Source organism: Pteropus medius, unplaced genomic scaffold, assembly GCF_902729225.1.
Source record: "Pteropus medius unplaced genomic scaffold, Ma_sr-lr_union100, whole genome shotgun sequence".
NCBI lineage: Eukaryota > Metazoa > Chordata > Mammalia > Chiroptera > Pteropodidae > Pteropus > Pteropus medius.
Window position 1 is genome coordinate 1 of NW_024356342.1, and position 72,089 is coordinate 72,089.

General features: G+C 48.3%; 5 gene segments (V, D, J or C); all 5 read left to right on the plus strand.

The window, feature by feature from the left end:
- The first annotated feature begins 293 nt into the window (after positions 1-293).
- LOC120602093 (probable non-functional immunoglobulin lambda variable 5-48) lies at positions 294-968 on the plus strand. The segment is given in 2 exon segments: positions 294-339; positions 449-968. Coding segments are annotated over 2 exon segments (390 nt in total).
- A 7,173-nt stretch (positions 969-8,141) lies between these two features.
- On the plus strand, positions 8,142-8,897 carry LOC120602094 (immunoglobulin lambda variable 5-52-like). The segment is given in 2 exon segments: positions 8,142-8,259; positions 8,374-8,897. Coding segments are annotated over 2 exon segments (570 nt in total).
- Positions 8,898-22,674: 13,777 nt separating this feature from the next.
- LOC120602091 (immunoglobulin lambda variable 10-54-like) lies at positions 22,675-23,201 on the plus strand. The segment is given in 2 exon segments: positions 22,675-22,738; positions 22,852-23,201. Coding segments are annotated over 2 exon segments (396 nt in total).
- A 2,959-nt stretch (positions 23,202-26,160) lies between these two features.
- Positions 26,161-28,554, plus strand: LOC120602092 (immunoglobulin lambda variable 5-39-like). The segment is given in 3 exon segments: positions 26,161-26,214; positions 26,325-26,755; positions 28,501-28,554. Coding segments are annotated over 3 exon segments (531 nt in total).
- Positions 28,555-38,538: 9,984 nt separating this feature from the next.
- Positions 38,539-39,051, plus strand: LOC120602090 (probable non-functional immunoglobulin lambda variable 5-48). The segment is given in 2 exon segments: positions 38,539-38,581; positions 38,705-39,051. Coding segments are annotated over 2 exon segments (390 nt in total).
- The last annotated feature ends 33,038 nt before the right edge of the window (positions 39,052-72,089 follow it).

The window sequence follows — 72,089 nt, forward strand, 5'->3', positions numbered from 1 at the left end:
TTGATGAGACTCAGCAGCTGTGTCCTCTCTGGCCTGACAGAGTCCCCTGAGCAGAGACTTTGTTGGTGTCAGCAGGTGCTTCCTCCCAGGACTGTCCCAGGGGTTGAAGCCTACTTCCATCTTCCTCAGTCTGGGTGTGAGCGGAGCTCCAGCACCAGGGCTCAGGGAGGGACTGGGCGGTCACTGGATGGACACACATTTGCATGCACAGCCCCTCCTCTGGTGGAGGGTGGAGAAGAAAAGGAGGCCTGGGGCAGCCCAGCCCCACTGTGGGCTCAGGGGCTGCGTGCACCATGGCCTGGACCCCCATCTTCCTCGTGCTCCTTTCTCAGTGCACAGGTGGGGAATGGCCTCGGGGACGAGATCTCAGTTCCCACCCTGTGTCAGTTCATCTCTTCCTACACCCCTGAGCTTCACTCTCATCACAAAAGTTTGTCTGTGTTTGCAGGTTCCCTCTCCCAGCCTGTGGTGACGCAGCCGCCCTCCCTCTCTGCATCTCTGGGAGCATCAGCCAGACTCACCTGCACCCTGAGCAGTGGCTTCAGTGTTAGTGGCTCTTACATTAACTGGTTCCAGCAGAAGCCAGGGAGCCCTCCCCGGTATCTCCTGCAGTTTAAATCAGACTCCGAGAAGCACCAGGGCTCCGGGGTCCCCAGCCGCTTCTCTGGATCCAAAGACACCTCGGCCAACGCAGGGCTTCTGCTCATCTCCGGGCTCCAGCCCGAGGACGAGGCTGACTATTACTGTGCTATAGCTCACGGCAGTGGGAGCAGCTACCGTTACTCACAGTGACTCAGATGATGAGGAAGTGAGACAAAAACCCCTGGGCCCTCAGACTTGGGCCTTGAGAACCTTTATCAGGAAGCTTCTGTGGAGACTCTTGTAGGGGAGACTCCTCTGCAGGAAGACACATCCATGAAAGGAGGAAAGGCAGAGCCTGGTTACCTGACCCGGCACAGAGCATCCCAGGAGCACAAAGGTGCGGTGACAGAATCCCACTGCACATGCCCATTGGGTGTGGAGTCACGAACAAGAGAAATACTGTGTCTGCACCTCTACTGATGACCAGCACAAGCTAAGTTACCCAGAAATCTTATGCCATTAAATATGAGTCTTGTGTTACTACTGATGTGTCCTTAAGTCATATGTTGATTCTCACCGAGGTCATGGACAGATGTGACTTCATCCTCCATGAACCATCCTACACATCCCATTGGTCTAATTTGTATAGACTCTCACTGCCAAAACCCCTCACACTGTCCATCATTTTCTCTACTCCGCTGCTGCATCCCTCATCTTCCTGGTCCCTCTCTCTCACTCTTCAGGTATTAACTCCATGTCCACATTAACTTTTCAGAGGAAACAGACAAGTCCTTGCCGTTGTTTCCATTCCCCAGGGCTCCATCTCTCGGGACGATGATGACCAGATGTGGAACAGGATGGAAACACCTCATGGTACCTTTCCTGCCCCATCCTCACACTCTGGGTTTCTGAGCATCCCCACCACGCTCAGTTCATCTGTTTAATATAAAAGTGCAGTTACTACATTTTCCTAAAAGTGATGTCTTCATCCAACCTTTAGGTATTTGCACATGGAATCTATTGGGTTTTTTTCCTTCTCCAGAGATAACTGATGCCCTACACGAGGTGAGTCTCGCGGTCATCCACAGAGAAAGGATCAGCTGTGTGTTTCAGGATATGTCACTGTTTCTCTGATGCCCCAGAATCTCTGTTTCCTAAGAAATTTCAGGACAGTGTATCCACCACGAAACGTTTCCCTCGGGTCCCTAAATCACATGCTTTAGCCCCTTTGCACAACAAAGGGAGCACTGTCTCTTGGTCGCCCCCAGATAGACGTCTGGGAACCACAGGGGATGGTGTTGGGGCTTAGCTGTGGTGTCAGGAGCATGAAGTACGGGCTGTGTAGCCATCCCCTGCCCTGTGCTTCCTGAGACCCGAAGACCCTACAGCCATGGGTCTTGTGCCTGCAGGAATGAAAACGGACATATTTCTCCCACTCCACAAGATCTGGACTTCTGATTCAGGGAAATTGTTGACAGTGCCAGTCTGCTTTCAAATGTGTCCTTGATGCTTAAAGTAGATTCTGCTCCAAAGACAATATGTTCAAGACATTTGCCTGTTAGATTCAGGCTCCAGCACCCAGAGGGTCTTACAGAGAATCATCAGCATCAAGGATGGATTGTCATGGAGAATCACCTCTCAGGTGTGGAGAAGCCATAGGAGGGACTGGGGGAGGTGTGACCTCATTGTCACACATGCAAACAAACACACACATACACAAACACACACACATACATGCACACAAGCCCCTATCTTCTAGCTGAGTGCATATTGCCCTGGAATCCACAGTTTGGGGCATCTGTCCGTCCAGAGGTCAGGGATTGACCAGTGCTGACTCAGGCATCCTGAGGGTCAAAATCTCAGGGGACAGAATCTCCCTCAGCAGGAAACACCAACGACGTGAGTGTGACGTGGGTCCTGTTGTCAGGGCAGCCGACATGCCCTGAACACGTGCTCCACTGGGCTGAGTCGATGCTCAGGGTTCCAGGGTGAGTCTCTATACCCGTGGGCATTACAGCCCCCTGACCACTCAGGGCTCCAGTCAGCAGTGGTGCCCATTATGGCATTTATTCTGGGACAGCAGCCTCAGTGCTGCTCACACGGGATCACGGTCCATGGTGACAGAGACACGTCCCCCCTGTGCTCTCAGGGCTGGGCTGTCATTCACTTCATCACTCAGTTGATGGCAGAGGCCCCTCTCAGAGTCTCACTCGTCACCCAGTCCGTACTTCCTTATGCACAGACCAGGTAGCAGGGATGCGAGATGCATGACTCCAAAATGACTTTGTGAAAGAATTTGTGTGTCGCATGCAACAAAGAGCAGAGGGTATTATTTTTCACTGTTATCTGACTATTTCCACTCATTTTCTAATAAAATTCTTTTGACAAAAGAGAGAAATTTTTAATAAGTATACTACTGATTGTAATTTCCTTTTTAGAATGACATCATATCAATTTGACTTTATTAAGATAAAGTTGTAAAAGATAACATACATACATTGAAGGCACACTTAGGTAAGTGGTGACTAATCTGTGTACCTGGCCTGAGAACTCGAAGAGCCTACAGAATAAGTCCGAGTCTGAGCCTGAATGTCAGAGAATTCCTATGCCGTGGCTTGAATACGTCATGCAGAGGAAGTAGATGCTCCATCACATAGCCTTTTTGCTATATTCAGGCCTTTAACTGATTGGATGAGGCACACCAGTATTAGGGAGGGCGATCTGCTTTCTTTATTCTTCTGATTCATATATTCCTCTCATCCAGAATCACCCTCACAGACTCATCCAGATTAATGTTAAACAAATATCTGTGCGCCCACTGGCCCAGTGAATTCGATACACTAAAATTAATAGTCATAGTCTATGTCTGTCAGCTTGGCACCTTTACTTATCCACTTAAAGGTACTTAATGTCCAAAGGAAGACAATAACAAGATTCTAATTCTGCCTAATGCTATACGACTATTGTGCATACAATTGAAAGTGCTTGATTGATGTTTAACCTTCACTCTGATACCCTGTAAGTTTAATACTATGATGTGAAATTAGCAATACATAAATGCTATTGCATAAAGTCATTATATCTTATGTGACATGGCAAGAGAAAAGATAGCATAAAAATAATGATTGTTTATGATACACACACATATTCAAAACAAAATAAGGAAAACATATTCATGACATCACAGCTTCATTTCTAGAATTTATACCTGCCTCTTCTACCACCCACTCTATGTTCCCTTTGCCTTCAGTGAGCCCCTCAGCCTGTTGGGTCTTTACCTGGTATGATCACACAAACATTCATTCCTGAAGGCCCTGGACATTTACATGGGAGACAAGTCTTTTCCCTTCTTTTGCTCATTCTGAGAAGTTTATTCACATACTCTTCCTCAAATTTCCTTGTCACCAATTTTCCAATCATACTTCTTTCAAGCTCATGACAGTCCAGGGGCATAAGAAACAACCAATCGATCTTATTATATTTGTTACCGTGGCAAAGATGTTAAAAAACAACACAGTCACCCAGCTCCTGGCTCCTTATAAATGGTTGATTAGAAGTATCCAATGGAAATAGGTTGCAGATTTCTATTGTTAAACCAAGCCATGGACTGCCTATCAGATCTTTCTTTACTGCGAGAAATAGAGATTATCAGCATGTTTAACTATAACCCGATTAGAGAACTGCAGAAACCATAGAAATAATTTGAAAACTTATCCTTAAAACTCTTTCTTTAGAAGCACTATCTGCTACAAAATCTGTAGTAGCCAAGATACTCAAAATAAATACAACCAATAAGATGAATCATGGATAGACACGATAGATAGATAGATAGATAGATAGATAGATAGATAGATAGATAGATTAATAGATGATATATATAATACATATATGATATATCATATATATACACACACATAGAGAGAGAGAGACGATAGATAGATTCTAGAAGAAATTTTGTGTTTATTGAGACTGAGAATTCCAAGATGTGCAGTTGGTAACCTGGAGACCCAAGCAATCAGATGTTGTAAATTCCAGTCTGAATTAGTGTCTAAAAGCAGGAAAAAATGATGCCCCAGCTCAAAGACAGGCAGATAATTTCTCTCATACTCAGCCTTTTTGTCCTCTTCAGGTCTTCAGTTGATTGGATGGAAACCATCCAAACAGCCTCACAGACGCACCCAGAATAACGTCTGAGCAAATCTGGGCACCTTGTGGCCCAGTCACACATGGCTTTCACGAGAAACGTTTAGAGCAGAGGATGGCCTCCAAGTGCCTTTACTTGTCCGTCCAGAGTTCTGTGAGACACATGCCCTGTCTCTCCTCTCGTGTTAGATGTGGTCCCTCTCCCTCAGGCTCCCAGTTCCATCTTCTGCTGCCATCTCCTCATGTGTCAGGCAGACTTTACCCTTTGGGTCTGACCTGAGTCCTGTGTTTTCCAGCTTTGTCTTGGGAGGGCCGTGGGCTCCTTATGTTCCCTGAGAAGGGTTTTCTACAGGAGAAGATGACCTCTCTCATTAATAAGGTCGGCTTCTCTGAATGATTTTCCTGTGAAGATCTTATGAAGGGCGTCCTCCCCATTAGGGGCCAAAAGGGAGGAAGATAGAGAAGATTACAGGACAGAGCCCCTCATTTGCTCACAAGGGAATTAGGGCCGACACAGGAGTGAACCAAGCTTCCTGTGGCTCGTACATGATGCTGCCGTGGTTGATCGTGTTGGTTCTTTGTCCTTCTGCTTTAGCAAACGCAGGGCAGGTTCCCTGTGAGGGGTCTCTTCCCTACGGCCCATTCCATAGGTTATTCTAAACTGCTGGAGACCAGTCCGGACAAGTCAATGTTGAAGAGGCCCTTGGTTGAAGGGGGGCTGAATTGTGGTACCGAGGTGGGATCTCAATGCTAGGTCACCACCCGTCCTCTCAGAGGGCAGGTGGGGTGTTGGTGATGAGGCTCTGATGAGCACCTGTGTCCTTTCGAGGTTCTGTTCTCATCTCAAACCTGGCTGTATCTGCATTCTGGGCAGCAGGGGGCGCTGTGGGCCCAGGAAACATGCTTACAACCTGCCCTGGCTCCCTGTCTGGGGCCCTTGCTCAGTGCTTAGCAGTCAGGATCCACCGGGTGTGACCCCCTACCAGTCCCCGGGGGCCTCAGGACAGATGGTGCCCAGATGGCACTGAGGCAGCCCTACATCTCTTGGAATTCGGGCGACATAAGACACACAGGATTGGGGCAGCTGTGGCTCTGTCGTGTTTCCTCGGTGGGCCTAAGTGTGTCCACCATGGCCTGGACGCTTCTCCCCCTCCCCTTCCTCACCCAGTGCCCAGGCTTTATAAACATATGTGTGAGAAAATGCTTGATTCAAAAGTGTATTAATGATCTCTGCAGCTTCATATAAAAGGACAAATGACCCATTAAAATGGGCAAAAGATCTGAAAAAACAGCCCATAATGGAAAATGTACAAGGGGCCAATATGCAAATTAAAAAAGCCCTCAACAATATAAGTTATGAGGAAAAGTAATAATACAACTACTATGAGATAGAAATATGCACAAACCATAAAAAATAAATTGGTAATTTGGACTTGATCAAAGTTTAAATTCCCTCCTCTTTGAAAGGCGCTGTTAAGAGAATGACCAGACCAGTGGTAGACTGGGAGGATATGTCTGCAAAGTCATATCTATGATAAACACCTCGTATCTATAACAGATAGAGAACTCCTACAATTCCACCGTTAGAAGACAATTTCATTAAACTAGGGCAGACACTGCACCAAAGACAATATACGATGGCAAATAAGTTCATGAGGAGATGTTTGGCATCATTACATAATATGGAAATGCAAATTAATACAAAAAATAATGACTACACACATATGAGAATGGCCCAAATAAAAACTCTGACCATGCACCATTTTGGCCAGGAGGTGGCCCCAAAACGCACGCAAACTCCTGGTGGGAGTGTGAAATCTATAAACCACTTTGGAATACAGTTTGACAGTTTCTAAAAAGGTTAAATGTATGCATTCCATGTCATTCAGCTATTATATTTACCTAAGAAAAATTAAGGTATATATCAATGCAATGTGTTGTTTACAAATATGTATAGCAGCTTTAGTCATTTATAATATACATAAATCTATAAGAATTTATATTAATATTTCAAATATCCAAGCTATTAACAGTTATATATATTAACACGTATACATAGACATATTTATTCATTTGTAATATAAATAACACGTTATGTGTAATAGTCCCAATACGGAAACACCTCAAATGCCTGTACCAGGTGAATGGATGAAGGCACCGCGGCATAGCTGCGTCATGGGAGACCCTTCAGCAAGGCATGATTTATGTGTACACGCCAGACACGCTTAGACCTCGACACATTATGCTACCTGAAGGAAGCCGGAAAAACAGGAAGAAAAAGATTTGGTTTACACAAAATTCTATGCAACGTACACTATCTTCTACTGACAAAAGGCGATCAGGCATTGCCTAGGAACTGGGGCGGGAATGGCAGGAGGGAGGGACGTCAAAGGGACATGTGAACGCTTTCTAGGGTGACAGATATATTTATTACCTTGACTGGGGTGATGGATTCCCACGTGTACGCGCATGTGAGAACGTACACATTCTACACTTAATGATGGGCAGATTGGACCATAATTGTACCTCACTGAAGCGGCGCTGAGTGTATCTCGGGCCCCTCCTTATGGCAGAGGAAGTTCCTGATGCTCTGGCTCCGGTAGCGTTTACCTGTCCAGCTGCTTTGCTGCCATCAGGCCAGTGCAATGGTCACCTGTACATTGTGCCATCGGCCGCGCACGCTGACTCTATTCACGACTCTGAGGGATGCAAACGCTGATAAACAGCTGAGAATCAAGCATCTCTTCCTGGAATGCTGAGCGCTTTGCTTGTCCACCAGCAGGACCCCCGCGCTCCGTTCAGACCCACATCACCAGTCTCCTCCCTGCGTCTGCTCAGGCCTTTGCTCCCAGAGCCCTCTGCGTTGTCACCTCTGTCAAGCTGTCTCGTACAGTGCTCATATTTTCCACGTCTCTTCCTCCTAGTAGTCTAGGGACCCCCTCAGTGAAAAGGTCTGTTTATTAATATCAGTTACCGTGGGATAGAGCAGGGGTTGTGGCCCATGGAGGTTGGAGGACTGACTGTGACCCGGCCCTGAGGCCTCAGTTACTAACATGATTTCCACCAGGAGCCAGCAGTTGGGCCAGTGGACAGCAGGGGGCTGTGGGTCTCCCCCAGGGTCTGACCTTTGGGACCCTGCTGTGTAATCTGCACATTCTCCAGGGCAGGGTCCTTCTTGCCTATCTTTGATGATGGGGACTCAGCAGCTGTGTCCTATCTGGGCTGGGCAGAGTCTCTCGCTCCCAGGTCAGTGAGGTCCCAGCAGTGGCTCCTCAACCCCAGGGGCAAACTCTTACACTCTGCCTCAGACCTTTGTCTACCTGAAGAACCAAGCTCAGAGCTCAGCAGGTGCTCGGCGCGGTGCGCGGAGGCCCAGAAGGGGAAACACGTGGTGTGAGCAGCCCCTCCTCCTTCACCAGAGAGGAGGATAAAAGAGGCCGGAGGCAGCAGGGCCCCAGCTCTGAGGCTGCAGCAGGGCGGCGCGCACCATGGCCTGGTCCCCTCTTCTCCTCGTGCTCCTCTCTCACTGCACAGGTAGGGACAGGCCTAGGGACCCAGGCACCCTCCAGCTTCACTCCCACCTGGTTCAGAAGCCTGAGACATGTTCCTGATTCTTGCCGAATGAGCCATGGCTGTCTGTGTTTGCAGGTTCCCTCTCCCAGCCTGTGCTGACTCAGCCGCCCTCCCTCTCTGCATCTCTGGGAGCATCAGCCAGACTCACTTGCACTCTGAGCAGTGGATTCAGTGTTGGTGACTTCTGGATACGCTGGTACCAGCAGAAGCCAGGGAGCCCTCCCCGGTATCTCCTATACTATAAGTCAGACTCTGATAAGAACCAAGGCTCCGGGGTCCCCAGCCGCTTCTCTGGATCCAGTGATGCCTCAGCCAACGCAGGGCTTCTGCTCATCTCCGGGCTCCAGCCCGAGGACGAGGCCGACTATTACTGTAGCACATGGCATGGCAACTCTAAGTCTCACACAGTGCACCAGTCCCAGAAGGAAGTGAGACAAAAACCTCTGTGCTCTCCAGGCCTGTTGCAGTCACCCCTGCTGGTGTCTGTGACCAAGTCCAGCTCCGTGGTGACTTGTGTTGTCAGATCTCATGCAGCACCTGCTTTCCTTGGACCAGTCGTCCTGACAATGTCACATCCTTGTCTTCTGTTCAACTTTTAGATCGATTTTTTGTCCATGTATTCTCACGGTGTTCATGTTTTCACAGGAAAAAATTCCTTACTCAGAGATAAATATCTCCTGGTAGACACAGCTGAGGCTGACAAATCGGGTTGATTCTGGTCTTGCCCAGCTCAGGGTCCAGGAGTGCCTAAGGTTTGCTTGTGGTGTGAGTGCTTCAACTTAATTCCATGATACAAACAACCATCAAGCAGAAATGAAGTTTATTGTAGATACTGTGAGTGAATTATAACAATTAAAAACATAATACCATTGAAAACAACATCAATATGAAATATTAGAGATAAATCTGAGAAAATATAAAAACCTTGAACACTAAAAATTACAAACAATTGTGAGACAATGAAGTAAAATTGATTAGATCTTAGTAGTTTGTGGGTTGACATACACAATGTAGTTATGATAAAATTTTCCCAAACCGAATGAAAAACTGCCTGCAAGCTCGTTAGGTTAAAATGTCCGCGCAATGAAGGATGAGGTAGGAAAGTTCAGGAAAGAAACGGAAATAGTACCAAAAAAACCAAACCCATAAATGAAACAATCCTTCTCCAGTTTCATGAGACTCGTCCCAGAGGAGGCACAGACCAGGTGATGGGACGCTGCCCTGAGGGGTGACGGGCAGTGTGGGTGCAGCCAGCCTGGGCTGGGTGTCATGAGGCACTGAAGCTGTGCTGTCACCAGTAATGTGTACCCAGACACCTGTAATGTCACCTGTAATGTGACATGGTTGTGATTATCACCTCTATCCAATGAATGACCCTGTGACCTGTACCTTGTTTGCTGAGAATCGGGACCACAAAGGCTCTGCGTGGAAGAGGGGACCATGTGATTTCAGGGACTCTGACTCCAACTGCATTTCCACCAGTTAGAAATGGAACCTGCGTCCATAGTTCCTGGGAAGACAATCTGAAGACCCTTCTCAGATAATGAGTGTCCTCTGATAGCTGCCTCACTCAGAAAGCCCATGGGGATGTCCCTGCCACTCATGGGGTGTCTCTCACCTGATCTTGTGGGCATGGATATCGTGGGAAGCCAGGCCTGCTGGGGAATCTCGGATGCCCTGACCTCCACTTCCTGAGACTCGGCCCTCTCAGGGTCTGTGTGGACCCAGAGCACAGACTCGCCCTCCTCCAACACGTACCATAGATGGTTCCCCAGAACAGGACCCAGGAAGGGGATAGGAATCCAGAGTCTCATGTGGGCATTGAGCAGAGAAAGAGATGTGAGGCAACGGGGCCTTAGCTCTGGGGCCCAAGGAACAGTGTATTGAATTGTCTACACCACACCCTGAATTCCTTTCTTTCTCACACACATTAACTCTCATGGGCATCCCTCCCCAGCTCTACCCCACGCCTTCTACTACGTGGGGACCATATCCTGTACCCATAGGTCTCTGCTTCACTCCCTGCAGATCCAGCCTCCTTCAGGGACAGGGAGCAGGACAGAAAGCCAGCACCTACTGCCTTGGGACAATCAGAACAGTGGCTGGAATGTTGTCGTTCTGACACATTGACACCAGGCGCATCTCATCAAAACTATGGACCCATTGATACGACCACATATGCTCACAATGTTGGTTCTCTTTGTTGTCACCGTGTCACCTAGAGCAGAAGCTCTTGTTCCAACTTGAGGATGAAGCCAGACATCACTGATCCCCACACCCCAGGTCCCCGTCCTCCCCCAGGGCTCCAGGTCCAGGAATGAGAATCAACCTCCTTGACCACCCAGAGCCACTGCCGTCCATCCAGCAGTGCCCATTTTAGGCTGATTTTTGTTCTTTTCTCCTCAGAGTGTCTCCTCATCTGATCATGTGAGGACGTGAGAAATGACTGTGCATCTCGTCTCCTTACAATCTTCCCGCCCACACCTCACTCGGGGACAGCCGGGGCTTTCCAGAAGCGGGGAGCACTCCTCTGATGTAGTATTCACTTTACGACAATATAATAAAACTAAACTAAACTATAGACTTAATATATCGGAGGATTTAAAGGAAGTAATTATTGCCAGAATAACATTCAAGGATAAGGAGAACCCACAGATGTTCTCAAACACACAAGACATTTCTGTTCCTGACAGTGTTATGTCCTGGAAAAGACAGACCGAAAAAGCCACGACGTGTGCAGTGGGGACTGGGGAACCGACCGGGACCCCGACACCAGCAAAGCTCCAACCACATATTTCCACACGTCAGGGTGACCCCATGTTAAACAAAGCAACGTGACTGAGTGTCACAAATATATCATGAGCTAAATAACCCAGACATCAAGGAATGCATACTGAGTTGTATTAATAATCGTCCCAAACTGGAAACGGCTAAAGTGTGAGAACTTACACTGGCTGGCTTTGGAAAGAAGGGAGTCAAAGGAAGCTTCTAGATGCTGGTAATTTCCCTCTTTTGACCTGACTGATATTTATGTAGATGGTCTTTTTGTGATAAATCACTGAGACGTAGACTTATGTTTTATGTGTTGTCTGTATGTACGTCACACTTTTGTTTTTTAGACGTCCATGAAATGCTAAGACAATAGGTTTTTTTCTTGATAATTAGAAATGGGAAAAAGGAGAATATTTCGTTCATTATTTCTCTTTCTCGTCATCTCCCCGCCCCTGCTGCCACTCCATTAAGAGCCCCCAGACTTCTCAGGGTCTCCTCGTTGATATAATTCTCCAAGCACCTTTGAATTAGTCTCCTTCCTGAGTCTGTCCCTTTTTAACCTGGTCCAATCTTGAATGAACTCATAGGATAGATTCACCTCTGGAGTGTGCGGATGGCTTTGTCTCCAATCTCCTTCATGTGATTTGCATAGAAACTTAGAGAGACAATTCATGATCGCATCTTAAAAGGTGAGAAGTATATGTCCAAAAAAAAAAAAAAACTGATGGGGTTTTGTGAGGATGTAGTGGGGCAAGTGTGAGAAAAGGAAGAAATGAGAGACAATCTGAGAAATTTGGATGAAAAGCAACTCTTTCCTTAAAACATACTCTCACTGTTAGATCTGGATAAAGATACAGAGAACTCAGTGCCCTTTAATGCCCCTTGCCTCACGCTATAACTGTATGATTAGTTTCACTGTATTCAATGGAAAGGGGTCTCTAACTCAAAACTACCCCTGCCCTTGTTCAGAGGAATTCCAGATATGAGCCAGGATTCTCTCGCCACCCAGCTAGAAGGAGCTCTGGCTCTCAGTGATGCTCGCTGAGAGTTCTTGGGTGAAGGCCCGTGGTGAAGAGGTGCTGGTGTTGCTGAAGATGGAGTTCAGGGAGCTCATGAGAGAGGCCAACGTGAGTGACAGCATCGGGCCTGCAGTCCTGGGACCAGAAGGGATGTGAGCGCTAACTAGGAGGTTTATACCATCACCCGTCCGCAAGGCCCACCTACAGACAGGCCTTTGACACTGTCCCAGAATCCATGTTTTCTCACCGTCAGGCATCAGTTCTACCTCCAGCATTGCATAGACGCAATCCAGCCGGCTTCATGACACGGCATATACACCTCCATAAGCTGCAACGCAGGTCACCTTCTCCGAGGAGAAATTCAGACAAGGGGAGTCAGTGAGTAGAGCCCAACAGGTACAAGCTGCAATCACTGAACACAGAGGAAGGTGCAAGTTCACAGAAGACAAAGGCATTTGTCCACCCTGTGAAGACTCAACCTAGTAATTGTTGTAGAATATTTGCACCAAGAGTCTGTCACGTCTGTGCCCCGAACACTATCCTCAAGTGTCTCAGACCCAACATGTAGCTCCCCTGGCACCGACTATGGGGCAGGGCTCTCTCTGCCTTGGGCTGAGTCCCAGCTAGAGCTTTAGAGCAAACAAAGGGAGCTGATCTCATTCCCTAGAAAAAGGCAAGGAAATAAATTCTCTCAGGAACATAGACCTTCATAAGTAAAACAACCACTCGCCCAGGAAGTCAGTCCATTGTCCAGTCGTTTCACCCAGTGTCTCTCTCCCACATCAAATAGGTGTCTCCTGTGATGGTCATTCAGGCTGCCTGCCCTAGGTGTGATGACATTTCCCTTCTGTGGCAGTTTCATAAAATCTCGATGTTGTTTTAATAAACAAAATTTTCAAAACAAATACCAAATATTAATAATCACACAGAACATTAAGCATATCCACTTATTTTTATTTAAAAATTCTTAAAAAAATTTTTTACAGTGTTACCTGTGGGGTTTCTTCAATAATAAGCAGCAGCATTAATTAGCTAAGAAAGGCTCTGATTCATTCGAACTTCCTAATAAGAACAACAGTTAATTTTTAAGAACATTTTCAACCTACTGCTCTCTCCCAGCAGGCACAGACATTAAAGTTCTACAAACAACCTGAAGACAAACAGTGAAATCTGTTCGAATTCTGCTCCTGCCTCAGAGTGGCCAAGACTTGTCAGGATGTGTAAAAGAAATCCTCAGTCAGCGATGTCACCATACTACCGCTACAGCTCGCCCAACTCATATTTGCCCAATTCTACCTCATACTCCCATGCTCTCTGCCTTGTTCTGAGACTTCCTTAAATCCAAGACACTCACTCAAATAGGACACACTGATTCAACGTCCACAAGGAGCAAGGAGAAGGCACAAAAGTATTAGATGAACAGAGCATCAGACAGCCTAAGTATTCCTGCCTCGGAACTTTTTCATGACTTGTTTCTTTCCACGGAAATTCTGTTTTTAATTTTAAAGGGAATTGGTTCCTGATTTATAAAGGTTTTAATACATGTTAAAATGTTCCTCAAAATGATGAATAAGGAGAAAATAAACAGGGATCAGAACTTACCTGTGTGTAGGACACGACTGAGCATTTCTGGTCTCATCATGAGGAACAGGCAGCAGCAGCAGCTCAGGTGACCGCACCCCAGGCAGGCAGCCATCACTTGAAACTTGTCCTTGTCCGTTAGGCATCTCTGCACAATAATCTACCATGATAACATAACATACTGTGAAACAACCAGAGGACGATTTCCAAGAAGATGAGTGTCATCTGGTAGAGTTTAATGTGACATGAGAAATGGAGTCATGGCTGGTTGGAATAAATGTGCTTATAACTAAACTCAAGACTCGGGTCCCTAATTATCTTATGTGCTCATCCGATCTCTGTGATTCTCAGGTTTTTCATCTCTAACAGAGGGAGATGTCTTGCAAGTCATTCTGAGTATGTGGTAAAATATTCACAGATTTCCATGTCTCTCTCTCTCTCTCTTCTCTCTCTCTCTCTCTCTCTCTCTCTCCCTCCTCTCCCCCCACCGCCCCTTTCTCTCTCTCTCATGTGCACAGCAAGCTCGAATAGTATTATGGACAAATACTGAAATTATGATCAATGCACCAATCCAATATTATCAAAATATTACCATAAAATGGAAACAAACTATGTTCCAATTCATTCCATGAGAATGTGAGGAACTCAACCATAGAAAGCCTAGGCATCCGAGAGCATTCTTACAGAGCATTTCTACTCTTGTGCACAAATCCCAAAGAGTGCTCAGGAAGCAAATCAAAGGCTTCAATGTTAGGATGTGGTAGACACAGGAAAATCAACTCTTTTGGGAAAGACATTAAAATAACAAAGCAACAGAAGATGGTCACAAACACAGGACATTCAAAGCCTGGAGATACAATACCTTTTTCTATGATATCATTAAAATATAAAAAGAAAAACGCACTGTCCCACATTTTTTTTTTCTGATTTCACACCCCATTTCTTTGTCTCCAAATCAGCAGGCATATAGATCCTGGAAACCTTCTCCTATTGGTCTTACCTGGAATCTTCCTACCCACCTTGTCAGATTTCGTCATCACTAATAGACTCCAAAATCCACTCCAGGAAAACAAGAAAGTCATTAGGGAGAGGGGCTCGCCCAGTCTTCCTGATTCCAGCAAGGCCGTGCTGGCTCACAGGAGATCCCCCTCCTCTTTCCTCTAGATTCACAGCACATCCCTGGAGTCTCGCCGGTCACAGATCTGCACAGGTGAGATCGTTCTCTCTCGCCACCCCACCATGCCTACTGCAGGATCCAGAATCAGGCTGGCTCTATACGCGAAAGCCAGCACGTTATTTATTTAGCCAGTGAGTGTTTCTAGAATACATACCAGTATCTTTGGTGCTCGATGACATCTGCAATTTTAGAAAAGGAAACACTATGAGGTCAGACCAAGCTGTACAACTTTACACAGGTCATTTTTTCACTTAATGTGTTTAAAGAAACAGACGAGGAATCGGGGTCGAGTCAAAGGTCAAAGACCCCAAAAGCGAGTACAGAAAATACCAGTTGAAAGCCAAGAGCTTTTCTTAGAACATATAAGTCTCAAGGACGTTGGTTGTCAATTACGAAGTTCTTAATCCAAGGAGGGAAAGTGGTCCTGAGTGTCAGACCCCACTATCTAGTTTATAATGGAAACTATCATTCCAAATATTCTATCAGGTATCAACTGATAAAAGAGTCAAAGCTGACACACCATATCAAGAGCTCTGCATACATAATGTGTATTGTACATTGTCAGATTCTCCTATCTGAACTTGATTGACAAGGGAGACACCGGGAATGAACATTTTCACATAACATAGATGGCGGCGGGGTGGGGCTTACTTGAGCGGCCGATGTTTGCTCTACAAAAGTTTTCTCTGATAGGGTCTCCGGTGGATCTGGGAAGACGCGGAACAATTATTGTCGATTAATTTCTGGCTGCTAATCATAAATTTCCCAGAAAGCTTTGCTGATGTGGACAGCAGCTAGCGTGTGTGGAGGCGGCTGTGTAACAGGTATGGATGAGCAGCTGCTGGGCCATCGTGCTGGGGGAAGAAGAATGGCGAAGGACAGGAGCGGGAAAGAAGTGAGGCGAAGGGTTTTTACATATTTTTCTCATACGTATGGGAAGCTGAAAAGGTTACAATTATTCAACTTGAATCAACTGAATGATTGAATTTCCACACAACCTTCCATTGGTTGGACCCTGACCTTTTTAATAATGGCAGCCCTCTGGAGCCACTGCCAGTTACTGACTTTTTTTTAAATTATTTTTTTATTTTATTAAATTTATCAGGGTGACATTGGTTAATAAAATTATATATGTTTCAAGTGTACAATTCAATAATATGTCATATGTGTATCACATTGTGTGTTCATCACTCGAAATTAAATTTCCTTCCATCGCCATATATTTGACCTCCTTTGACCCTTAGATACCTCTCCCCTCCCTCCTTCCTTCTGGTAACCACTAAACTGTTGTCCATGAGTCTGTCTGCCTTGTTCAACTGTTACTTTCAGTTTTGTATCCCACACATGAGTGAAATCATATTATTCTCTATTTTTTTCTGTCTGACTTATTTCACTTAGCATGACACTCAAGATGTACCCATATTATCACAAACAGTATTTCATCTTTTCTTGCAGCTGAGTAATAGTCCATTGTGCGAAGTACCACATCTTTATTCAATCATCTATCGAAGGGTACTTCGGTTGTTTCTATATCATGGCTACCATGAATACTGCTGCAATGAACATCAGGGTGCTTATATCTTTATGGATATCTTTATGGATAAATCCCCAGAAGAGAGATTGCCGGGTCATCTGGTAATTTTATTTTTAGTTTTTTGAGGAACCTCCATATTGTTTTCCATAGTGGTTGTACCAACTTGCAGTCCCACCAGCAGTGTATGAGGGTTCTTTTTTCCCCACAATGTCTCCAACACTTGTTATTAATTGTCCTGTTGATGATAGTCACTCTAACAGGTGTGAGGTGGTATCTAATTGTGGTTTTGATTAGCGTTTCCTTAATAGCTAGTGAAGTCGAGCATCTTTTCATATGTCTGTTATCATTTGTATGTTTTCTTGGAGAAGTACCTGTTCAAGAGATCCTCTGCCCATTTTTTAATTGAATGTTTTTTTAATTGTTGGGTTGTATGAGTTCTTTGTATATTTTGGATATTAGCCCCTTATCAGAGGCATTGTTTGCAAATATCTTCTCTCATTCATTTGGTTGCTTCTTTCTCATATTGATGGTTTCTTTGGCTGTGAAGAATATTTTTAGTTTGATATAGACTCATTTATTTATTTTTGCTTTTACTTCCCTTGCTTTTGAGGTCAAATTCATACAATTCTCTCTAAATCCAAGGTTCTTAAGTTTAGTACCTATGTTTTCTTCTAAACAATGTATTGTTTCAGGTCTTACAATTATGTCTTCAATCCATTTTGAGTTAATTTTGGAGTAAGGTGACAGATAGCAATCTAATTTCATCCTTTTGCTTGTGGCTTTTCAATTTTCCCAGCACCATTTATTGAAGAGGCTTTCCTTTCTCCTTTGATGTTTTTGGCTCCTCTGTCAAAAATGATTTGCCCACGTATATGTTGGTTTATTTCTGGGCCTTCAATTCTGTTCCATTGGTCTGTGTATCTGTTTTTCTGCCGGTACCATGCTGTTTCGATTATTGTTGCTTTGCAGTATAATCCGAAGTCAGGCAGTGTGATACCTCTGGCCTTGTTCTCTTTTCTCAGGATTGCTTTGGCTATTTGAGGTTGATTCTTGCAATACATAAACATGGACTATCTTTCCATTTTTTTTGTATCTTCTTAAATTTCTTTTAATAATGTCTTCCGATTTTCAGTGTGTAGGTACATTACATGCTTTGTTAAGTTTATTCCTAGGTATTTTATTCTTTTTGTTGCAGTTGCAAAAAGAATGGTTTTCTTCGTTTCTTTTTCTGAAAATTCATTGTCATTGACTTTCGATGTTCCTACATGAAAATTCATGAAGAAAGACCTTGAGAAATACATTCACAGTAGAGAGTTATTGACATCTTGTTGGCAGAAGACCAGAGGTAAGTTAGCGATGCTCTATTTTCAGTTCAAAATTTTGACCCCAGTGGTTACTGGATTGCCAGCAGTCACCTGAATCAAAGCGTGGTGTCAAGAAGATCATGAAATTTAGTGTGCACTTAAAACACCTATCCAATTGATTGTGGGACAAATACCTTTATTTAGATAAAACTATATAGAAAGCCAGGAGAGCACAGTGACTTAGAGCATGGGTGCTGACGGCTAATGACATGAATTCAAATCCCACTTAGGAACTGTAACAACTTGAGAAAGTCATCTTGGCCCTTGTCTTCAGTAATCTTCAACATCATTGAAATTTTAACAAATGCAAGTTACAGTAAGTTCTTATGATCAAATAGAGGAAGAAAACTAGTACTTCCTAAGTGTTTCATTATGCCATATCTGGAAGTATAAGCTAGACACTTGGTGGTGATTAAATTCAGAGAGGCACTGAGATGACTCCAGGGCAGTGTAGGATGGAAGATTTCTCTTCATCCTTTACATAGGTGTTATGCTGTATAGCTCATGGAGACTATCTAGTATCATCTCCTGTGATCCCACATCAGCCCAAGGGGTGGGAGAAGTAGGTGTTCCAGCCTCTCATTATGCTCTAGGGTACTGATATTTAGAGGGGTAAGTGACTTTCCCAGACAGGTGAATATTGGATCCATCACTGATGTGTGATGATTTGGGACAGAAAGTGTTTCCCTGGGCATGTAAACCTGAACAATAGTGACCTCTAACTCTTGCTCTGGACACCTGAATCCAGTGCTCCCCTCATAAGGGAACATCCTCCTTCATTATGTTCAGTATCAGGTGCTTCTTGGCGAGTGCTTTTGATGATCAAGTTCAAAACCCGGTAACCAGTTTTCTCCTTTTTTCATCAAGGTGACTCAGACCCCAGGACATTCCAAGCCAACTACCGCATGAAGGCTCCACAAAGAATACGCTCCATCTTCACCTGACTTATCCTGGATGAGTGGTCCACGGAAAGTAACTGGGAGAGAGGCCATCTGGGCTGGTGATTTGATAGTTAGGTGAATTAAGTCTCACCCCCAGTGTCTCCAATGACAGATTTGAGTAACTGTGCAGCTGGATCGAGGCCTGGCACTTACGGGGTGGTGGGTGCACCAGCATGAGTGTGCTCTTCCCCGCTCATTGCTTCCTCATCGAAGTTCGTTTCTGCTCTGCTCATCCATCACTGGACCTTGCGGGGACAGCAGACAGAGTCCTTCAACTTCTCAGAGGGACTCTTCCCATAAATATAGACAGTGACCCCCACCCCAGGACCCTGAAGGCCATCCAAGCATCCTTTCCTCTGGTGCCAAATATTCATCTCACTGACCCAATGGCACTGACCCTTCTCCCCACTCTCCCGGTCGACACTCACACAGCCAGGCTCCTTGCCACATCAGCCTAAGGGGATCCCACCATGAAATCCAGTTTATTTTTTTCTTTCTAAAAATTTCTGTTTCTGGACTGCTAATCATTCTCTTTTTTTTCAGATTTCAGTGTCTATATCAAGCTGACTTTGTCCTGTAAATCCCTTTTTCTGTAATGTATATTCCTGGGATGGTTCAGGAGGCCACTGCTGTAATGAAAGCAGAATGGGTCTGTCTCCACTGCTTAGGTTCTCTGGGTGACAGTGTACAAGACTGGAATTAGAGAGTAGTTAAGTTTTTCTAAAGGATGAAAAATGTTAATACAAACAACTTGAAATAATGTTCAGAAATACAATTTGAGGAATGAAAATAAACTATAATTCACATTTATAACTCTATGAAATACTGGAAAAGGGAAAACTGAAAAAAGATATCAACATATTTTCAGAAAAAGTTTATTTTCTCTCTTCCCTGCTGTTCCTGATTTTGTCTGGCTGCCATGTTGTGAGGATACGCAAGCAGCCCTATGGAGAGAAGCACATGGCAAGGAACCCAGGCCTCCTATCAAGAGTGTTGTTTGTGACACATCTAGGGTTTAGATCCCCCACCCCAGTCAAGGCTTCCTATACTGGGAACCTTGGACAAAATCTTGACTGCAAACTCACGTGCATTTATGAGAAAGAACCATCTCTCAAAGGGTTGACACTTCTGCCGCCTGCATCTGAGTTACTGAAGGTCTTTAGGGGTTTATAATGGTGATAAGAACTGACTCTTTGGTGATGACATGGTCTCATCTCTATACAGGCACGACGTCCACGCCCAGGACAGAACACCACTCTGTATCAGCAGCGGCTGGTCAGAAAGATGCTGACACAAGCCCTGCCTAGTCCAGGAGAACAGAGCCACCCAGTCTGATCAGCTGTGTCCCTGGGATCCAGGAAGAAGCCCTTGTGTGTCAAGAACCCCAAGATATTATTGTGATTTCTCTGTGGACTCGCCCCTGCCCAGGCCAGTGGTCCAGGTGTCCTATTGTGCTTCAGCTCTCAGCACAATTTCTCAATGGGTATATGAGGATTTATAAATGGTCTGTTTCAATTCGGTTTACATTTAATTTTTTTTTTTTTTTATTTTTGTATTTTTCTTTTTGTATCCTGGAGAATGCTGGTGGGTGGGTATTAACAGAGGAGGATGTACAGATTCCCTAGACCTACAGAGTGACATGTGGGTACAGCCGTTTCCAAAGGGTCCCCCGTCTCGCTTGTGCACATCACCACTACGAGTCCATCCATGGGACAGAATGTGGTGTGAACCTCCCTTTGCCTGTCACTCAGACATGGCCTGCACTCAAAGCTTACTCCCACTGTCTCCTGGGATTCTCATTCCTACCTCCTTCCCTCCTCAGTCTTTCCCTTCCACCAGGAGTGGACGTAAGAGGAATAAGGGAAACTGTCTCAGCGGAAAGTGGGGGCAGAGAGGTGAAGGCCGTCCACCTTCCCAAACAATGAGAACGTGGCTGCTCTCGGGGCCTTTGTCCTTCTGCTGAGCTGAAATCAGGATACATTGTCCCCAGGGGTCACTTCTCAGGGCTTCCGCCTCTACTATGCAAGCAACTGAAGGAGCATCAGTGAGTCCACCCCTGAGGAAGACACTGTGTGGACCTGAGGAGTCAGTGTGGTAAGGTGGGTGCAGCTGAGTGAGGGGTGAGGAATCCTCTTCTTTGAGAAGAGAGTGCTGTGGAAAGGACCATGCTTAGCTATGGCCTGCTCCTACCCCAGGCATGAGGCTGAAACTGATTTCAGACATTGTGCTAAATACATCAGAGCCAGCAGGGGGCGCTGTGGGTACGTGTCTGAGCCTCACGTGGCCAGACCTCAGTGAGACCCCAGCGCCTGGCTATTAAGCTAATGTCCTTTGCTCACTGCTCCCTGGGGCCCAGCAGGTCCTCCCTCCCTCCCACCCCCCACCCCAGATGAGCCCACATCAGACGTTCACCAGTCTATGCCCTCCAAACACAAACGCCAATGCAGAGGGGATTGAATCTTGGCTCACAGACAGGCTGGGACAGGCAAGGAGGTGGGGAATAATTTGAATGTAGGGCTCACGTTCCCATCAGAGTGAGGAACAGGATGAAAGAGGTCTGTCTCAGAGAGTGGGCATGGACCCCACCCTGTCCTGGACCCCTTTCCTCCTCACTCATCTTGCTTAACTGCGTAGGTGACAACGTTTTGGGTTCAGGAGAGTAGACCCTAGGGGGACACATAGACTTTCTTTCTCCCTGGCACTAAGCCTGGGTTGCGGGCAGGGACCCTGACTCTCCATCCCTGTGACTGTGTCCTTCATTTCAGGGTCCTAGGCAGTCATCGCTGACCCAGTCGTCCTTGGTGTCCTTGACACTTGATCAGGAGGTCCCATCTTCCTGGGGACAGCAGCAGCACAGGATCCAATACTGTGTGTGGATTCCAGCTCTATGTGGTGCCACCCTCCAAACTAGAACTCGTGGGAGAACTAGGCCTTCAGTAATTCCAGAATGATTTTATGCCTCCAAATAAGGCCATGTGGCCTCACTGACCATCTCTGGGCTCCTTCCTGAGGACCAGTTATTTAACTGTCCCACAGATGACAGAGATACCAGTGCACACAGTGTGCTCAGGACGAAGTGAGACACAAACTACCCTCTAGGACCCCTGATCAGACTTTCCTTCCTCTGTGGTTGTTGTCACCTCTGTCACCAGCACCTGATGGTCTGAAGACAATCCATGGATCTGTAGATTCAAGATTGTCCCCTCCTCTGATCTAATCCTAGCTGTAGACTGAGCCATTCTTAATAACACACATTTTGCCTGGTCATGTCCACGTAGACTTGAGCTCCATGCCCAGGGTGCAAAGTCTCTCCAGGTAGACAATGGTGGGACAGAAGGAAGCCGATTCCACCCATGGCACTGATCGACATAACAAGAAAATACCTTTTTCATTTTGTTCTGTTTTGTTGTGGAGTGGTAATGAAGGATCTAATGAAACTCTGTGTGTGTTATGCTGATTGATTTGAAAGTCTAGTCCTCTGTGGCCTCTTTGTAGTGAGAGGGGCATCCCTTAGCCACCACATGCGTTGTCCAGAATCCCAGCTGCCCTGGTTCCTTCTCTGTCATCATGAGAAGCTTCAGAAGAGAAGATCAGGACACCAGTGTCATCTAACTGGAGTGCCAAGTGTGCCAGAGATGTCAGGTGGAGTGGGAGTCTGCAGGTGGTGTGAGGACAGCATGGGACAATCTGAGATGGATTTTCCCAGATGAGACAATACTCAGAGTCCCCAGAGGGGGTCGGCCATCTGTGTGCTCACTGGACTGTACTGACTTGCCAGGACCCAGGGTCATCAAGAGCCAGGTGCCTCTGCCCTGTGGGTCAGCTCACCTCCTGCTCTTTCTCCGGACCTGTGAGGACCCAGGGCAAGGAGGCCAGAAGCGGACAGATGACAAGGGCTTTTTTGAATGAACCAACTCCACCCCCATGTACCTGGGTGATATATAGAGACTCAGGGCAGCTCCATCCCCACAGCAGAGCTGCAGGGACCAGAGTCTGTGTCTCCACCATGACCTGGGCTCCTCTCCTCCTCACCCTTCTCATTCCCTCCACAGGTGAGGCCGACCTTACCTGGGGGTAGGGCATCCACACCCAGCTCTGCTCCACAACCCCTCTCCTTCACAGTGACTTGACATCCTGTTCTCACTCCTCTCTGTCCCCCTCACAGTGTCTGTGGCTCAGGCAGGGCTGACTCAGCCGCTCTCGGTGACCAGGTCCCTGGGACAGACAGCCACCCTCACCTGCACCGGAAACAGCAACAATGTTGGCAACGAGGGAGCAGTTTGGCTGCAGCAACACCCAGGCCGTGTGCCCAAACTCCTGGCCCACAGGAATAACAACCGGCCCTCCGGGGTCTCTCAGAGATTCTCGAGCTCCAGGTCAGGCAGTGTGTCCTCCCTGACCATCTCTGGGCTCCAGCCTGAAGACGAGGCCGATTATTACTGCTCAGCGTGGGACAGCAGCCTCAGTGCTCACACGGTACTCCAGCCCAGTGGGGAAGTGAGACACAAACCCTGAGGTACCCTGGCTTCACCCAGCACGTGGGGACCTCACAGAGCAACATTTAACTGTGCAGGAAAAAACAAGGGCTGAGTTCCAACTGACAAGTGTGTGGACTACTCAAGAATATTCAAAATTATTATTCAAAATAATAATGGGAGTGAAAATGACTGAAGCTGCAGGATTAATAAATGTATGTTGTCAACATCACTGTGAATACATTTGTATCTAAACAAATATGTTCCCATTCACATGCTTTAACAATTAGTAAGAAAGAGAATTCAAGGTTCTAGTAAGTGAATATTTATTTTCCTAGATATTTACTTCCCCTTCCATTGAGAGGTGCTGCATTCATACGCTCGGAGAGTCAACCTCTCAGACTTTGAGTGGACATTCATCATGGTCACCAGTAAGCAGCCTCCCCCATTTTTCTGTCCTTGACACACGCTCTGACCTCTGACCTGAGGGTCTTGCCCTCTCTGCCAGGGAGATCACTCGACTCATCCTACAGATCCCCGCTCACAGACCACAGCTTTCTTCAGGTTTCTTGGATCCAACACCCTGCGCACACACTGCCATGCTCACAGGGCAACGTCACCCTGTGTGTGGCACTCATTACCTGTCCTTTCACATACATGTGCAGTCTCTGGCCAAGCAGACAAGATGGAAGCTGTAGGGGTACAAAGGACAGAGATTGATATTTTGAAAAACAGAATAATATTTTTCCATCAAGATTGAAGTCCAGAGCATCATCGTTCCCATGGTAACCAAGAAAAGCTCTTTCTCACCTCACTCTATTGGGTATAAACATCAGCAAAGACTACTGTAAAAAGTTCATGCTGTGTGTAGTGTGCTTGGGGCCATTATAGTGTCTGGACAGTGTGGGTCGTGTGACCATCAGAAGAAGCAACGCAGTGTCTCAGAGTGTCAGTGCTGGGCCGAAGAGCTGGTAAACCACTCAGCAGACTCTAGGGGAGTTGGGTAAACTGTCCTCACTGATGTGTGACTTCCTCCCTCTTGGGGTCCTCATCATCCCATAAACTCCTGAGTCTAGCTGCCTCGCCACATTGTTTCAAATTTAGATCATCTCTCTCTCCCTCTCTCTTTCTCTCTTGTTTTTCTTTTCCTTTCTTTTTTTCATATGGAGTCTTTGGCCAACTCTGGTACAGGTATGAGCTAATAGACAATGAAGACCTGGAATGCATTCCCAAGGAGGATGTGGGCTCCAAATAAAGTCTGTCCAGAGGATAATATATTTGTCGGCATAATCCCCACCATGGAGCCTCAGAGGACAGAACTCTGTATGTCCCCAACCTGTCCTGGATTCTTTCTCTTCTCATCCCTTATAAGTGATCCTTTGTCAGAATTTAGGGAAAGGAACTCCTGGGGTCACACAGGACCTGGATTCTCAGTTTCACAAGAAGCAGGTGCTGTGACACCAGACTCAAAACCCTCTCAGTGTATTGGTCACTTGGGCAGAAGGTCACCCCTTTCTGCACGGGAAGCCTGTGCAATAGGGGTTATTCTGGGTCTGAGACAGAAGCTGCATGAATGTGATGCAGCCTGAGCGAGAGGCAGAGTGTGACTTCCCACCTGGGGTGAGGCCGCAGAGTTCACAGGTGGTCCTCAGCCCTGGGCAGTGCGCCAACACCTCCCCTCTGCTCCTCCTGTTCCTCCCGTCACTCCTGTCACTAATTATCACCGGTACTGGTCCCAGTGAGGCGTCCGCTGTCACTGCTGCACCAGCACCAGAGTATCCAAGGCCATGTCATACATCTGGATCTTTAAGAATTTCTATTTGACTGTTCCCATCAAGCTAAGATTGAATCATTGATTTCTCTTATTTAATTGTATTGACTACTAGTCGCAGAATTGTGTGATTAATAGTGAAGATAAATATCACCTTTGCCTGTTCCTGATCTTTGTGGAAATGCCCCCTACCCATCCCATGGCTAAGGGGCTGGCTGAAGTTCTAAGTTACGCACGTGTGAGACAGCGAGGGTTTATTCCCACATTATAAATGTGTGTGTGTATATTTTTATGTGCCTTTTTAGGAATTGGCATTAAATCTACTTGAAGGTTCTTTCTGGATCAGCCGAGACAATATGATCATTCTATTGATATGTTAATATGTTCTGATATATTAAAATATTTCTTAATATGAACACAACTTATATCATAGGAATAAATTACACTTCATTATAGTGTATCAAATAATCTAGTATTGGGCTCTCTTTGTTAAGATTCCACTTAGACCACCTGTATCAATACTCAATGTTATTAGTAATTTTCCTTTTGTGAATTTCTTTGTAAGATATATTTATTAATATTATAAATACACCAATAAAATTGCTTTGATATATTATGAAAAAATATGAAGCAAATAAATTGGAATCATCTTGTTTCTTATGATATTTAGAAGAATAGTTCCATAACATTTCTAGGTTTTCTACTAAAATTGTTCTTTTTAATTATTTTATTTCTGCTGGAGATAATTTAGTATCTTCTTAGGAAAGTATGTGTTTTATCAATTTTTGCAAGAGTTGATCTCAATTTATATTTTCTTTTTCACTTTTGACATGTATGACCAACAGGGGGAGCTGTGGGACTGCCCTATGGTACCTACACAGCTGCTGAGTGAGGATTATTCACTCAGAGGATCTGGGCCTGGGGACTGGGCCCTGTGCTCACACATGGGACTCAGCAGCTGTGTCTTCTATGGCTTGGCAGAGTCCCCTGAGCAGGGACCTTTGTGTGGCCTCAGCAGGTGCTTCCTCCCAGGGCTCTCTCAGAGGGTGAAGCCAACCTCCATCCCCCTCAGTCTGGCTCTGAGCTGAGCTCCTGCACCAGGGCTCAGGGAGGGGCTGGGCGGTCACTGGATGGACACACATTTGCATGGACGGCCCCTCCTCTGGCGGAGGATGGAGAAGAAAAGGAGGCCTGGGGCAGCCCAGCCCCACTGTGGGCTCAGGGGCTGCGTGCACCATGGCCTGGACCCCCGTGCTCCTCGTGCTCCTCTCTCAGTGCACAGGTGGGGAAAGGCCTCGGGGACTAGATCTCAGTTCCCACTCTGTGTCAGTTCGTCTTCCTACTACACCCCTGAGATTCACTCTCATCACAGAAGTTTGTCTGTGTTTGCAGGTTCCCTCTCCCAGCCTGTGCTGACTCAGCCGCCCTCCCTCTCTGCATCTCTGGGAGCATCAGCCAGACTCACTTGCACTCTGAGCAGTGGATTCAATGTTGGCGGCTACTGGATACGCTGGTTCCAGCAGAAGCCAGGGAGCCCTCCCCGGTACCTCCTGGCCTATAAGTCAGACTCTGATAAGAACCAAGGCTCCGGGGTCCCCAGCCGCTTCTCTGGATCCAAAGACGCCTCGGCCAACGCAGGGCTTCTGCTCATCTCCGGGCTCCAGCCCGAGGACGAGGCCGACTATTACTGTAATATATGGGACGGCAACTCTAAGACTTACACAGTGCTCCAGTCCCAGAAGGAAGTGAGACAAAAACCTCTGTGCTCTCCACGCCTGTTGCAGTCACCCCTGCTGGTGACTGTGACCAAGTCCAGCTCCGTGGTGACTTGTGTTGTCAGATCTCATGCACCACTTGCTTTCCTTGGACCAGTAGTCCTGACAATGTCCCGTCCTTCTCTTCAACTTTTAGATTGATTTGTTGTCCATGTATTCTCACAGTGTTCATGTTTTCACAGGCAAAAATTCCTTACTCAGAGATAAATATCTCCTGGTAGACACAGCTGAGGATGACAAATCAGGTTGATTCTGGTCTTGCCCAGCTCAGGGTCCAGGAGTGCCTAAGATTGGCTTGTGGTGTGAGCACTTCAAATTAATTCCATGACACAAACAACCATCAAGCAGAAATGAAGTTTATTGAAGATACTATGAGTGAATTATAACAATTAAAAACATACTACCATTGAAAACAACGTCAATATGAAATATTAGAGATAAATCTGAGAAAATACAAAAACCTTGAACACTAAAAATTACAAACAATTGTGAGACAATGAAGTAAAATTGATTAGATCTTAGTAGTTTGTGGGTTGACATACACAATGTAGTTATGATAAAATTTTCCCAAACGGAATGAAAAACTGCCTGCAAGCTCGTTAGGTTAAAATGTCCACACAATGAAGGAAAGTTCAGGAAAGAAATGGAAACAGTACAAAAAAAAAACATAAATGAAACAATCCTTCTCCAGTTTCATAAGACTTGTCCTGGAGGAGGCACAGACCAGGTGATGGGACGCTGCCCTGAGGGGTGACGGGTAGTGTGGGTGCAGCCAGCCTGGGCTGGGTGTCATGAGGCACTGAAGCTGTATTGTCACCTGTAATGTGTACCCAGACACCTGTAATGTGACATGGTTGTGATTATCACCTCTATCCAATGACTGACCCTGTGACCTGTACCTTGTTTGCTGAGAATCGGGACCACAAAGGCTCTGCGTGGAAGAGGGGACCATGTGATTTCAGGGACTGCGACTCCAACTGCATTTCCACAAGTTAGAAATGGAACCTGTGTCCATAGTTCCTGGGAAGACAATCTGAAGACCCTTCTCAGATAATGAGTGTCCTCTGATAGCTGCCTCACTCAGAAAGCCCGTGGGGATGTCCCTGCCACTCATGGGGTGTCTCTCACCTGATCTTGTGGGCGTGGATATCGTGGGAAGCCAGGCCTGCTGGGGAATCTCGGATGCTCTGACCTCCACTTCCTGAGACTCGGCCCTCTCGGGGTCTGTGTGGACCCAGGACACAGACTCGCCCTCCTCTAACACGTACCATCGATGGTTCCCCAGAACAGGACCCAGGAAGGGGATAGAAATCCAGAGTCTCATGTGGGCATTGAGCAGAGAAAGAGATGTGAGGCAACAGGGCCTTAGCTCTGGGGCCCAGGGAACAGGGTTGTGAATTGTCTACACCACACCCTGAATTCCTTTCTTCCTCACACACATTAACTCTCATGGGCATCCCTCCCCAGCTCTACCCCACGCCTTCCACTACGTGGGGACCATATCCTGTGCCCACAGGTCTCTGCTTCACTCCCTGCGTATCCAGCCTCCTTCAGGGACAGGGAGCAGGACAGAAAGCCAGCACCTACTGCCCTGGGAAAACCAGAACAGTGGCTGGAATGTTGTCATTCTGACACATCAGCTCCAGGCGCATCTCATCAAAACTGTGGACCCATTGATACGACCACATATGCTCACAATGTTGGTTCTCTTTGTTGTCACCGTGTCACCTAGAGCAGAAGCTCTTCTTCCAACTTGAGGATGAAGCCAAACATCACTAATCCCCACACCCTAGGTCCTGTCCTCCTCCAGGGCGTCAGGCCCGGTGGATGAGAGTCAACCTCCTTGACCATCCAGAGCCACTGCCATCTGTCCAGCAGTGCCGGTTTTAGGCTGATTTTTGTTGCTTTCTTCTCAGAGTGTCTCCTCATCGGATCATGTGAGGACGTGAGAAATGACTGTGCATCTCGTCTCCTTACAATCTTCCCGCCCACACCTCACTCGGGGACAGCCGGGGCTTTCCAGAAGCGGGGAGCACTCCTCTGATGTAGTATTCACTTTACGACAATATAATAAAACTAAACTAAACTATAGACTTAATATATCGGAGGATTTAAAGGAAATAATTATTGCCAGAATAACATTCAAGGATAAGGAGAACCCGCAGATGTTCTCAAAAACACAAGACATTTCTGTTCCTGACAGACGCGTGCAGTGGGGACTGGGGAACCAACCGGGACCCCGACACCAGCAAAGCTCCCACCACATATTTCCACACGTCAGGGTGACCCAGGTGGAATTACGACCAGGTGTGAACTAACAGGGTTCTCTGCGGACGTTTAGGCATTGACCTGGTGGTTCAGGGTGGTCATGTGTCAGTAATGACACCAGGGGCAAGGCAGAGCACTGTCAAGTATCGAATAATCCCAAAATATCTGACAACACAGCATTTCCTTTGGCTTCTGAACGTCAATAGAGACCTGGAAAAATTAATGGCTCAGGCCCATCATCACAGATGGGACCTTCTCATTCTACTGCCCTGGGTAGTGACATCAGAAAGATCCTCCTGCAAAAATCAGAAGCCCTTCCAGGAGAGCTGGAGATGGGAAATGGGCTGGAGTCTGTGGGTTCTGGGCCAGCAGGGGAAACTGGGGGACGTGTCCTGAGAGCTCAGGGTGTAGGCCAGGCAGGCTGGGTAAATACTGCCTGTATTTGTACACTTGGGCAGCAGTGTTCTCACTGAAGGGTGACTTTCCTGCATCTGGGCCCCTGGAGCCACATAAGCAATGGCTCTTACTCATACCCTTGCCTCCTACTCCCTCCTCCATCACTCCCGGAGTCACTGCCCCGGCTGCATTCAGGGAGGATAGACAATGCCACAGCTAGAACAAACTAGGCTCTCAGGGCCTTGGGCCACTGGGATGTGTGTGCCCTGTGAGAAGAAGGGGGCACTGTGGGACTGCCTCGTGTTTCCTACAGAGCTGTTCAGTGAGGACCATTCACTCCAAGGGGCCTGGGCCTGGGGGTTGGACTCTTGATCATTGTTGGGGACTCATCAGCTGTGTCGTCTGGCCTGACAGAGTCCCCTGAGAAGAGACCTTTGTGTGGTGTCAGCAGGTGCTTCCTCCCAAGGCTCTCCCAGGGGTGAAGCCAATCTCCATTCTCCTCAGTCCGGGTGTGAGCTGAGTTCCAGCACCAGGGCTCAGGGAGGGGATGGGCAGTCACTGGATGGACACACATTTGCATGCACAGCCCCGCCTCTGGCACAGAGTGAAGAAAAGGAGGCCTGGGCAGCCCAGCCCCACTGTGGGCTCAGGGGCTGCGTGCACCATGGCCTGGACCCCCGTGCTCCTCGTCCTCCTCTCTCAGTGCACAGGTGGGGACAGGTTTTGGGGATCCTGGGTAACCCCCAACATCACCACTCTCTTGCTCAAAATTCTGCAACATTTTCTCTGATTTCTTATGCCAGCAACCACATTTGTCTGTGTTTGCAGGTTCCCTCTCCCGGCTTGTGCTGACTCAGCCGCCCTCCCTCTCTGCTTCTCCGGGAGCAACAGCCAGACTCACCTGCACCCTGAGCAGTGGCTTCACTGTTGGTGGCCACTGGATAAACTGGTTCCAGCAGAAGCCAGGGAGCCCTCCCCGGTATCTCCTGAGTTTCTACTCAGACTCCAATAAGGACCAGGGCTCCGGGGTCCCCAGCCGCTTCTCTGGATCCAAAGATGCCTCGGCCAACGCAGGGCTTCTGCTCATCTCCGGGCTCCAGCCTGAGGACGAGGCCGACTATTGCTGTCAGATCTGGTACATTAGTGACTCTCACAGTGACACACACAGGTAGTAAAGTGAGATACAAACCTCAGCCTGTTAAGGCCACGGGATAAGACATTCCTCTCATTTAAAATAAGTTCAATATGCACTAAGTGCAATTTAAGTCGATGCTGGATCACAATGTCCTTCCCACTTTTATAGTCAAGTTGTCTCAACTTTCTAGAAAAACAAAACAAAGAAAAAATCCTCATGAAGTTACAGAAAATTTGCCTGGTGATTCAAGTTTTAAAACTCAGCGTCTGTTGCACTGGCTTTTTTTCCCTTTCAAAAGGCAAACTACCTTGTCTAAAATTCGGGGTCAGAGCCGTGGACCACCGCAGCAGGTGGACCATCCTCCACAGCATGGACTCAGCTCTTCCAGGGGTCAGAGCACTGACTTCAAATCCCTTCCAGGTTCCTATGCTCAGAAGTGGCCACGGAGCCCTGTGTCCCAGGGACGAGATCTGAGATGTGAGATCCGGGAGGAATTCCAGGCGCAGAGCTACCCTGGCTCAGGGTCAGCTGCCCAAGCTTTCAGGTGTGAAGTCAGGGAGAGGGGGGTTGGGCATGAGAGGAGCTGGGGCCTGAAGTGGTAGATGAACCCAGAGCCTGCTCCAGGGAAAGTGGGTGAAGTTGGTCCCATGGATGAGACTTTCCTTGCTGACAACACTCAGTGCCATGGGGCCTGTGATGATGGATTTTCCTGAGGCCATAGGGACTGCCTGTGTCCTTCCCCATCTCCTATCCATGGGAGCTTGTCTACAATCCAGGGTGTAGATGGATGCCTGAGGACTATCAGGGAACAGAACGTTTGATTAAAGTCACTTCACTCCATGAAGCTGTGGAGAAGGCTCAGATGCAGAATTCACCTTCTCCTGAAGAGGGAGCAGCAGACACGTTGGGGGTTCCCATCACAAGTGCTCCCCGAAAGAACTTCTAGGATTGAGATTTCGGAGGGCTCTGATTGACAATCCGGGGTCCCATCCTGATATCCTCAGCTCTCCTTGACGACCCTTGGACTCCAGTCTGAGGACAGGGTTGATGATCACTGTCACACACCTGGCTGTAACATTTATGTCACCAAAAGCTATTGCTCCATGTTGAAGTGTGGTGAACACCTGCCCTCCAATCCTGTCCCTCTTCTGTTCCTGCCTGTGACCTGTACCAGCTCAGGTTGTGTCATTCTCTGGCACCTATAACTAACAGCAGAGAATGGAATCCATAACAATAACCCTTTTCTTACTGGTCTCCCCATACACTCACCATCAATTTGACCTCAGAAGTAAAAATAGTTTCCCACACATGGTGGGTGTGGATGATGTGGGCTGGACAGGAGGGGCAGAGTTTAGCCTGTGTCCACTCGGGATCCAGATGCCTCTGCAAGACCCCATAGATCCCCTCGTCCTGCCGTTTTGCTGGTCATGCCCTGAGCTCAGGGGAGCTGGGTTTATGTCATTTTCCTCTACTTATTTTTCCTCCCTGGTCCATTGTTATGAATGGCATCAGGTAAACCTCAGTTATTTCGGGCTTAGAGCCTGTGGTCCCAACCCCTAGTATCGTACAGCCATCACCCGAAAGTCCTGCTTTCCTTCGGTGCCAGTGCGTGGAGTGTTTGCCAGTGAAATGAATCAGGACAAAGGACTTTTGAAATACCAGGCCCTGGGGGCTCCAGAACCAGCAGTGGAGGAAGAACCCGAACGAGAGGGAGTCTCTTTATAGAAATGGTCTTTTTATATCCATCAGATACCAGACCAATTATGAAATCGACTCAAATCTTGAAGTTCTCAGCATGTGAGCAAATAGCACCCATGTGAGATGAAGGAAGATTTGCTCACCACCAGAGAGGATTTGGGCTGAGAACGGGACCCCTGGGGGGCCTGTGGGGTTCATGAACGTGGACTTGGATGACAGCAGATGTGAAGGCTACTGAGCCATCAGTCAGATGCCACCGTCACGGAAGGAACCTCTGAGCGAGCAGCACTGTGTCCATGACGCACGACGGGTGAAACGGGCGAGTTCCCCCGATGGACCTCACCCGCCCCTAGCCCAGGTGGGCAGCAGGTGCCAGCGCGGGCCTTCGGGGGTCAAAGCACAGCCAAAGAAGCTCTCATCTGGGACAAGCAGTTCACTCGCGACGCGGAGGGGAGACACTCTCTGCTCCTCCCCGTCCCTGGTTCTTCTGCCACGTGCAGCTTCCCGATCCTCACTTCACCACTGGGTCCTAACTGCCACCCGGACCTTCTTCATGACATAAGGCATTGTGACCTTTGTTGCCTCAAGAATGCCAAGAGACAATGTGTAGGGATGACAGACTTCAAGGTCCTTGCTAATTCTATGACCTCTCAGCATATTCATGATGAAATACGTAACAAATGCTATGTCCTTTGTCATACTTTAGACTGCATTTCTAACAAGTATGAATACTTATAGTGATCTACAAAAGGTAATGCTTTGGTGTTTTTGGATTTTTTAATGATCCTTTTTCTGTTTTCTTTTCTAATAAATTTTAGTCCCTACCATCCATCTCAAAAATTACATAAATGCATATATATCTGTCTTCCATGTGTATTTATATGCATATGCATAAATATATAAAAATGTGCAGGTAGCATATACACATATGTGATACTATGATTTACCATAATAAATATATATTTGGTCTTCATCCCATTTTTGGAACAGAGCTCCTGAAATCCATGATTTTCCAAAGTGACCAGAGCTAGAAAGGAGTCTTTTGTTTGTTAATAAGGTGACTTTGGGACTCACCAGAGGGAAGGAGCAGGTGGCCAGGAGGGCCAACTGTGTGCTTAGATGGTTGGAACTCTCAGTCACGGTCCCCTGACCATGGGGAAGGTTGGAGGGGCTACAGATCAATGGCTTTCCATGGCCAGTGTACAACAACCATGCCCAAGTAATGCTGGAGATTCTGGTGCCTAGAGAGGGCCACACCCCTTCCCCACCATATGCATCTCTTTCATAATCAACTGATAGCAAGTAAAATGCTTCTCTGAGTTCCGTGAGCTCCTCTAACAAATGACTCAGATCGAAGGTAGTGAGGAGGGATCATTGGACCTTCTATCTACAGTTGGTCGGTCAGGAGCAAATGTAATAACCTGAACTTGTGACTGGCTTCTGAAGCTGAAGGTGAGCTTGTGGGGGATGAGGGAAGTCTGGTGGGACTGAACTCTTTAACTGTGGAACCGGATGCCATCTCCAGGTAGATGGTCGCAGAATCCAGTTGAATCGTAGGGGTCGAATTTCTCAAAACCTCCACCCTTCACACATTGGAATTGGTGTCCATACTTTAAACATAGAATATTTTTTATCTAACCTGTCAGAGGCGCATTTGGTGATTAGAGCAGAAATTAACACGAATCATTCTGTCTGACATGCATTGAGCCTCTCAAATACAGATGATGAGAAATTAAATAATCATGCAAACGTTATTAAACAATCTATTAACAGGGACGGGTCCAGGATGGCGGCACAGGAAGATGCTGAGCTCACCCCCTCCCAGGACACAGTGAATGCTCAGCGACATTGAGGACAAGTTTCCTGAGAGGCGCTGAGGGCCGACTGCACAGCTTCTGCACAACACAGGAGAGGCCCACACAGAGAAGGTGGGGCTGGGGAAGCTCTGGGCGTGGAGGGAGGGCTCCAGGGTCAGACGAGGAGGGGAGGCCATTGTTCATCTCCTCTCCACCTGGAAAGCACAGGTGGGCGCTCTACCCAGGTGCTCTCTCCAGCATGTACGGCCTCCATGGCATGTTGCAGGACACCCCACGTGGATTCACTCCAGCAGGAACATAGAGCTCCACCGCGCATGCACACACACATCTGCCCTCAGCCCGCTCCTGCAGGGCAGCTGGCACCCCGGGGGACACAGTGTCTGCCCTGACCCCAACCAGCCTGTAACACCACCCAGCACAGTCCACACGGAGGTCGCTTCTACGCACATCCACATTTTCAAAATCAGGAGAGAAACTATTTCATCTAATTCTTAGGACAAAATATAGGTAGTCAAAATAATGAGAAGACTTGGGAATACGCTCCAAATGAAGTAACGAGAAAAAACAAACCTCACAGTCAGGAAGCTGGAGACAGACAAACCCTATAGTCTGAGTAGAGCATGAAGACTTGCTGAGATGGTGGGGAGGCCACATGAAGTGACAGCTATCGTGGACCTCAGGCAGGGGGACAAGGAACAGAGCAGTGGGGAGGCAGGAGCTGTCTCTGAAGGGCTCTGGCCACCAAGTCACACAATAGTGTGTTGGACCTGGACACCAGGGGCGGTCAAGGCTTGCTCTTGAACTAAGTGTATTCAGAGCTGGGACCAGCCATGTGGCACTGCCTGCTGCCTTCTGTTCAGGTCTCACAGCTGTGACCTCCCCACCCCACAGAGAGCCACCCTGGCCCACGCCCTGATTTCCTTAGGCAGAGGGGCATGACCAGGGTCCCAGTGAGGGATCAGAATGCTGGGGGTCTCATTTGCATGAGTGGACCCTCCCTCTGTCAGAGCTTGAAGAGGGAGGGAGAGACTTGGGGGAAGCTCTGCTTCAGCTGTGGGGACACAGAGGACAGGACTCGGTGATCATCTCCACCATGGCCTGGTCCCCTCTCCTGCTCACCCTCCTCGCTCACTTCACAGGTGAGTGGATATGGGGACACATACAGGGAAGACACACAGGACCCTGCTCCCACCTCTGTCTCTAGCCCCAGCATCACCATCTCTGTGTCTCTCCCTCTTCCAGGATCCTGGGCCCAGTCTGTGCTGACCCAGCCGTCATCAGTGTCTGGGGCCCCAGGACAGAGTGTCACCATCTCCTGCACTGGAAGCAGCTCCAACATCGGGGGTGGTAACTACGTGGGCTGGTACCAACAGCTCCCAGGAACAGCCCCCAAAACCCTCATCTATGATAATAACAAACGACCCTCTGGGGTCCCTGACCGATTCTCTGGCTCCACGTCTGGCAGCTCAGCTTCCCTGACCATCAGTGGGCTCCAGGCTGAGGACGAGGCCGATTATTACTGCTCATCATGGGACGATAGTCTCAGTGCTCGCACAGTGCTCCAGACCCGTGGGGAAGTGAGACAAGAACCTGCTGTTTCCTGTGAAGTGGTGCTTCCCGGAGCCGACCCCACTGCTCTGACCAGACAGCCGCCTTCTTTGTGTGTTTGACCGAAAAGGGAGGTCTGAGACCACAGGACTTTGTCTAGATAATGTGTCCTCGTCCTCTCTAAATCTGTTCCCAAAGCCCATCCTTGTTGCCAACACATTAACAGATTTTCTCAAACAGAGAAGAAATTCTTAGATGTGGGGCGGGCTGCCCTGGGGACAGAGTCCATGAGGGGTGTCCTGGTGCCAGGGCTGCTGTAATCCACAGACTGGGAGACTGAATCAGCAGAAATCTGTGTTCTCACAGGCCTGAGGGCGGGAAGCTCAAGATGGAGGTGTAGGCAGGTGGGTCTCTCCCGAGATCTCGCTCCTTGGCCGGCAGACGGCTGCATTCTCCCCGAGTCCTCACACGGCCTTCTCTCTGTGTGCGCTCAGCCCTGGTTTCTCCTCCTCTTCTCATAAAGACACCGGCCCTCATGAGCTCCTTTACCTTAACCTTAGTTATCTACTCAAGGCCTGGTCTCCAGGAACAGTGACATTGGGAGTTAGGGTTTCCATGTACGATTTTGACAGGACACCGTTCAGTCCATATCAAGGGGTCAAAACAAAACCCAGGACACAGAGTCCACCTGTGTCTGACCCAAGAGAGTCTCTATGCAGATGATGTGCATCCACACCAGTTACTGTACACCTACTATGTGCCTGACTTGGGTCTAGGGGCTCAGGACACAGTCCAGAAGAGACAGGAAGTATCCCATACACATGGAGATGACACTGTCTGAGAGTAGAGAGGACAAACAAACCAAAATATGGTGTCCCCGCCTGATTTCCCACCTTGGGAGAGAATGCCTCTACAGTCCCAGGCATCCATCCACTTAGCAAATCCTCCAGAATTAGAGATTCGCCTTCCCTGGCCCATTGGTCAGAAAACCCGGCTTTCAGGATGACCAGACATGATCACTCACACCGTCTCCCCTGACACCACCGTGGCGAACAGAAACAGGATGGTCTGATTTGGTTTAGACATCACAGGCTCCAACCCTGGACTTGGAAATTTGTCGATTGCATGCCAACCACATGGCTGGGGGATTTGGGGTCCAGGTAGAGAGGAAAGACACAACATTTTTCCCTAATTCATTCCATCGTGAGCATTATCTGCCCCCTACCTCACTGTTAGTTCTTGTTGGGTGTTGTCCTGTGGATACTGGAACCTGGGCAGGGGACACAGGCCAGGTGACTCCTGTCACATCACTTCACTTCGGCCTCCATGACCTTTTCAATATCTTGTGAAAGATCAATTTCAGGTAGCTTCACACCCACTTCCATATGTGAGCATCAATGTAAATACTGAATTGCCTCAGAACACGTAGAAAGCTGCACAAAAGTCCCTTCAAGGTCTTCTGTTACCTGGCGGAGTCTGAAGAGTGAAGGATTCTCAAGAGACCAGAGTAGCGCCAGTGCCCCCACGAACTGGGTGCTTCTCCTCAGTTTAATGCATTCGAGGAATGTTCCAGAGGCCCAGCTCATGAAACTCGCACCCCTACACCTCAGTCTGGGTCCCTTCTGCTCCCATCCCCAGACTCTGCCCTCTCAGGTTACATTGGGGTCATTTCTGAGAATCCCCACCTCACAGTATCCTGATCACAGGGGCTGCTATCACCGTCACCTTCCTCTTCTGTGTCCTGGGAGCTGGCATCAGATGTCGTCTCGCTCCCAAAAGACGTGATGTTTTCCTTCTGCGACTCACACACATTCACCCCATCTGCAAACACATCACAATCTCCCATTTAGCTTTTTAGTAAAATAAGGCAATGTGTAAGAGAGTAAGCTAGGGAAAATGTTTATTTAAAATGTAAGCCAATCGTATGACATCTAAGACAAAATCCTGTCAAGAAATCTGTGAAGTAGAGATCCTGAAATCTACAGTGTGAGACTGTAAGTCAGTTCCTAAATAGTGTTACACATTCCACAGGTAAAGGTGAAGCCTGACCAAGACATTATTATTATTATTATTATCATCATCATCATCATCATCATCATCATTATTATTATTATTTTACCAAGCACTAATTCAAATGGAATCTCTATGAAACAGCTCACACATGACATGACTGAAATATTTGCTGAATGGTCTTTTGAAAATGCCACTGAGTGTTTTCCTGGAAACTTCTTTACTATACCATTTCCCTGGAGAGCCCCTTCAAGCCTTTCTAAACATCAACTGTCCCTTCGGCTCTGATCCCGGACCTGATGCACACCTTGGTCATTTAGTTTCTCCTAGAATGAACTCTAAGTGCTCTGACACCTTAAATAGTTATATATGTACATGTTTGCAAGTCCCATGGAGCTTAGTCTGGGAGTAATAAACTACAATATCGACACAGTGTATCAGGATCGCAGCATCTAGGGACCAGACCAAGGATGCGTGAACTGCACAAAGCAGTGACAGTGACAGTGAACTGCACAAAGCATCTGGGCTCTCAGGACTCTGGGCCACGGGGAGGTGTGTGTCCTGACAACAGGAGGGGGCGCTGTGGGACTGGCCTGTGGACCCTACATAACTGCTGAGTGAGGACCATTCACTCAAAGGAGCCTGGGCCTGGGACTGTTCTCTGTGCTCCTTGATGGGACTCATCAGCTGTGTCCTCCCACATCTAGCAGAATCCCCTGAGCAAGGACTGTCATGCGGTGTCAGCAGGTGCTTCCTCCCAGGGCTCTCCCATGGGGTGAAGCCAACCTCCATCTTCCTCAGTCTTGGTGTGAGCTGAGCTCCAGGGCTCAGGGAGGGGCTGGGCGGTCACTGGATGGACACACATTTGCATGCACAGCCCCTCCTCTGGCGGAGGGTGGGGAAGAAAAGGAGGCCTGGGGCAGCCCAGCCCCACTGTGGGCTCAGGGGCTGCGTGCACCATGGCCTGGACCCCCGTCCTCCTCGTGCTCCTCTCTCAGTGCACAGATGGGGAATGGCCTCGGGGACCTGGGAAACCCACATAGCTTCCATTTTTCTCTACTGGTCCAGAGCCCTGAGAAATTTTAAGCAGTTCCTTTTCCCATCACCCATGAGTGTCTGTGTTTGCAGGTTCCCTCTCCCAGCCTGTGGTGACTCAGCCGCCCTCCCTCTCTGCATCTCTGGGAGCATCAGCCAGACTCACCTGCACCCTGGGCAGTGGCTTCACTGTTGGCAACTATTACATTAACTGGTTCCAGCAGAAGCCAGGGAGCCCTCCCCGGTATCTCCTGCAGTTTAAATCAGACTCCGAGAAGCACCAGGGCTCTGGGGTTCCCAGCCGCTTCTCTGGATCCAAAGACGCCTCGGCCAACGCAGGGCTTCTGCTCATCTCCGGGCTCCAGCCCGAGAACGAGGCTGACTATTACTGTGCTACAGATCATGGTAGTGGGAGCAGCTTCAGTTACTCACAGTGACTCAGATGATGAGGAAGTGAGACAAAAACCCCTGGGCCCTCAGACTTGGGCCTTGAGAACCTTTATTAAGAAGCTTCTGTGGACACTCTTGTAGGGGAGACTCCTCTGCAGGAAGACACATCCATGAAAGGAGGGAAGGCAGATCCTGGTTACCTGACCCGGCACAGAGCATCCCAGGAGCACACAGGTGCAGTGACAGAGTCCCACTGCACATGCCCATTGGGTGTGGAGTCACGAACAAGAGAAATACTGTTCTTCACCTCTACTGATGACCAGGACAAGCTAAGTTACCCAGAAATCTTATGCCATTAAATATGAGTCTTGTGTTACTACTGATGTGTCCTTAACTCATATGTTGATTCTCACCGAGGTCATGGACAGACGTGACTTCATCCTCCATGAACATCCTACACATCCCATTGGTCTAATTTGTATAGACTCTCGCTGCCAAAACCCCTCACACTGTCCATCATTTTCTCTACTCCGCTGCTGCATCCCTCACCTTCTTGGTCCCTCTCTCTGACTCTTCAGGTATTAACTCCATGTCCACATTAACTTTTCAGAGAAAACAGACAAGTCCTTGCCGTTGTTTCCATTCCCCAGGGCTCCATCTCTCAGGAGATGGTGACCAGATTTGGAACAGGATGGAAACACCTCATGGTACCTTTCCTGCCCCATCCTCACACTCTGGGTTTCTGAGCATCCCCACCACTCTCAGTTCATCTGTTCAATATAAAAGTGCAGTTACTACATTTTCCTAAAAGTGATGTCTTCATCCAACCTTTAGGTATTTGCACATGGAATCTATTGGGTTATTTTCCTTCTCCAGAGATGACTGATGCCCTACACGAAGTGAGACTCGCGGTCATCCACAGAGAAAGGATCAGCTGCTTGTTTCAGGATACATCACAGTTTCTTGTTTCTCTCATGCCCCAGAATCTCTGTTTCCTAAGAACTTTCAGGACAGTGTATCCACCACGAAACGTTTCCCTCAGGTCCCTAAATCACATGCTTTAGCCCCTTTGCACAATAAAGGGAGCACTGTCTCTTGGTCACCCTCAGATAGACGTCTGGGAACCACAGGGGATGGTGTTGGGGCTTAGCTGTGGTGTCAGGAGCATGAAGGAGGGGCTGTGTAGCCATCCCCTGCCCTGTGCTTCCTGAGACCCGAAGACCCTACACCATGGGTCTTGTGCCTGTAGGGATGAAAACGGACATATTTCTCCCACTCCACAAAATCTGGACTTCTGATTCAGGGAAATTGTTGACAGTGCCAGTCTGCTTTCAAATGTGTCCTCGATGCTTAAAGTAGATTCTGCTCCAAAGAGAATATTTTCAAGACATCTGCCCTTTAGATTCAGGCTCCAGCACCCAGAGAGTCTTACAGAGAGAATCATCAACATCAAGGATGAATTTTCATAGGGAATCACCTCTCAGGTGTGGAGAAGCCATAGGAGGGACAGGGGGAGGTGTGACCTCATTGTCACACATGCAAACAAACACACACATACACAAACACACACATATACATGCACACAAGCCCCTATCTTCTAGCTGAGTGCATATTGCCCTGGAATCCACAGTTTGGGGCATCTGTCCTTCCAGAGGTCACGGATTGACCAGTGCTGACACAGGCATCCTGAGGGTCAAAATCTTAGGGGACAGAATCTCCCTCAGCAGGAAACACCAACGACATGAGTGTGACGTGGGTCCTGTTATCACAGCAGCAGACCACGGCCTGAACACATGCTCCACTGGGCTGAGTCGATGCTCAGAATCCCAGGGCGAGTCTCTATACCTGTGGGCATTACAGCCCCCTGACCACTCAGGGCTCCAGTCAGCAGTGGTGCCCATTATGGCATTTATTCTGGGACAGCAGCCTCAGTGCTGCTCACACGGGATCACGGTCCATGGTGACAGAGACACGTCCCCCTGTGCTCTCAGGGCTGGGCTGTCATTCACTTCATCACTCAGTTGATGGCAGAGGCCCCTCTCAGAGTCTCACTCGTCACCCAGTCCGTACTTCCTTATGCACAGACCAGGTAGCAGGGATGCGAGATGCATGACTCCAAAATGACTTTGTAAAAGAAATTGTGTGACGCGTGCAACAAAGAGCAGAGGGTATTATTTTTCACTGTTATCTGACTATTTCCACTCATTTTCTAATAACATTCTTTTGACAAAAGAGAGAAATTTTTAATAAATATACTACTGATTGTAATTTCCTTTTTGAAGGACATCATTTTAAATTGACTTTATTAAGGTCAGGTTGTAAAAAATAACATACATGCATTGAAGTGCACACTTAGGTAAGTGGTGACTAATCTGTGTACCTGGCCTGAGAACTCGAAGAGCCTACGGAATAAGTCCGAGTCTGAGCCTGAATGTCAGAGAATTCCTATGCCGCAGCATGAATACGTCATGCAGAGGAAGTAGATGCTCCATCACATAGCCTTTTTGCTATATTCAGGCCTTTAACTGATTGGATGAGGCACACCAGTATTAGGGAGGGCGATCTGCTTTATTTATTCTTCTGATTCATATATTCCTCTCATCCAGAATCACCCTCACAGACTCATCCAGATTAATGTTAAACAAGTATCTGTGTGCCCACTGGCCCAGTGAATTCGATACACTAAAATTAATAGTCACAGTCTACGTCTGTCAGCTTGGCAACTTTACTTATCCACTTAAAGGTACTTAATGTCCAAAGGAAGACAATAACAAGATTCTAATTCTGCCTAATGCTATACGACTATTGTGCATACAATTGAAAGTGCTTGATTGATGTTTAACCTTCATTCTGATACCCTGTAAGTTTAATACTATGATGTGAAATTAGCAACACATAAATGCTATTGCATAAAGTCATTGTGACACAGCAAGAGAAAAGACAGAATAAAAATAAAAATGATTGTTTATGATACACACACATATTCAAAACAAAATAAGGAAAACATATTCATGACATCACAGCTTCATTTCTAGAATTTATAACTGCCTCTTCTACCACCCACTCTATGTTCCCTTTGCCTTCAGTAAGCACCGCAGCCTGTTGGGTCTTTACCTGGTATGATCACACAAACATTCATTCCTGAAGGCCCTGGACATTTACACGGAAGACAAGTCTTTTCCCTTCTTTTGCTCATTCTGAGAAGTCTATTCACATACCTCTTCCTCAAAGTTCCTTGTCACCAATTTTCCAATCATACTTCTTTCAAGCTCATGACAGTCCAGGGGCATAAGAAACAACCAATCGATATTATTATATTTGTTACTGTGGCAAAGATGTTCAAAAACAACACAGTCACCCAGCTCCTGGCTCCTTATAAATGGTTGATTAGAAGTATCCAATGGAAATAGGTTGCAGATTTCTATTGTTAAACCAAGCCATGGACTGCCTATCAGATCTTTCTTTACTGCTAGAAATAGAGATTATCAGCATGTTTAACTATAACCCGATTAGAGAACTGCAGAAACCATAGAAATAATTTGAAAACTTATCCTTAAAACTCTTTCTTTAGAAGCACTATCAGCTACAAAATCTGTAGTAGCCAAGATACTCAAAATAAATACAACCAATAAGATGAATCATGGATAGACACGATAGATAGATAGATAGATAGATAGATAGATAGATAGATAGATAGATAGATAGATGATATATATAATACATATATGATATATCATATATATACACACACATAGAGAGAGAGAGACGATAGATAGATTCTAGAAGAAATTTTGTGTTTATTGAGACTGAGAATTCCAAGATGTGCTGTTGGTAACCTGGACACCCAAGCAATCAGACGGTGTAAATTCCAGTCTGAATTAGTTTCTAAAGGCAGGAAAAAATGATGCCCCAGCTCAAAGACAGGTAGATAATTTCTCTCATACTCAGCCTTTTTGTCCTCTTCAGGTCTTCAGTTGATTGGATGGAAACCATCCACACAGCCTCACAGACGCACCCAGAATAACGTCTGAGCAAATCTGGGCACCTCGTGGCCCAGTCACACATGGCTTTCATGAGAAACGTTTAGAGCAGAGGATGGCCTCCAAGTGCCTTTACTTGTCCGTCCAGAGTTCTGTGAGACACATGCCCTGTCTCTCCTCTCGTGTTAGATGTGGTCCCTCTCCCTCAGGCTCCCAGTTCCATCTTCTGCTGCCATCTCCTCATGTGTCAGGCAGACTTTACCCTTTGGGTCTGACCCGGGTCCTGTGTTCTCCAGCTTTGTCTTGGGAGAGTCGTGGGCTCCTTATGTTCCCTGGGAAGGGTTTTCTACGGGAGAAGATGACCTCTCTCATTAACAAGGTCGGCTTCTCTGAATGATTTTCCTGTGAAGATCTTATGAAGGGCGTCCTCCCCATTAGGGGCCAAAAGGGAGGAGGATAGAGAAGATAACGGGACGCAGCTCCTCATTCATTCCCATGGGGAATTAGGGCCGACACAGGAGTGAACCAAGCTTCATGTGGCTCGTACATGATGCTGCTGTGGTTGATCGCGTTGGTTCTTTGTCCTTCTGCTTTAGCAAACGCAGGGCAGGTTCCCTGTGAGGGGTCTCTTCCCTACGGCCCATTCCGTAGGTTATTCTAAACTGCTGGAGACCAGTCCGGACTAGTCAATGTTGAAGAGGCCCTTGGTTGAAGGGGGGCTGTGTTGTGGTACCGAGGTGGGGTCTCAATGCTAGGTCACCACCCTTCCTCTCAGAGGACAGGTGGGGTGTTGGTGATGAGGCTCTGATGAGCACCTGTGTCCTTTCCAGGTTCTGTTCTCATCTCAAACCTGGCTGCATCTGCATTCTGGGCAGCAGGGGGCGCTGTGGGCCCAGGAGCCATGCTTACAACCTGCCCTGGCTCCCTGTCTGGGGCCCTTGCTCAGTGCTTAGCAGTCAGGATCCACCAGGTGTGACCCCCTACCAGTCCCCGGGGGCCTCAGGACAGATGGTGCCCAAATGGCACTGAGGCAGCACTACATCTCTTGGAATTCGGGCGACATAAGAGACACAGGATTGGGGCAGCTGTGGCTCTGTCGTGTTTCCTCGGTGGGCCTAAGTGTGTCCACCATGGCCTGGACGCTTCTCCCCCTCCCCTTCCTTACCCAATGCCCAGGCTTGATAAACATATGTGTGAGAAAATGCTTGATTCAAAAGTGTATTAATGATCTCTGCAGCTTCATATAAAAGGACAACTGACCCATTAAAATGGGCAAAAGATCTGAAAAAACAGCCCATAATGGAAAATGTACAAGGGGCCAATATGCAAATTAAAAAGGCCCTCAACAATATAAGTTAGGAGGAAAAGTAATAATACAACTACTATGAGATAGAACTATGCACAAACCATAAAAAATAAATTGGTAATTTGGACTTGATCAAAGTTTAAATTCCCTCCTCTTTGAAAGGCGCTGTTAAGAGAATGACCAGACCAGTGGTAGACTGGGAGGATATCTACGCAAAGTCATATCTATGATAAACGCCTCGTATCTATAATAGATAGAGAACTCCTACAATTCCACAGTTAGAGGACAATTTCATTAAAATAGAGGAGACACTTCACCAAAGACAATATATGATGGCACATAAGCTCATGAGGAGATGTTTGGCATCATTACATAATATGGAAATGCAAATTAATAGAAAAAATAATGACTACACATATATGAGAATGGGCCAAATAAAAACCCTGACTATGCACCATTTTGGTCAGGAGGTGGCCCCAAAACTCACGCAAACTCCTGGTGGGAGTGTGAAATCCATAAACCCCTTTGGAAAACAGTTGGGCAGTTTCTAAAAAGGTTAAATGTATGCATTCCATGTCATTCAGCTATTATATTTACCTAAGAATAATTAAAGTGCACATCAATGCAATGCGTTGTTAACAGATATGTATAGCAGCTTTAGTCATTTATAATATCCATAAATTTATAAGAATTTATATTAATATTTCAAATATCCAAGCTATTAACAGTTATATATATTAATACGTATACATAGATGTATTTATTCATTTGTAATATAAATAACACGTTATGTGTAATAGTCCCAATACGGAAACAACTCAAATGCCTGTACCAGGTGAATGGATGAAGGCACCGCGGCATAGCTGCATCATAGGAGACCGTTCAGCAAGGCATGATTTATGTGCACACGCCAGACACGCTTAGACCTCGACACATTATGCTACCTGAAGGAAGTCGGAAAAACAGGAAGAAAAATATTTGGTTTACACAAAATTCTATGCAACGTACACTATCTTCTACTGACAAAAGGCGATCAGGCATTGCCTAGGAATTGGGGCGGGAATGGCAGGAGGGAGGGACGACAAAGGGACATGTGAACACTTTCTAGGGTGACAGATATATTTATTACCTTGACTGGGGTGATGGATTCCCACGTGTACACGCGTGTGAGAACTTACACGTTCTACACTTAATGATGGGCAGATTGGACCATAATTGTACCTCACTGAAGCGGCGCTGAGTGTATCTCGGGCCCCTCCTTATGGCAGAGGAAGTTCCCGACGCTCTGGCTCCAGATACATTTACCCGTCCAGCTGCTTTGCTGCCATCAGGCCAGTGCAATGGTCACCTGTACACTGTGCCATCGGCCGCGCACGCCGACTCTATTCACGACTCTGAGGGATGCAAACGCTGATAAACGGCTGAGAATCAAGCATCTCTTCTTGGAATGCTGAGCGCTTTGCTGGTCCACCAGCAGGACCCCCGCGCTCCGTTCAGACCCACATCACCAGTCTCCTCCCTGCGTCTGCTCAGGCCTTTGCTCCCAGAGCCCTCTGCATTGTCACCTCTGTCACGCTGTCTCGTACGGTGCTCATATTTTCCACGTCTCTTCCTCCTAGTAGTCTAGGGATTCCCTCAGTGAAAAGGTCTGTTTATTAATATCAGTTACCGTGGGATAGAGCAGGGGTTGTGGCCCATGGAGGTTGGAGGACTGACTGTGACCCGGCCCTGAGGCCTCAGTTACTAACATGATTTCCACCAGGACCCTGCAGTTGCACCAGTGGACAGCAGGGGGGCTGTGGGTCTCCCCCAGGTTCTGACCTTTGGGACCCTGCTGTGTAATCTGCACATTCTCCAGGGCTGGGTCCTTTTTGCCTATCTTTGATGATGGGGACTCGGCAGCTGTGTCCTATCTGGGCTGGGCAGAGTCTCTCGCTCCCAGGTCTGTGGGGTCCCAGCAGTGGCTCCTCAACCCCAGGGGCAAACTCTTAGACTCAGCCTCAGGCCTTTGTCTACGTGAAGAACCAAGCTCAGAGCTCAGCAGGTGTGAGCAGGACCAGAAGGGGAAACACGTGGTGTGAGCAGCCCCTCCCCCTTCACCAGAGAGGAGGATAAAAGAGGCCGGAGGCAGCAGGGCCCCAGCTCTGAGGCTGCAGCAGGGCGGCGCGCACCATGGCCTGGTCCCCTCTTCTCCTCGTGCTCCTCTCTCACTGCACAGGTAGGGACAGGCCTAGGGACCCAGGCACCCTCCAGCTTCACTCCCACCTGGTTCAGAAGCCTGAGACATGTTCCCAATTTTTGCCGAATGAGCCATGAGTGTCTGTGTTTGCAGGTTCCCTCTCCCAGCCTGTGCTGACTCAGCCGCCCTCCCTCTCTGCATCTCCGGGAGCATCAGCCAGACTCACCTGCACCATGAGCAGTGGCTTCAGTGCTGGTGGCTACTGGATAGGCTGGTTCCAGCAAAAGGCAGGGAACCCTCCCCGGTACCTCCTATGGTTTAAATCAGACTCCGATAAGTACCAGGGCTCCGGGGTCCCCAGCCGCTTCTCTGGATCCAAAGACACCTCGGCCAACGCAGGGCTTCTGCTCATCTCCGGGCTCCAGCCTGAGGACGAGGCCGACTATTACTGTAGCACATGGGACAGCAACTCTAAGACTCACACAGTGCTCCTGTCCCAGAAGGAAGTGAGACAAAAACCTCTGTGCTCTCCAGGCCTGTTGCAGTCACCTCTGCTGGTGTCTGTGACCAAGTCTAGCTCCGTGGTGACTTGTGTTGTCAGATCTCATGCAGCACCTGCTTTCCTTGGACCAGTCGTCCTGACAATGTCACCTCCTTCTCTTCAGTTCAACTTTTAGATTGATTTGTTGTCCATGTATTCTCACGGAGTTCAAAAATCCTTACTCAGAGATAAATATCTCCTGGTAGACACAGCTGAGGATGTCAAATCCGGTTGATTCTTGTCTTTCCCAGCTCAGAGTCTAGAAGTGACTAAGATTTGCTTCTGGTGTGAGTGCTTCAAATTAATTCCATGATACAACCATCAAGCGGAAATGAAATTTATTCTATATGCTATGAGTGAATTATAAAAATTTAAAAAATAATACCATTTACAACAACATCAATATGAAATATTAGAAATAAATCTAAAAAAATATAAAACCGTATATACTAGAAATAACAAACTATTGTGAGACAATGAAATAAAATTGATTAGGTCTTAGTAGTTTGTGGGTTGACATACACACTGTAGTTATGATAAAAATTTTTCCCAAACTGAATGAAAAACAGCCTGAAAGTCGATCAGGTTAAAATGTCCACGCAATGAAGGATGAGGTAGGAAAGTTCAGGAAAGAAATGGAAATAGTACCAAAAAAAACCCCATAAATGAAACAATCCTTCTCCAGTTTCATGAGACTTGTCCCGGAGGAGGCACAGACCAGGTGGTGGGACACTGTCCTGAGGGGTGACGGGCAGTGTGGGTGCAGCCAGCCTGGGCTGGGTGTCAGGAGGCACTGAAGCTGTGCTGTCACCTGTAATGTGTACCCAGACACCTGTCATGTCACCTGTAATGTGACATGGTTATGATTATCACCTCTATCCAATGACTGACCCTGTGACCTGTACCTTGTTTGCTGAGAATCGGGACCACAAAGGCTCTGCGTGGAAGAGGGGACCATGTGATTTCAGGGACTGCGACTCCAATTGCATTTCCACCAGTTAGAAATGGAACCTGCGTCCATAGTTCCTGGGAAGACAATCTGAAGACCCTTCTCAGATAATGAGTGTCCTCTGATAGCTGCCTCACTCAGAAAGCCCGTGGGGATGTCCCTGCCACTCATGGGGTGTCTCTCACCTGATCTTGTGGGCATGGATATCGTGGGAAGCCAGGCCTGCTGGGGAATCTCGGATGCCCTGACCTCCACTTCCTGAGGCTCGGCCCTCTCAGGGCCTGTGTGGACCCAGGACACAGACACCCCCTCCTCCAACACGTACCATAGATGGTTCCCCAGAACAGGATCCAGGAAGGGGATAGAAATCCAGAGTCTCATGTGGGCATTGAGCAGAGAAAGAGATGTGAGGCAACGGGGCCTTAGATCTGGGGCCCAAGGAACAGGGATGTGAATTGTCTACACCACACCCTGAATTCCTTTCTTCCTCATACACATTAACACTCATGGGCATCCCTCCCCATCTCTACCCCATGCCTTCCACTACGTGGGGACCATATCCTGTGCCCACAGATCTCTGCTTCACTCCCTGGGGATTCGGCCTCCTTCAGGGACAGGGAGCAAGACAGAAAGCCAGCACCTACTGCCCTAGGAGAATCAGAACAGTGGCTGGAATGTTGTCATTTGGACACATCGGCACCAAGCACATCTCATCAAAACTATGGACCCATTGATACGACCACATATGCTCACAATGTTGGTTCTCTTTGTTGTCACCGTGTCACCTAGAGCAGAAGCTCTTATTCCAACTTGAGGATGAAGCCAGACATCACTAATCCCCTCACCCCAGGTCCCCATTCTCCTCTAGGGCTCCAGGTCTGGGGGTGAGAGTCAACCTCCTTGACCACCCAGAGCCACTGCCCTCCATCCAGCAGTGCCCGTTTTAGGCTGATTTTTGTTCCTTTCTTCTCAGAGTGTCTCCTCATCTGATCATGTGAGGACGTGAGAAATGACTGTGCATCTCGTCTCCTTACAATCTTCCCGCCCACACCTCACTCGGGGACAGCCAGGGCTTTCCAGAAGCGGGGAGCACTCCTCTGATGTAGTATTCACTTTACGACAATATGATACAACTAAACTAAAATATAGACTTATTCTATCAGACGATTTAAAGGAAATAATTATTGCCAGAATAACATTCAAGGAGAAGGAGAACCACAGATGTTCTCAAAAACACAAGACATTTCTGTTCCTGACAGTGTTGTGTCATGGAAAACACAGAACGAAAAAGCCACGACGCGTGCAGTGGGACTGGGGAACCGACCGGGACCCCGACACCAGCAAAGCTCCAACCACATATTTCCACACGTCAGGGTGACCCAGGTGGAATTACGACCAGGTGTGAACTAACAGGGTTCTCTGGGGACCTTTAAGCTTTGACCTGGTGGTTCAGGGTGGTCATGTGTCAGTAATGACACCAGGGGCAAGGCAGAGCACTGTCAAGTATCAAATAATCCCAAAATATCTGACAACACAGCATTTCCTTTGGCTTCTGGAGGTCATTAGAGACCTGGAAAAATTAAAGGCTCAGGCCTATCATCATAGATGGGACCTTCTCATTCTACTGCCCTGGGTAGTGACATCAGAAAGATCCACCTGCGAAAATCAGAAGCCCTTCCAGGAGAGCCGGGTGGTGGGAAATGGTCTGCAGGCTGTGGGGTCTGGGCCAGTGGGGGGCGCTGGGAGATGGGTCCCGAGAGCTCAGGGTCTGGGCCAGGCAGGCTAGGAGAATGCTCCACTGGCTCTTGTACACTCGAGCAGCAGTGTCCTCACTGAAGGGTGACTTTCCTGCACCTTGGCCACCAGAAGCCATATGAGCGCTCAGAACTGACTCACAAACTTGTTTCATATGTCATCCTGCTCCCTTCAGGGACTCACTGTCCAGAGGTGAATTACAGCCAAAGGTAGATGGACAATCACACAACAAAATAAATTAGCTTGAGGAACATAAGCTACAGTGCTACCTGGACACAGGATAGGAGACCCCTGGGGAGGGGGTGTCTCAATGCCAACAATTAGGCTTCAGCAAGCAGAGATCTGGGGCTGCTCCCCCACAATCCAGTTTCTTCTCTTCTCCTTATCACCCAATAGACAGGAGTTTCCTTTAGGGGACAGTGAAAGGACATTGGTGGTGCGGGGAGGAAGGGCATCTGCACTGCCTTTTGCACCTATCGTCTGGGCACAGGTGGTCATTCAATAATAATTTCTGTGACCTTCCAACCCTCCTTCCAGTGTCCTGGGTCAGATGCTTCTGCTCTGCCATCCACAGTGTCCACCTTTGTTTAAATATGTTTTAAAGTATGTATTAAAATAGAGGGGGCATGTCATATAAACTCATTTTGTCATTGTAGCAAATCAATGGAGCCTGACCAAGCACGAATGGTAGCAGATTTGAAAAATCTAAGACAGTTGCATTTGTGGTCATAGCTGATAGTTCCACAACCCCTCTCACTCAGTGTCTCAGTCACCTTTCGGTCACTGGTCTGTGTGAGGTCCCAGCACCTGACTCTACAAGATCTTCCCCAGGAGACCTCAGGGTGACGCTTGATCAGGAACAGAGAGAAAGCTAATTTGCATGAAGCACTTCCTCCTCCTGATGAGTCTAGGACACATAAAAAGGCCCGAGGACACCACACTCCTGTCCAGGAGCCTGAGAAAACCACGTCCTGTGAGTGTCCCCACCATGGCCTGGACAGTGCTTCTGCTGGGGCTCCTCGCTTGTGGCTCAGGTCAGGGGATGGGACTCTGAATTCTTGGGGGGCACATTAAAGCAAGGTCTTAGGGTCACCTTTTCCCTCATATTACCTATGTCTCTCCTGTTGCTTTTAGGGGCAGATTCTCAGACTGTGGTGACCCAGGAGCCATCACTGTCAGTGTCTCTAGGAGGGACGGTCACACTCACCTGTGGCCTTAGCTCTGGGTCAGTCTCCACGAGTAACTACCCCAGCTGGTACCAGCAGACCCCAGGCCGTGCTCCCCGCACACTTAACTACAAAATCAACACCCGCCCTTCTGGGGTCCCTGATCGATTCTCTGTATCTATCTCTGAGAACAAAGCTGCCCTCACCATCACCGGGTCCCAGCCTGAGGACGAGGCCGACTATTACTGTAACATATGGGATGGCAACTCTAAGACTTACACAGTGATCCAGTCCCAGAAGGAAGTGAGACAAAAACCTCTGTGCTCTCCTGGCCTTTTGCAGTCACCTCTGCTGGTGTCTGTGACCATGTCCAGTTCCGCGGCGACTTGTGTTGTCAGATCTCATGCAGCACCTGCTTTCCTTGGACCAGTAGTCCTGACAATGTCACATCCTTGTCTTCAGTTCAACTTTTAGTTTGACTTGTTGTCCATATATTTTCACAGTGTTCATGTTTTCACAGGCAAAAATTCCTTGTTCAGAGAATAATATCTCCCAGTGGACACAGATGAGGAGGTCAAATCAGGTTAGTTCTGGCCATGCCCAGCACAGTGTCCAGGAATGACTAAGATTTGCTTCTGGCGTGAGCGCTTCATACTAAATTAAACGATACAGTCATCAAGAGAAGGAAGGGAGTCACTCCTTCTCTGTATGGACAGATGACTTTCCGAAGAGTAGAAGACAATCCCCACTATCAACGAAACTAAACTCTTGCCTTCTTCATGAGCAAGAGCCTCCAGAGATCCAAACTGTGATTGAACCATGTGTTGACTCCTAGTGATCTTGAAATATATATCAATCCTAGGGGTTGACCATTTTCACCTTCCTTGCCTGTGCCTTTCTCCTCTAGTTCTAAATATTTCAGATAGCATCACTGTGGCAGTGGGAGGAATAAGGTTTTGGGACATGTGCCCAGGGACACTGATTAATCATCAGGGATGTGGCTGTACAAACAGTGCCGTGGTTTCTCCAGGGCCACCTGTTCCCAGGTAGCTCGAGAGACCAGGGGATATTAGATAATAATATGTTATTATCTGCTGGTAATACTTGAGATAAGATCTGCATGATAATTGAAATGGGATTTGGACCATTTCTATGATTTCTATTTCAACGAATGTTACCTTTAACAAAACCACTGAACTAATTTCTTTCTAAAAATTAAAATGAATTATTTTAAACCCGCAGTGATATTAATGTTAAATGTAAAATTGCAACCTAGTGAAAACTCAGCCTTATATACTGTAAATATTGTTTAATAAAAAGAGAAATGAGTACTGTTTAATCCCATGTTAGTCATTACATAGATTTTAGGAGTTTATCACTGTGGTCTCAGAATTTCTCAAAAACACAAATTCAGACTCAGGAGACTTTGTAGGTTAATTTTGTTTAACACTTCTATTAGAAAAATTAAATATGTTACACACAGTTTTAAAGGAAACGTAGGAGAAAGGACCAAGCCCAAAGGTATTTCACGAGGCCATATTTTCCCTGACAGTCTAACCAGGGGGAAAAAAGTAAAAAGTAAAAAGTCACACTCCTCATCGGTGATTCTGGCAGCCCAGCGTGGAGCTGAACTTGAACCCTATCACTCAGCAATGAGACTGAAAGACATGGTACAAGGCAGAGCGAGTCTGCACTCCTGCGCCCCCTGCAGGTGGCTGTGGGAACCAGTGAGAGCTGAGCCTTGACCAGCACCTGCATTAACAGCTCTGAATAAGGGGTGGGAGGCAGGGGAGTTGGTGCTGCAGGTGGCCCCTCCCCTCTCTGGTGTCAGCGAGGCAAAGGGCCCAGTGGGGAGATGAGCACCCACCCCCACCGAGCACAGCAGCTCCCCTCAGCCTTGTGCTTCCCTCCCTGAGGTCAGCAGAGCCTACAAGTAGATTGCCTTACACGCTCAACCTCAATGAGAATCAGCTGGTGGCAATCACTGCCCTACAGTCCTAAGGAGGTGGCAGCTTCAGGAAGACCAAGGGGGTCCAACTTGCTGGACCCCTGGGTACTGAAGGTCCAATTCCCCTGGTCCCTGTGCTACACCTCAGCAGGAGGATCGCCGAACGCAAGGAAGATTAAAAATGACCCAGAGTCCATAATATAATATCCAAAATGCACAGCACACCGAGAAAAAATCACTCCTCATACAAAGTACCAAGAACATCCCAATTTAAATAAGAAAAGCGATCAACAGATACCAACACTGAGATACTGAAATTCTCTGTATAACATGTGACACACAATCAAAGCAGGGATCAGAAAATCACCTTGATGAAGAATTAAGGGCACGCTGGAAACAGATGAGGTGGATAAAATCCCAGAAATAAAATATAAATTAGAAATAAAATCCAAAGGGAAATCACAGAACTAAAACGACAGTTGGTGGATTATACATATCACTAGATGGGCTAGTTGACATTTAGATTGAATCTCCGGTATTGAGGAGGATTCTTAATGCACGTGGAGAAAAAGTCCTGAAGAGGGTTAGCAAAGAGAGAGAAGCAAAGAGTCTGCTGTTACCTGACAAATCAAGTGGAAGATTAATAAAATTTCAATGTATTCAAAAGAAGGGGGGCTTTTGCTCTAATTTCCACTACTGTACATTTCTCCTGATGTCACCAGGGGGCGCTGTGGATCCACAGGAGGTGAGCAAGGCCTGCAGCAAATTCAGACTGGATGGCCCTGAAGGCCGGCTCATTGGCCTGAGTTAGTTTTCAGCAGGTGCTTCCTCCCAAGGGACCGACTCAGAGCTCACAGGCACCCTAGCCCTACTGACAATGGAACTTGTCCTGGGCCGAGGACACAGAGTAGTTGGGAGTGGGAATCTAAAGGGCTCAGATTTGCATCAAATGTGACCCCAACAGAAATCCTTGCCTCAGGGAACTGAGGGAGATGAAAGAGACATCAGAGTGTCCAGTGTCAGCTGGGGCCAGAGTGTCCTTGAAATGCCTGCACTATGGCCTGGAAGCCTCTCCTCCTCCTCATCCTCACTCACTGCCCAGGTTCACGGTCATCTCAGAGACCCGACTTTGGAGGGAGCCCTGTGCCTTCCTTCCTGATTCCTGACATGTGCCTATTTTCATTTCATGGTCCAGATCTCAGGCTGTGGTGACTCAGGAACCTCCCTGACCGTGCCCCCAGGAGGAACAGTCATTCTCACCTGTGGCCCCAGCACTGGAGTGGTCACCAACGATCACTACGCATCCTGGTTCCAGCAGAAATTGAACAAGTCCCCATAACGCTGATTTATGACTTAAACAAGAGAAACGCATGGACCCCTGCCCGGTTCTCGGGCTCCATCCTTGGGGGCAAAGCTTCCCTGACCCTCTCGGGGGCCCAGCCCGAGGACGAGGCTGAGGACTACTGCGGGCTGGTGTACAGTGGGTGCTCAGACAGAGGCAGCTTCATGTCAGGAAGCAGCACATAAACCTGCCCTCAGCCCAGCCTGGTCTATGAACCATCTCATGAGATGAGGGTCGCATGATCAGGTGCCTCCCCTCTCCAGGCAGTCCCAGTGAGAGAAAGGTGACGGAAGGACTCCCCACTGATTCTTAGCCCCTTAGAGCCCTGCAGTGGAGGCAATCACAGAGAATCACTTGAGAGGTGCTTTTCCAGTTTAACCAGAGCCCACTGCTTTTATCATCCACAGGGAACAGCGAGAGCTGGGCCAGCTAAACAGGCAGAAGTCAAACGTTTTTCCTCCAGAAGAGATGTCCCAAAGATGGGCTATGCCAGCTAAGAATCAAGGAAAGAAACCATCATTTTATAAATGACTAAAGTGTGCTGTTTCATCATATTGCATTTTCAATCGATGCAATTCCATTGAATTAATCTAGGAAAATGGATATCACAGTTTCTTTAGAAGCTTTACTCCTTACCACTTGTATATATTTCAGAATTTGAGTAGATTCAATAATTTTTTCTCTGTTCTTTCCAGAACTGCCATCACAATACGTGCTTATGATAATTGTGTATTTAGTCCCATGCAATCACTTTTAATAAGCTATTTATTATGTCTTAAAATATATATCAACATATACAGAAATGACCACATAATATCATTTTTGAATGTAAGTCCTACTACAATTGTAGAGCATTTTTAAAATATTTGTATAAATAAAGAATGATTGTCACCATACATACATAAAATCCTTTCAAACATAATGAACTTGTATCAACATCAACAACTATGAACCCCGCATTGCTCAAGACCGAGGGGGCCTTGTAAAATGGGGCGTCAGTGCCGAAACCAGGAAGATCCAACGTACACACGGGTGAGAGGTTCACCCGCTGCGGTTGAACATGGCTCCATGTGGTTTATTCCAGTTTAGGTTCCCGACACCTGTGCACAGGAATGCTCCAGGCGATCCATTCTTCCCAATGCTAAATACCTAATTTAAGGTCCAGTCTCCTAGATTCGACATAACCAAAATTGTCTCTTATTGTCTCCTATTGAAGTTTAGTATTTAACATGTTTGTTTGTTTTTTTTTTTAAGTAGCTCTGCGTTTATAGTGGGCATTCAATAAATATTCTTTGTCTTAGGGTTTATTCTTTATAGTCTTTGGACTTTGTTTTCAAAGAAAAAATGAGAATCTCTGGCATCCGGGGGACACCCAGAGTCACATCATCAGAACAGAAGACTCTCCTGTCACCCTGGCACTTTGAACTCTGTGCCAGGAACCGAGGGTAGAGACATATTTTCTATTATCTGAAAACACTGTGTCGGCAGCTAAAGATTATGATCCAGTCAACCGTGATCACCCAGAAGTTACTATCGTAAGTGTGAACTTGTGTCATAATGACACAGCCTCGGCTGATACGTTAACACTCACCCTGGATTAGACACAGTTTTCTCCTTCTCTGAACCAGAGGCCAAGACAGTAGGTCGCGGCTACCGCAGACTCTCACTGCCAACGCCCCTCACACCGTCCCTCCTTCTCTCTCCTCTGCTGCTGCCTCCCTCACCCGCCTGGTCTCCCCCTCTGGCTCTTCAGGACGTACCTCCACGTCCACGTTAGGTTTTCAGAGAAAACGGACAAGTCCTTGCTGTAGATTCCACTCCCCAGGGCTCCGTCTCTCGGGAGGACGATTACCGGACATGGAACGGCGTGGAAACGCCCCATGGTCTCATTTCTGGTCTCATTACCATGCTCCGCGTTCCTGTCCCCAACGCTCAGTCAAACTGTTTAATACGAAAATGACGTTATTACATTTCCCTAAAAATGATGCGCTCATCCAGCCTCTAGGTATTTGCACATGGAATCTCTTGATATCTTTTTCCTTCTCCAGACATAACTGACGCCCGACACAAGGTGAGTCTCAAGGTCATCCACAGAGAAAGGATCAGCTGTATGTTTCAGGATACGTCACCGTTTCTCTCATGCTGCAGAATCTCTTTTTCCTAAGAACTTTCGGGACAGTGTATCCACCATGACATCATTTCCCTCAGGTCCCTGAATCCCATGCATTAGCTTTTTATGCACAAAAAGTGAGTATTATCTCCTGGTCACCCCCAGGTAGACATCTGGGGACCACAGGAGGTTGGTGGGACATAGCTGTGGTGTCAGGAGCATGAAGGGGGCCGTGTGGTCACCCCCTGCCCCTGCGTTTTCTAGAACCAGAAGGCTGCACAACTGTGGTTCCCATGCTTGCAGGATGAGAAAGGACAGATTTCTGTCACTCCACAGGCCCTGGACTTCTGATTCAATGGATTGTTAACAGGCCTGCTCCAAAATGAGTCCTCACTGCCTAACGTACATCCTACTCCTGGAAAAGTGTTTATGAGACACTTGTTGTTTAAATGAATGATCCAGGACTCTGGAAATTTTTGCAGACAATCAGCTTCTCAGATCTAAAAGAAGAAGGTGTGACAGCAGCACCTGTGATCAGGATGCCCCTCGTGGGTTTCACTGGGCAGGACCAGTCCCCATGATACAACACTGATGACTAAATAATACGAATAAATAAACAAGCAAGTGTTTTAGGGAAAACTGTATAGGCCGCTATTCACCTGAGAAGAAACGTGGTTTTCACCACTGCTTTTCCAGCCATATTTCTTACCAGAATTTCCATCAACGTCTCTCTGCAATAAGCACAGATTTTTTTTTAAAAAAAATGCACTTCTGATTGTACTTTCATCTTCAGAATGACATTATCATTTCTTTTTAAAATCTATTTTATTGAGGTGAATTTTATGTAAAACGACATACATCCTATTTTAGTGCACAGGTGGGCACAAAGTGACTAGTATGTGAATTCTTTAATCAATATCTATCACAGCAAATTTAATATTTAAGTCATTACATCCTAGAACTTTCTGCACATTTGTCCTTAATGGACTTAGGTAAATGTCACAAACAATGTCACTCAGCCGTGGCACCTGCAGACATGTGACTTGGTGCTTGAGGACAGACTCCTAGGTGGGAATCTCTGCTCCCAGAAGTGGAGAACTTGTTGAGCGGGAGGAAATACAGACGACAAGGACTTACACAGCATCGTCTACGAGGGATGCACGGAAGGGCGTCCTCCCCACCCCCTCCCAGCCCCGGAGAGAAGAGCCCCTGCTCCTCAGGGAGGTGGGAGATCCGCAGGTCAGAGAGCTCTGGGCACGTGGGAAGGGGACACACAGTGACTGAACCTGTATCCTGCACAGAAGGGGACATGCCTCCGTGGGGACAGTCACTGCTCTAGACTTGATCCTGATCTGAGAGGACTTTGTGTGAGACATCACCTCAGTCGTGACCACTGAATAGTCAAGGGAACCTGGGACAGTCACCTTGAGGAGTCCAAGTGTAACCTAAAGATGCCCTGAAGTGTTGTGGAGGCCACATAAGGGGACACAGGTCCTGGCCCTATGCAAGAGCAGTGAACAGATTAGTGGGGAAGCTGGAGTTATTTCCAATGGGCTCTGGTCACCATGTCACACAGTGGTGTATCAGTACCTGAACAGTAGAGGGAGCTCGGGCCCGTTTCTGAAGGTCCGGGGGTGATCAGAGCTGGAACTAGCCAGCCACGTGGCACTGCCTGGTGTCCTCTATTCAGACCTCACAGCTGTGACCTGCAGACTCCCCAGGCCCCAAATAGCCCCACCTCTGCCCACCCCCTAACTCCCTCAGCAGAGGGCCTAACCCCGGTCCCAGTGAGGGATCAGAAATCCCGGGGTCTCATTTGCATGAGTGGACCCTCCCTCTGTCAGAGCTTGAAGAGGGGAGGGAGAGACTTGGGGGAAGCTCTGCTTCAGCTGTGGGGACACAGAGGGCAGGACGCAGTGATCATCTCCACCATGGCCTGGTCCCCTCTCCTCCTCACCCTCCTCTCTCACTGCACAGGTGACTGGATACCGGGACAGGGAAAGGGGCCCTGGGAGGACACATGGGGCCCTGCTCCCTCCTCTTGTCTCTAGCCCCAGCATCACCATCTCTGTGTCTCTCCCTCTTCCAGGCTCCTGGGCCCAGTCTGTGCTGACCCAGCCGTCCTCAGTGTCTGGGGCTCCAGGACAGAGTGTCACCATCTCCTGCACTGGAAGCAGCTCCAACATCGGGGGTAACTGTGTGCAGTGGTTCCAGCAGCTCCTGGGAACAGCCCCCAAACGCCTCATTTACTGTAATAGCAATCGAGACTCGGGGGTCCCCGACCGATTTTCTGGCTCCAAGTCTGGCAGCTCAGCTTCCCTGACCATCAGTGGGCTCCAGGCTGAGGACGAGGCCGATTATTACTGCCAGACATATGATGACAGTCTCAGTGCTCACACAATGCTCCAGGCCTGTGGGGAAGTGAGACAAGAACCTGCTGTTTCCTGTGCAGTGGGGCTTCCCTGAGCCGACCCCACTGCTCTGACCAGACAGCCGCCTTCTTTGTGTGTTTGACCGAAAAGTGAGGTCTGAGACCACAGGACTTTGTTTAGATAATGTGTCCTCATCTTCTCTAAATCTGTCCCCAAAGCCTGTCCTTGTTGCCAACACATTAACTGATTTTCTCAAACAGAGCAGAAATTCTTAGATGTGGGGCGGGCTGCCCTGGGGACAGAGTCCATGAGGGCTGTGCTGGCGCCAGGACTGCTGAAGCATAATCCACAGACTGGGAGACTGCACCAGCAGAAAAGTGTGTTCTCACAGGCCTGAGGGCGGGAAGTCCAAGGCAGAGGTGTGGGCAAGTGTGTCTCTCCTGAGGCCTCGCTCCTTGGCCGGCAGACGGCTGCATTCTCCCCGAGTCCTCATACAGCCTTCTCTCTGTGTGCGCTCAGCCCTGGTTTCTCCTCCTCTTCTCATAAAGACACCGGCCCTTCTGTTTGGGCACCACCCACATGAGCTCCTTTACCTCAGTTACCTCATTTAGACCTGGTCTCCAGAGACTCTCACATTGGGAGTTAAGATTTCCATGTAGGATTTTGAGGGGACGCAGTTCAGTCTGTATCAAGGGTTCAAAACAAAACAAAACCCAGAACCCAGAGTCCACTAGTGTCTGACTCAGGAGAGTCTCTATGCAGATGATGTGCATCCACACCAGTTACTGTACACCTACTATGTGCCTGACTTGAGTCTAGGAGCTAAGAATACACTCCAGAAGAGACAGGAAGTATCCCACACTCATGGAGATGACACTGTCCGGGAGAGGAGAGGACAAACAAACCAAAATACGGTGTCCCGGCCTGATTTCTCACTTGGGGACAGAATGCCTTTGTGGTCTCAGGCATCCACCCACTCAGCAAACCCTCCCGAATTAGAGACCCTCCCTCCCTGGCCCATTGGTCAGGAACCTCGGCTTTCAGGATGACCAGACACGATCACTCACACCGTCCCCCCTATACCACCATGGCAAACAGAGACAAGATGGTCTGATTTGGTTTAGACAACACAGGCCCTGACCCTGGACTTGGAAACTGGTCAATTGCATGCCAACCACGTGGCTGAGGAATTCTGGGTCCAGGTGGAGAGGAAAGACACAAAATTTTTCCCTAATTCATCCCAGCATGAGCATTATCTGCCCTCCACCCTCACTGTTAGTTCTTGTTGGGTATTGTTCTGTGGATGCTGGGACCCGAGCAGGAGACACTGGCCACGTGACTCCTGTCACATAAAACCACACTTCTCTGTCCATGACCTTTTTAATATCTTGTAAAAGATCAATTTCAGGTAACATCGCACCCACTTCCATCTGTGGGCATCGATCTAAAACTGAATAGTCTCAGGACACGTAGAAAGCTGCAAAAATTATCTTCAAGGTCTTCTGTTCCCTGGCAGAGTCAGAAGAGTGAAGGATTCTCAAGAGACCACAGTAGCGCCAGTGCCCCCACGACCTGGGTGCTTCTCTTCCATTTAATACATTTGGAATGTTCCAGAGGCCCAGCTCATGAACCTCTGACCCCTACACCTTAGTCCAGGTCCCTTCTGCTCCCATCCCCAGAATCTGCCCTCTCAGGTCACATTGGGGTCATTGCTGAGAATCCCCACCGCACAGTATCCTGATCACAGGGGGTGCTATCACCATCACCTTCCTCTTCTGTGTCCTGGGAGCTGGCATCAGATGTCGTCTCGCTCCCAAAGGACGTGATGGTTTCTTTATGCGACTCACACATTCACCCCATCTGCAAACACATTGCAATCTCACATTTAGCTTTTTAGTAAAATAAGGCAATGTGTAAGAGAGAAAGCTAGGGAAAATGTTTATTTAAAATGTAAGCCAATCGTATGACATCTAAGACAAAATCCTGACAAGAAATCTGTGAAGTAGAGATCCTGAAATCTACAGTGTGAGACTGTAAGTCAGTTCCTAAATAGTGTTACACATTCCACAGGTAAAGGTGAAGCCTGACCAAGACATTATTATTATTATTATTATTATTATTATTATTATCATCATCATCATCATCATCATCGTCATCATTATTATTATTATTTTACCAAGCACTAATTCAAATGGAATCTCTATGAAACAGCTCACACATGACATGACTGAAATATTTGCTGAATGGTCTTTTGAAAATGCCACTGCGTGTTTTCCTGGAAACTTCTTTACTATACCATTTCCCTGGAGAGCTCCTTCAAGCCTTTCTAAACATCAGCTGTCCCTTCGGCTCTGATCCCGGACCTGATGCATACCTTGGTCATTTAGTTTCTCCCAGAATGTACTCTAAGTGCTCTGACACCTTAAATAGTTATATATGTACATGTTTGCAAGTCCCATGGAGCTTAGTCTGGGAGTAATAAATATCGACACAGTGTATCAGGATCGCAGCATCTAGGGACCAGACCAAGGATGCGTGAACTGCACAAAGCAGTGACAGTGACAGTGACAGTGAACTGCACAAAGCAGCTGGGCTCTCAGGACTCTGGGCCACGGGGAGGTGTGTGTCCTGACAACAGGAGGGGGCGCTGTGGGACTGGCCTGTGGTCCCTACATAACTGCTGAGTGAGGACCATTCACTCAAAGGAGCCTGGGCCTGGGACTGTTCTCTGTGCTCCTTGATGGGACTCATCAGCTGTGTCCTCCCACATCTAGCAGAGTCCCCTGAGCAAGGACTGTCATGCGGTGTCAGCAGGTGCTTCCTCCCAGGGCTCTCCCATGGGGTGAAGCCAACCTCCATCTTCCTCAGTCTTGCTGTGAGCTGAGCTCCAGGGCTCAGGGAGGGGATGGGCGGTCACTGGATGGACACACATTTGCATGCATAGCCCCTCCTCTGGTGGAAGGTGGGGAAGAAAAGGAGGCCTGTGGCAGCCCAGCCCCACTGTGGGCTCAGGGGCTGCGTGCACCATGGCCTGGACCCCAGTCCTCCTTGTGCTCCTCTGTCAGTGCACAGGTAAGGACAGGCCCTGGGGACCTGGGAAAGTCACATGGATTTCTTTTATCTCTACTGGTCCAGAGCCCTGAGAAATTTTAAGCAGGTCCTTTTCCCATCACCCATGAGTGTCTGTGTTTGCAGGTTCCCTCTCCCAGCCTGTGCTGACTCAGCCGCCCTCCCTCTCTGCATCTCTGGGAGCATCAGCCAGACTCACCTGCACCCTGAGCAGTGGCTTCAATGCTGGCAACTATGTCATAAGCTGGTACCAGCAGAAGCCAGGGAGCCCTCCCCGGTATCTCCTGTTGTTTAATTCAGACTCCGAGAAGCACCAGGGCTCCGGGGTCCCCAGCCGCTTCTCTGGATCCAAAGACACCTCGGCCAACGCAGGGCTTCTGCTCATCTCCGGGCTGCAGCCCGAGGACGAGGCCGACTATTACTGTGACACATGGGATGGCAACTCTAAGACTCACACAGTGCTCCAGACCCATGGGGAAGTGAGACACAAACCTCCCCCTCACTTTCTTGGGCTGGTGCCATCACTCATGGGAGGGGTCTGACCAACTCAGACAGGAGGTGACTTCTTTTGTCATTTCTTCTGTTAACACCCGATTTTCCTCTGACCACTTGATCTGACAATATCACATGCTTCTCTTCAGTTTAAATTCACATTGCTCTGTTGCTAGTATATCCTCCCCCTGTTACCGTGTCCACTGGCAGTAACCCCGTGTCTGAGGTCCACAGCCCTCGGTGGGGAAACGGGAGGAGCCTGAGGGGCTTGGGTCAGGCTCTGCCCTCCTGAGGGAGCAGAGGGGGTGACTCAGCGCCGCTCCAGGTCTGAGTGCTTCCACCTGGGGCTGGGATGAGATGGGCCCTGTAAAACTAGAGTTAAAAATAACACATTTACGATAGCTGTGGGTCCCAGGTCTGGGTGTGATCCAGGCTCGCGGCTAGAAATAGAACCCCAGATGTAGAATGTCACATTAGTATAGTAGGTGCCAGTGCCTAAAACTGTAAATATAATTCAGCTTACTGTATCACGCACGTGGCTGAATGCCACGATCGCACTCTGCTGCGTGTGGAGCTGTGCGGGCCCCTGGGGAGCAGACGGGGAGCAGAAGAAGAGGAGCAGCAGGAGTGAGCTCCCCGCAGTGCGGTTGGTGCAGCCGTTTCGTTCCCGTGTCAGCCCCTCGTGCATTCTCTCCACTGGGCGTCTCACCACCGACACCTTCATCTCCATCAGCTCCGCGCCGACAACAGCATCGCACACATGTAATACTTTAGGACAATCTGACAGAATTTAAAATTTTATGCACTGAAGACTATAAAACATTTAAGAGAAATGAAATAAATAAATGCACAGATAATTCTAGCTTATGAGTTGAAACACTCAATGTGGTTAAGAATAGAGTTCTCCCCGGACTGATCAATACGATCATTGCAATGACTTTGGGAATAATATACTTGCAATGGTGGTTGATTTTAGAAAAAAATTGGAACCTCTAAGAAAACCTGTGATAGAAATTTAAACCTACAAGAATTGTGCTCCGTGTCCATGTGACCTGTCCGCGTCTGAGGACAGGGAGGGGAAGGAGGGAGATGAGAAGTCACAGGAGCCACATCTAGGTGCGGTGGGGACAGCAGCTTTGGTCCCTGAGGGGCACAGAGCAGGAGGGGAGACGCTGCCCTGAGGGGTGACGGGCAGAGTGTGGGTGCAGCCGGCCTGGGCTGGGTGCCCCTGAGAGCTGAGTATGTGCTGTCATCTGTAATGTGCTCTGAGGTGACATGTCTGTGAATGTAACCTCATCCCAGTCAAGGACCCTGTGACCTGCAACCTGTTCTACAAGAATCAGGACCATAAAGGCTTTGGATGGAATCAGATACAATATGATTTCAGGGGCTCTGACTCCAACTGTATTTCCATGGGTTAGAAATAAAACCTGTGTCCATAATTCCTGGGAAGACAATATGAAGACCCTTCTCACAAAATCAGTGTCCTCCAATAGCTGCCACACTGTGTCTCAGAAAACCCATGGGGATGTCCCTGCCACACACAGGGTGTCACATGCCTGGTCTTGTGGGTGTGGATATAGTGGGAAGCCAGGCCTGCTGGGGAATCTCAGATTCCCTGACCTCCACTTCCTTCACAATCAGCCTCCTTTTCAGGGCCTGTGTGGACCCAGGACACAGACTCCCCCTCCTCCAACACTGACCATAGATGGTTCCCCAGGACAGGACCGAGGAAGGGGCCAGAAAGACAAAGAGGCTGATGTGGGTTGGAGCAGAGAAAGAGATGTGAAGCGTCTGGGCCTCAGATACGGGACCCATGGAACAGGGCTGTGGGTTGTCCACACCATGAGCTGGATGCCCGTTTCTTCTGTGATCTTAGCCACACAGGTAAAGGCTCCTGACATTCATCCTCATGCAGCATTTTTCTCCAGCTCTGCTCCCTCCTGCTGTGTGGACCCTGCCCTGTGCTCAGAGGTCCTTGCCTCTCCCTGCTGATCCACCTTCCATAGGGGTCTGGGACCCAGGACAGAAAGTGAACAGCTACTGCCCTGCGAGAAGCAACAACGATGGCGAGAACGGTGAGAATCTGACACATCAGCATCAGGGTCTGTTCACATCATTAAAGCTGGGCACGGGTCGAGAGCCACATTCTCTGGGAACTTTGCTTCTCTTTGTTGTCACCTACAGTAGAAGCTCCCAGTTACGACTTGAGCGTGGAGCCAAACACCACTGACCAGCACCATGCGAGGTCCCCGTCCTCCTCACTGCACCAGGTCCGGGAGATGAGAGTCAGCACCACGGACCCACAGTCAGTCTCCCCTGTAGCAGTGCTCACGGGAGCACCGAGTGTTGCTCATGGGATCAAGTGCGGATGTGAGAAACGGGTGTGTAGCTCGTTTCCTAACATTCTTCCCACCACACCTCACACGGGGACAGCGGGGCTTCCTTCTCAGGTCGTCTGCAGATGCTGCGGCTCCCACACCTGGTGACTCTCTCCTTTAGCAATTCCCCCTCACTCACCAATCTCTCTGGCAAACCCACACTCTGTGCTCTGGATCCTCAAGTCAGTTAGACTGTGGACAACGTGAGCAGAGACCCCAAATCTCACCTCCTTGGATCTTTTAGATCATTTAGCTTCCTACACCCAGGCTGTGCTGACACATCCATGCACGGTATGGGGTCAGGTCTAGGGAATAACATTGTCTATAGCAAAAAAAAAAGAAAGGCAGCGTATGGAGACACACAGTATGGCCGGGCAACAAAACATCCAGGCAGGTGCCCCAGAGACGTGGTACCTGGAATTCTGTCTCAGAGCCACGAGAAATGAATCCTCTGGCAAGAAATTGATCCTGAGGGGCTCTTAGTCCTGTCTCAAGGAGACGCTGTTCTTTAGGACCTGAGTGGCTGATCCTGGCACAGTGCTCCAGATTCTGGAAGAATGGAGACTCCGTCCTCCCTCTCCTCCTGTGGGACCATCACACTCTGGTCCCCTCCTGCATCTAACTTCACATCAGGGTTGACTCTCCTGCTAAAGTGGTCACCAACTCCATGAAGCTGTGGAGAAGGCCCAGATGCAGAATTCACCTTCTCCTGAAGAGGGAGCAGCAGACACATTGGGGGTTCCCATCGCAAGCGCTCCCAGAAAGAACTTCTAGGATTGTGATTTCGGAGGGCTCTGATTGACATTCCGGGGTCCCATCCTGATATACTCAGCTCTCCTTGACAACCCTTGGACTCCAGTCTGAGGACAGGGTTAATGATCACTGTCACACACCTGGCTGTAACATTTATGTCACCAAAAGCTATTGCTCCATGTTGAAGTGTGGTGAACACCTGCCCTCCAATCCTGTCCCTCCTCTGTTCCTGCCTGTGACCTGTACCAGCTCAGGTTGTGTCATTCTCTGGCACCTATAACTAACAGCAGAGAATGGAATCCATAACAATAACCCTTTTCTTACTGGTCTCCCCATACACATACCATCAATTTGACCTCAGAAGCAAAACTAGTTTCACATACATGGTGGGTGTGGATGATGTGGGCTGGACAAGAGGGGCAGAGTCCAGCCTGTGTCCCCTCGGGATCCAGATGCCTCTGCAAGACCCCATAGCTCCCCTCGTCCTGCCCTTGTTTTGCTGGTCATGCCCTGAGCTCAGAATCCTCAGGGGAGCTGGGTTTATGTCATTTTCCTCCAGTTATTTTTCCTCCATGGTCCATCGTTGTGAATGGCATCGGATAAACCTCAGTTATTTCGGGCTTAGAGCCTGTGGTCCCAGCCCCTAGTATCATACAGCCATCACCCAAAAGTCCTGCTTTGCTTCGGTGCCAGTGCGTGGAGTGTTTGCCAGTGAAATGAATCAGGACAAAGAACTTTTGAAATACCAGGCCCTGGGGGCTCCAGAACCAGTAGTGGAGGAAGAACCCGAATGAGAGGGAGTCTCTTTAGAGAAATGGTCTTTTTATATCAATCAGATACCAGACCAATTATGAAATCGACTCAAATCTTGAAGTTCTCAGCATGTGAGCAAATAGCACCCATGTCAGATGAAGGAAGATTTTCTCACCACCAGGGAGGATTTGGGCTGAGAACGGGACCTCTGCGGGGCCTGTGGGGTTCATGAATGTGTACTTGGATGACAGCAGATGTGAATGGTACTGAGCCATCAGTCAGATGCCACAGGCACGGAAGGAACCTCTGAGCGCTCAGCACTGCGGCCCTGACACACGACGGGTGAAATGGGCGAGTTCCCGCGATGGGCCTCACCCGCCCCTAGCCCAGGTGTGCAGCAGGTGCCAGCGCGGGCCTTCGGGGGTCAAAGCACAGCCGAAGAAGCTCTCATCTGGGACAAGCAGGCCACTCGCGACGCGGAGGGGAGACACTCTCTGCTCCTCCCCGTCCCTGGTTCTTCTGCCACGTGCAGCTTCCCGATCCTCACTTCACCACTGGCTCCTAACTGCCACCCGGACCTTCTTCATGACAAAAGGCATTGTGACCTTTGGTGCCTCAAGAATGCCAAGAGACAATGTGTAGGGACGACAGACGTCAGAGTCCTTGCTAGTTCTATGACCTCCCAGCGTATTCATGATGAAATATGTAACAAATGCTATGTACTTTGTCATTCTTTAGACTGCATTTCTAACAAGTATGGCAGTTGTCACTTTTTTTAGTTATAGTGACCGACAAAAGGTAATGCTTTGGTGTCTTTGGATTTTTTAATTATCCTTTCTCCATTTTCTTATCTAATAAATTTTAGACCCTCCCACCCATCTCAAAAATTACATAAATGTGTATATATGTGTATTACATGTGTATTTATATGCATATGCATAAATATATAAAAACGTGCATGTAGCATATACACGTATGTGATACTATGATTTACCATAATAAACATATATTTGGCCTTCATCCCATTTTTGGAACAGAGCTCCTGAAATCCATGAATTCCCAAAGTGACCAGAGGTATAAAGGAGTCTTTTATTTGTTAATAAGGTGACTTTGGGACTCACCAGAGAGAGGGAGCTGGTGGCCAGGAGGGCCAATCGTGTGCTTAGAGAGTTGGAAGTCTCAGTCATGGTCTCTTGACCACGGGAGAGGATAGAGGGGCTACAGGTCAATGGCTTTCCATGGCCAGTGTACATCAATCATGCCCAAGTAATGCAGCCTTCATAAACATCCAAAGGGTCTTGGTCTTGCAAGCATCAGGGCTGGAGACCACACGGAGCTGGTAAAGAGTCTGATACCTAGAGAGGGCCACACCCCTTCCCCGCACCCCACCTTATGCATCTCTTTCATAATCAACTGATAGCAAGTAAAATGCTTCTCTCAGTTTTGTGAGCCCCTCTAACAAATGACTCAGACCCAAGGCAGTGAGCAGGGATCATTGGACCTTCCATCTTTAGTTAGTCGGTCAGGAGCAAACATAATAACCTGGGCTTGTAACTGGCTTCTGAAGTTGAGGGTGGGCTTGTGGGGGATGAGGGAAGTCTGGTGGGACTGAACCCTTTACCTGTAGAACCGGATGCGGTCTCCAGGTAGATGGTGGCAGAATCCAGTTGAATCGTAAGGGTCTAATTTCTCAAAACCTCCACCCTTCACACATTGGAATTGGTGCCTATACTTTAAACATAGAATATTTTTCATCTAACCTGTCAGAGGCGCATTTGGTTATTAGAGCAGAAATTAACACAGATCATTCTGTATGACATGCATTGAGCCTCTCAAATACAGATGATGAAAAATTAAATAATCATGCAAACGTTATTAAACAATCTATTAACAGGGACGGGTCCAGGATGGCGGCACAGGAAGACGCTGAGCTCACCCCCTCCCAGGACACAGTGAATGCTCAGTGACACTGAGGACAAGTTTCCTGAGAGGCGCTGAGGGCCGACTGCACAGCTTCTGCACAACGCAGGAGAGGCCCACACAGAGAAGGTGGGGCTGGGGAAGCTCTGGGCGTGGAGGGAGGGCTCCAGGGTCAGACGAGAAGGGGAGGCCATTGTTCATCTCCTCTCCACCTGGAAAGCATAGGTGGGCGCTTTACCCAGGTGCTCTCTCCAGCATGTACAGCCTCCGTGGCACGTTGCAGGACACCCCACGTGGATTCACTCCAGCAGGAACATAGTGCTCCACCGCGCATGCACACACACATCTGCCCTGAGCCTGCTCCTGCAGGGCAGCTGGCACCCCGGGGGACACAGTGTCTGCCCTGACCCCAACCAGCCTGTCACACCACATAGCACAGTCCACACGGAGGTCGCTTCTACACACACCCACATTTTCAAGATCAGAAGAGAAACTATTTCATCTAAGTCTTAGGACAAAATATAGGAAGTCAAAATAATGAGAAGACTTGGGAATATGCTCCAAATGAAGTAACGAGAAAAAACAAACTTCACAGTCAGGAAGCTGGAGACAGACAAACCCTGTAGTCTGAGTAGAGCATGAAGACTTGCTGAGATGGTGGGGAGGCCACATGAAGTGACAGCTATCGTGGACCTCAGGCAGGGGGACAAGGAACAGAGCAGTGGGGAGGCAGGAGCTGTCTCTGAAGGGCTCTGGCCACCAAGTCACACAATAGTGTGTTGGAGCTGGACACCAGGGGGCGGTCAAGGCCTGCTCTTGAACTAAGTGTATTCAGAGCTGGGACCAGCCACGTGGCACTGCCTGCTGCTTTCTGTTCAGGTCTCACAGCTGTGACCTCCCCACCCCACACAGAGCCGCTCTGGCCCACGCCCTAATTCCCTCAGGCAGAGGGGCGTGACCAGGGTCCCAGTGAGGGATCAGAAAGCTGGGGGTCTCATTTGCATGAGTGGACCCTCCCTCTGTCAGAGCTTGAAGAAGGGAGGGAGAGACTTGGGGGAAGCTCTGCTTCAGCTGTGGGGACACAGAGGACAGGACGCGGTGATCATCTCCACCATGGCCTGGTCCCCTCTCCTCCTCACCCTCCTCGCTCACTGCACAGGTGACTGGATAAGGGGACAGTGGAGGGGAGTCTGGGAGGAAACATGGGGCCCTACTCTCTCCTCATGTCTCTAGACCCAGCATCACCATCTCTGTGTCTCTCCCTCTTCCAGGCTCCTGGGCCCAGTCTGTGCTGACCCAGCCGTCCTCAGTGTCTGGGGCCCCGGGACAGAGTGTAACCATCTCCTGCACTGGAAGCAGCTCCAACATCGGGGCTGGTTACGATGTGAGTTGGTACCAACAGCTCCCAGAAACAGCCCCCAAACTCCTCATCTATGATAATAACAAACGACCCTCTGGGGTCCCCGACCGATTCTCTGGCACTAAGTCTGGCAGCTCAGCCTCTCTGACCATCAGTGGGCTCCAGGCTGCGGACGAGGCTGATTATTACTGCTCAGCATATGACAGCAGTCTCAGTGGTCACACAGTGCTCTAAGCCCACGGGGAAGTGAGACAAAAACCGGCTGTTCCCAGTGCAATCGGGCTTCCCTGGGCAGACCTCACTTCTCAGACAAGACAGCTGCCTTCTTTGTGAGTTTGACCGAAAAGTGAGGGCTGAGACTCACCCCAGGGAGCTTTGTCTAGATAGTGTCCTCGTCTCTAAATCTGTCCTTGTTGGCAACACATTGACTGATTTTCTCAAACAGAACACAAGTTCTTAGACGTGGGGCGGGCTGCTCTGGGGACAGATAACCGGAGTCTATGCAGCTGCCCCTTTTCTCCTCAATGAGGAAAATGAGCCTTTCCTCGCTTTCATGTTCGGCAGAGCGGGGACCACCCCAGAAGGTGGACCGTCCTGCACAGCACGGACTCTGCTCTTCCAGGGGTCACAGCACACACCTTCCCATCTCTCCCATGCTCCTGTGAATACGGCGGCCAAGAAGCCCTGTGTCCCAGAGACGAGGCACTGATGTGGGGTGCTATGTGAGGATGGAGGCACGGAAGGTACCCCAGGCACAGAGCTGGCCTGGGACACTCACTGGGGACCTGAGACTTCGGATATGATCTCAGGAGAGGGGCGATTGTCAAAGGGGATTTGGGACCTGAGGCCAGGAACCTTCTTCATGGGATACGAAAGTGTCAGCGTGCTCCACAGCTGCTGGGAAATGCTGAGTCCACTCCAGGGTAGGGGATGAACTTGGCCCATGGATGACAGGTCCTGACGGTGACACCAGTTCAGACCATGGGGACTCCCTTGAGTGGATCTCCTGACCCCACAGGCACTGACTGTGTTCTTCTGTACCTGCAGACCTCACCGGAGCTTTCCAACCATCCAGGCTTGAGGCATGCTGTGGGACAAAGGATGGGAAGTCCCCATTAGGTGCCCATGTCACCCCCTTTTGAAGTTCTTGATGAGCCCAGATCCAAGGTCACCTTCTCTTACACAAGATGCAGCGAACACATTGGGGTCACCATGGCAATGGTCTCAATGGCTCCCAGACAGAGCCCCTACCTTGTGACCTAGGACAGAGGTGATTGACTCTTAGGGGTTCAGCCCTCATCTCTGATTCCTGCTTTGTACACATGGCCTCTTGACCAACTCTGGGCCCCAGTCTGATGAGGAGGCTGATTATCACTGTCACATGACTAAATGGAACCACTGCCACATAGAACACCTGTCCCAGCAGGAAGTGAGGTGAACTTCTGCCCTGTACACCTCTGTCTGTCCAATCACTGCTCTGTCCTCAACTCTGTCCAATACCAGCTCAGGTAAAGGATTCTGCTGTCACATGTGCTATTAAACCTGGTGGCTTCATGTTCTCACCTTGGTCTATGTTTATGAGGTCAATGAAAACACCTCCTATTCTCACTGGTCTCCAGTGCAAACAGAATCACTTTGTACCAGACACACGAGAGTCCTCAGAGTTGCCGGCAAAGCTGGCGAGGAAAGCAGAAGTCCAGCACGAGTGACCCGGGAGAACCAGGTGGCCCTCTACCAACCCCTGGCATGTCCCCTGCTCTCGGCCCAAGTTACCCTCCTTCTTCCCTGAGCCCTGACACCCTAAGGAAGCTGGGTTTCTCTCTCTCTCTCGTGAGATGTCACTCTTGGGGAGGTCCTGTTTTCCTTGTACTTGAAGACCCCTCCCCATGATGGACATGGCTTCAGACCCACCACGTCCTCACTTTCTCCAGTGAATCCCCACGACTTCCAAATCTTCTCCCTCACTGGTTCTCTGTTGGGGATGATATTCAATAAAAAATCAATTCTTTTGCACATAGACTTTATCAACCCAACCGCCATTAAATGCATGGAGCTTGTAACGAAGGAACTTGATCAGGCCCAATACAGATTTGGTAACAGGTCACGAGGGGTCCTCAGGCCAGGAGTGAAGGAGCGACCTCTAGAAGCGGGTGACAGCTTCATTCACAGTAATGTTCTTTTTGTGTCAATCCTCGTGTTGAGAGAAATGGCAAAACTCGAGTAAAATATAGAGTTAATGTGTCAGAGTATCCTAAGAAAATAAGTACTGCCAAGAAGACATTCAAAGACAGAGGAGATCCCACAGATGTTATCGAGAACACAAGACATCTTGTTCCCGGACAGTGTTATAACGTCATGGAAAAGACAGACTCAGAAAGCCAAGGCAAGTGTAGTTGGGACTGGGGACCCTAACTGGGACCCTGACAACAGCAAAAGCATCAACGAAATATTTCCACACATCAAGGTTACCCAGGTGGAATTATGACTATATATGAACTAACGGGGTTCTCTGGGAACTTTAGAGGATCTAGGTTCAGGAACAACATGTGCTGGTAACGAACCAGCCAAAGCCAGCTCAACCATCAGGCAATCCCAAAATTTCCGAAAACAGAGCAGTTCATTTGGATATTTAGAGGTCATTAGTGACTTGGAAAAATTAATGGCTCCATCCCACACCACAGAGGGAAGCTTCTCATTCTACTGCCCTGA